The following is a 72089-nucleotide window of genomic DNA, read 5'->3' as shown; positions in this document are numbered from 1 at the left end:
TCTTTTGCTATTTTATACTTCTATTGTTGATATGAGACAATGGATTGGCCTGTGTTGCTGTGGTATGGATCTAAAATTGGTAAGTAATATAGAGAAAAATACATGTTATATAATTATATGCTATAAAAATAAATTAAAAATTAAACATATATAAAACCGCCTACGCGACGCCTAGGCACCCGCCTAGCAGCCTAGGCGCTAGTACCTTGACCACCTCCCGACTAGTGCCTAGTGATTTTTCGAACCTTGGTCCTTGCACTTTCAATTTTCGTCACCTGCATCCAAAATTCAAAATTGGCTCCTTGGATGACGTTACAAGCTGAGTTGGCCCCGACATAAGGGCCTAGTTTTCAGATTTTGACTCTCAATTTGGACGAAATGTCAAAACTACCATCCTCTTCTCTCTTCTCATCTCCTAAAGCCTACAACCCTCTCTTTTGGGGTCCAGATTCCTTGGTAGCTCCGTTCATCTGCCACCATGAGAGCAACCACACCCTACTCACCATCTCCAACAGACTATGATATTAACCCACCTCTTACAACATAAGCAAGACAAATGTGCTAGTTCATGAATGGACTCCACACAAATGTGCTAGTATTATTAATTGAAAAGCTATTGCCGACTAACTTAAAAACTACTGTCATTGTTTAGAAAAATCACTATCATTCTTCCAAAAAGTCAAAAGTAGATAGAAGAAACTATTAGATAGATAAGGAGTAGGTGAGGACTCACTAACCTGAGCAATTTCGATCAGAACTTGAACTGCCCGCAATTGTGGGACTAGCTCCCTGCAACTACAGTGACTCTTAAATCTAAGCTACCATTTTTCGAAAAATTACTGTCTCGAACCAATAAACTATTGCCAATGAACTAAAAAAGTTATGATTATTTTCCAGAAAACAAATTGTCATTCACAAAAATAATTAATCTTTTGAAAAATTATTGACATTTTCTCTAAAAATTATTGCCGATTAACCAAAAGATAGTGTTAGAATTTGAAAGTTATTGTCCAATAATAGAAAAGTTATTGTTAAAGGACTGAAAAGTTTTCAACCAAAAAAAAAAAAAAACTGAAAAGTTACTGTTGGATAACCAAAGAGCTTTTGTCCTGATCCAAACAGCACAGCTCGTGCGGCGACTTCACTGGCCTAGTGGGGGTTTGCAAAATGGGCCGATAGAGTAACCCCTTCTCTAGTTTGAATTTTAATGTCTCCCGACTCCGCTGTAATTTGTCTACTGTTTTGTTGATTTGGTGTTCAAACTGGGCTACTCTTTGTGCCCTGGTCTTTTTTTTTTTTTTTTTGGGAAATGTGCCCTGGTCTTTGTCGAATAGGTTGAGAAGTAGGTTTCTGTATGTTGGGCCTCCCTTTGGTTTTCTTCTATTGGGCGGTTGAAACCACAGGCCTAGAGTTTTAATCAATTCACTATTTGTTGTGGACTTTATTAATAGTTCACCACAGGCCCAAATAATTTGGTCCTCACTGCCTGAGAGTATACACAAACTAAAAAAAGGGTTCTTTATACTCATAGCTGCAAAGTAAATCCGAGTACATAACATGACAAGCCTGAGTGAACATGGATTTGCATACATCCCCCATCTCCAAGTACTCGGACTAACCAGCAGTACTAGTTATTACACAGTACGTGATCACATCCACCTCTTTATTTTCATACACAATACATATTAATAACCAAACTAGGTAAGCATAAAATGCTCAATGCATGCATGCATGCCTCTCTTAGTTGGCTGTAGGAGGTTTGTGTGGTGGCTTGTGTGGCGGCTTATAGGGTGGCTTGTGTCCGTCATCCTTAACATCAAGTGGTGAGGACGTCGGTGGCTTCTTTTTGGGTGGTGGCTTCTGTGGTGGCTTGTGGGAGTCAGCCTCGTCATCAAATGGTGAGGAAGTCGGTGGCTTCTTTCCCGGCGGTGGCTTTACTGGTCCCTTAGGAGGCTTGCCGGCCAAAATGGGCCGTGGTTGAGCTACGTCCAAGTCCAGGGAAGCTGGAGGCTTGTGTGGTGGTTTGTGGGGAGGTTTCTTATGATCATCGTCGTGATCAGCAAGAGAAGAAGTGGTGGTGATCAGAAGCAGCACACCCAGTAACAGAAAAACCAGAAAGGATTTGGAGGACATTGTGCTTAGACTAGGGTGAGCTCAGTGAAGAGTTCTGGATGGTGCAAAACTTGTGTAGGGTGGAGGCCTTTTATAATGGTTTTTGCCTCTGTTGTGATGACTTGGGCTTCTGCAAGCAACTGGACAATATTATTTGGTAGTTGTTGTCCTTTATGGTAAATAAAAGTTGGCATTCAGGCTCTGTTTTGAAAGTATTGGACCACATGGACCCCCACCAATTACGAAATTGCAATAATGCACGTCCGAATTCCCAAACTTGAATATCATGCCGACTGAGATTTGGAAAAAAATTAGTTTGTATATATAGTTAGGGTTTAAATTTCTTTGAATCAATATATTATTTTAGAAATATCTAAGAGGTATGTGTTAAACAGCGACAAGCATGGCTCGTGGTTCACAATTGTACAGATACTGTCCTAACTTAATCATCTGATATGTGTTGGGTTTTAATCACAAAAAACCTCGGTACAATTGGGTAAGAGTCACCCACTTATAAGTTATATTTTATTTGTCACTGGAAATGTGAGATATTTCATCTCCAACACACTCTCTCACGTGCAACCTAACTCTAGGTCTGCACGTGAAATTAATTAACAATCCAATTCTCAATTTCCCACATTGGAAATTGGGACATATAACAATCCAAGGCCCAGACATTAGACACTTAGTAACAATCCAATCTGAATATTCTGATGGCAATATAAGGAACCCAAATTCGGGCCCATGACAATTAGAGACCCGCTATGATATCATGTTAAACAGTGACAAGTGTGGCCTGTGGCCCGCCATTGTACCGATATTGTCCAAACTTAACCACCCGATGAGTGTTGGATTTTAATCACAAAGGGTCTCGGTACAATTGGGTAAGAGTCACCCACTTATAAATTATATTTTATTTGTCACTTTTCTAATGTGGGATCTTTCCTCTCTAACAGTATGTAAAATATTTTTAAAATTAGTTTTTGCATACTGAATTCAAGTTGAATATATTTTGCCTCTTCTTCAGAGAAAGACGATCATGATAGGATTCGAACACATAACATTTTGTACTCAAAACCAACGCGCTACCAAGCTATGCTGCTTTCCTGAATTCGCACGAACCTCCTGATAATTTTCACAAATAAATAAGGGTCTTACTATTTGTACCCAGCAAAAATTTAAGTAATATTGGCCATGAAAATTTTGTCATAATCTTCCAGTATTACCCTCACATTTTCATAATTATTTTAAAAAAAATAAAACTCCATTCTTTCCACCTTCGCCTTTGACTAGCCGCCGATATCAATACTGCAAATTGTTTTAAGATCATAATAGTCTCATCATTCTAGTTGGACAAACGAATTAGCAGTATGCATGATTGATGATTCTCTGAAGAAATTAATTTATATTTATGTATGAAATATGAATGTATGAAATATGATCTTGATTAATTAAGGAGCAGTTTAAGTTTCTGGCTTCAAAAGATTGGGATTACACTAATGATCTGGCTAACCTCCAAGATCAAATAAAGAGAGAGAAAGAGATAAAGCTCAGAGAAATTTATATAGATAGAGAGACAATAAGAAGAGATGGAAGAAGGGCAATAGACGCCTGTATGATTTTCATCAAATGCTATGAAACTGATACAGAGATTATATTTGTTCCATGAAAAACAGTTGGGTGTTTGGTATTCTTGGTCAGGGTGTATGAGTTTGCTCGGTTTAATTAAAGAAAAAAAGTATTATAGGAAAATTTACTAGTATAATTATAGATTTTACAAATTTGTTGGATGTAAAAAATTTGTTGGGTGTACATAAATAGTTGCTGGGTATATTTGGAAAGATCCATAAATAATCTGTTTACTTTGCGCATGTTTTTCTAGAGTTGTTTTTTTTTTTTTTACCAATTAGGGTTCACCACCCCAGTTTTGTCAAAGGAGCGACCCCATTTTTCACCTTGAATTGGTCAAAATATGCGAAATTTTTTTTTTTGTCAATATTTGAATTGACACTCAAAGTTTTTATCAAAAATTTCATAAACCTGAAGTATTGACATTTCCGTCATTTCAAACCATAATATATGACAAGTCATCGGATTCACAACTAGGCTTCGTAGAGTGTGGGGTAAAGAGTGTGACTCCTAATCCGGTCGAAATTTTTGACAATAAGCTGAAAGTTTTTCCAGCAGGAAATTTGCAATAAGCTCAAAAGCTCAGAGTAATCCCCTTCACTTTTATAGCAATATCACCAACGAAAGGTACTGTTAATTCATAATTAATTGATAGTGCACCAATTTGACTTTATTGTGGCTCATTTCCACACGGAATTGCAAAGATAAGTTTAAGAATAATAGAGACGATATCTAGTCGCAACATATAGCAAGATCTAGTAGTGTAACGGCCTCTTCCTAATTAAGCAAGATATAATATTATAATACTTATTAATTAATCAATTCCTGCAATAAAGATGATCGAGCAGATTTAAAGCCCGGGTTATGATATTTATGAGCAATAGGATATCACTATAAGCATGGCGAATATGCTTGCTCGATCCTTTTTGTTATACAAAAACAAATCAAGAGCCACTAAGAATTTATATGCATGCCTTAGATGATTAATTCTGGTACGTTTCTATTTTCACTTTTTACTTCTGGTGATGCAAAATCTGGACGTCGGCTCGATGAACATAAGCTTTGTTTGTGGTTTGATACATCCCAAAATCGATTCTTACTTACTCACTGGTAAGTGTCACCGTCCATAGTGTGATTTTGTGATTGTGATAGTGTGTGTGTGTAACACCTTCACTGAATCTGTCCATACTGTTATGGGCGTGATATGCTTTTTTAAGTTTCACCACTCATTCATAATGCATATACTTTGATCCCCACCAAGATGATCGCACACGTTTTCTTTTTGTTTATATAGGTTCAATAATTGCGCACAGTGTAGACTGCAACCCTATTAGGTTTCTGTTAATCTGCTCCGATTTATAGTTAGTTCCGAATTCTGATACCTAGCTATCAGTAGCTTTTGATGTGGTGATGAGAGAAATATCGAAGGTCTATCGCTAAAATTTCAATGTTTATAGAAACTATATATAATTTATGTAAAATTGCTCAAAATATGCTAAAAAGACAACAAGACAAATAATGAAAGATATATTGATAAAAGTAGTTTCAATATTGATAATACATGCATCTATGATTAGTATATAAAACTGATCAAAATAGACTTGGAACTAATTAACTTTGCTGAAACGAAGAACACAAATTTCGAGAATTGTATATATAATCAGTCATTGTTTGTGTTTGTCTTATCGACTATCTTGTTATTAAAATTGTCCACGACAACTAAACAGACAATATTTGTGAATTTTGTTGAAAAAGGAAGTAAAAAAATTGTTACTCAATAGCACGCTATACATATACTGATCTAATACATTCAAGGGCATTTGAATCATGGCTTTGAAAAGATTCTTTCATATTTTTGGAGCCTGGTTACCAATACTTACCCGTGTAACTTGTGTTCTTATTTGACATATGTGATGATGTCAAAACAGATCATACTGTATTCTGGATCAAACACCTAACTTTCTGCTAATCACACAGAGAAAAAAAATGCTGCTCTCATATTTCATGGACTTTTGATGGTCCGAAATTGAGTGTACATATATTGAGTTGTTTTCTGTCTTTAAGAGCAACTCTAATAGATTCTCTATATTTTGATTTTTCTCTACTTTAGGGAAAAATAAGTCTCTTTTGCTCTAACAGTTTCCCTATAACTATCCCTATTTTAGGGAAAATGAGGAAAGAGAAAACGAAATTCCCTATATTAATTTACAGCAAACTCTAAAATTTTAAAGAATAATATGGAGATTTTAGAGATTGTTGTAGAATAGGGAATCTGTTGGAGTTGGAGAAGAAAAAGAGGCAAAAACTTTGATTTTTAAAAGAGGCAAAGTTTGACTTTTGCTTCCGTATAACACAGAAATTATAGAGAAGTTGTTGGAGTTGCTCTAAATCCATCCCACATACGTATAAAAGATGGATTTATTTCAATATTAGTTGTCAGACTTGAGAAGAACTAACTTTCCAAACTAAACAACTTAAATTCGTGATGGTCATCAGTTTACTTATATTCCAACTAAGAGTCAAATTTCCCAACTTCCACTTACTTTTTTTTTTTTTTACAAAAATTATGATAAAAAGATTAAGACCCTTTCAATGAAAAAAAAAAGATTAAGACCCTTGTTACAAAAATGCATCTCTAAAAACCAGGGAGCCTTTGCCCCGAGAAGACTAATTTAGGACAATATTTTAATTGCGCATGAACTCTTCTATGATTTTCAGAAGAAGAAAGGAGCTAGAGGTGCAATGGCTGTTAAATTGGATTTAGAGAAAGCTTATGACTACTTAAATTGGAATTATCTTTTTACTTGCTTACAGAAGTTTGGTTTCCATCAAAACTGGATTGATCAAGTTAGGAATTGCATATCCTCAGTGTCTTTCTCCATTCTTCTTAATGGAGTCTCGCAGGGCCACTTCTCCCCCACACGGGGCATTAGACAGGGAGATCCGCTTTCTCCGTATCTGTTCATCCTGGCTATGGAACCTTTGATAAGGCAACTCAATAAGCTGGCTAGTACACATAAGTCCCAGGTAGGTATACTTTACTTTCCAATTGGTTTTAGAATTTCAAACCTCATGTTTACAGATGACTGTTTGATTTTTGCAAAAGCTACCAAAAAGGCTGCTAGGCAGATCGTTACTGTTCTGTCCTCTTTCTCTTTAGCCTCTGGTCAGAGAATTAATTTCCACAAATCTTCCCTGTATTTCTCATCTAATTCTCCAACTAGTCTTAAAAGGGACATTGTTAATATTCTCAACATTCAACAGAAAGCTACTATTGAAAAATATTTAGGAATTCATAACGTGATCTTTTAGAAGGATCCGCTCAACTCGAAAGAGCTTCTCCTTAAGATTACAAACAAGCTTGCAGGATGGAAAAAAGACACTCTCTCCAGAGCAGGTAGATTAACTTTAATCAAAGCAAATCTTCTCAGTATGCCAAATCATGTCATGTCTTGTTTTAAATGCTCTAATAAGGTCACGAACCATATAGACAAGCTTGCAATGAATTTTTTCTGGGGTACAAACTCTAGAGCATCACCGGTGGCTTGGAGCAAGGTTTGCACCCCCAAATCCTTGGGTGGATTGGGAGTTCGACCCACTGCCTATTTCAATAATGCTACAATTGCTAAGTTGGCTTGGAAATTACTAACTGACCAGGATAACTGGTGGACACAGATCATTAGGAAAAAGTATCTGAGGCAAACTACGTTTTTTAAAGCCAAGAAAAAACACTCCCATTCCCTAGCATGGAAAGGAATATTGGATATGAGGCAGCTTATTCTTAAGGGAATGAGATGGCTAGTAGGTAATGGTAAGTCGATTAAATTTTGGACTTTTAATTGGGTGTTTGACTTTCCCTTGATTGACTTTCTACCGAGGATGCAAGAACAAGTATAAACATTGATGAAACAGTGGTAGAGTACATTCATGACCATAATTAGAACCATGATAAATTATTAACGATTCTGGACCCAACTGTGCTGAACCAGATACAAGGTGTCCTGATTCCTTTTTTCGATCAGGAAGATGAGTGCATTTGGGGTCCTTCTATCAATGGTAAATATATGATTAAATCTGCTAATGGCTACAATTACCTGAAGTCAATGTTCATAATAGCTTAGATTTACTAAAGAAGCTCTGGAAGCTTAATGTTCACCCTAAGATTCAACTCTTTGGCTGGCTACTCTTCAGAGGTAGGCTTAAGACAAGGGATCAACTTTCCAGGTTTGGATATGTTGAGGACAATTCTTGTCCGATGTGTGACAATGAAAATGAAACAGCAGACCACTTATTTGGATGTTGTGAGTTCACAAAGGAAGTCTGGAGGCTTTCTATTCTTGATGATCTGCCTTGGAATGAAGGTTACCTTCAAGTCTTCAGGAATTTGTTTATTGAACAACCTTGTAACCGTGGCCTATTTGTCAAGCTCCTAACCCTATGCTGGCAAATTTGGAAGGCTAGGAATGATGTTATCTTCCGCGGAGTCATCTCTTACCCCAGATCTATTGTTGCAGCAGCAGCGACATTTCAAAACACTGAAGTTTAGGAAGCTCATCCCTCTGGTGGAGGCACTTCGCAAAACTCTATCCACACATCATGTGGCAGCCTCCAGCGACGGAAGCTGTGAAAATCAATTTTGACGGATCAGGACAAGGTTCTTCTATGACAGGGGGTTTTGTAATTCAGAATACGGAAGGTAAACCCCTGTACGCGGCTGCTAAAGGCTTTGGCAAAGCTACTGTCCTAATGGCTGAAGCTACTGCTCTAAGAAATAGCCTGGACTGTGCCTTGCGATTGAATTATCTCAATGTTCAGGTCGAAGGCGACGCCAAGATGGTTATTGATGCTGTCATGGGAAGAACACACCCCCTTGGAGGATCGCTAAAATTATTCAAGACATTAGACACCTTGCTTCTAGATTTACCACAATTTCCTTTAGACATATTTATCGAGAGGAAAATTTTGTCGCCGACTCTATTGCTCATCTTGGGCACTCCTCCTTTGACAGGCTTTTCTGGATGGACACTGTCCCTAGGAGTGCGTCTAATGCCCTTCTGTTTCATGTTGTAAACTTTGGTTGCCGAAGAGGCTTCCGTATTTAATATAGTCTTTTTGTATAAAAAAAAAACTTACTTTTTTTTAAAGAATCTCATCAGGACCACATTGATGATCGTTAAGGCATTGATAACTACCTTAAAGTTAGTACATTTCAGGTTAGACAGATTCAGTTCGTCAATTGATTTAAGCGAGTTAGACCAACTAAGAGTCAAATTTCCCAACTTCCACTTACTTTTTTTTTTTTTTTGAAAGAATCTCATCAGGACCACATTGATAATTGTTAAGACATTGATAATTGCCTTAAAGCTAGTACGGTTCATGTTGGACATATTCAGTTCGTCCATTAGTTTAAGCGAGTTAGATACCTTAATAATCATCAATTTGACTGAAAATTTGTAGAGATGATTTATACATTAATATCTAAAGACTGAACAGTCGAGATGTGGATATGTGACCAAAAAGTGATCCTAAACTCTAAATGTGCTCTTTAATTTCAAAGCTAAGCTCCAAATATATATATATATATATATATAACTTTCTATCTTTTCAATTTAGTTATTTCTCAAAATATGCTTCTATAGTCTTTATATTTGCAACAAATTGAACTTTATCCTTAATTTTTTACTATGCATGCATCACATTTATTATGGTACATTGATAGACTAAGTTATGTAATTCAAATAGAAAAAATATGATTTTTTTTTCTAAATTAATAAATATTTAGTTATGGATAAATTAATAAATTATCAATTCATCGATATATTAGTAACTCTTCTAAAATAATAATTTTGTTAGTGTGCCTATATTATTAATTTATGTTAATATATGTCGAAAGGTTGGAGAAACAAGAAAAGTAAAGGCACAACTACTCAACACATTTGGTTCAAGTTCGAACAAATCGACGATATTGCATCTGTATAGAAGTTTCCGATTATTGATCTGATATTATTTGAAATGCCCCGGTCCCGAAATTTGACTAAAGCATTATTACTGGCAGACACCATTCATATGCATTAGTTCTCTCGAGATCAGTAGAGAAGTTGTTGATGTATGAAGAGTGATTACTGAAGATCGTTCAAGTGAAGAAGGAAGAGAAGATTCAAGACAAACACTTCACCTAGTTAGTCTAGTAACTTTAGCCGAGTGTAGAGCTATTTGTGATTGTAATGAATCTTGTTCTTCATCACTAGTGGATTGATTTTGTTTTGGGTTCTTAAGAGTAAGAGCCCCGTAGTGTTTTTAATCTCAAATCGAGGTTTTCACTGCATAACCAAAGTTGTGTTGTTCTGTGCGATTTTCGGTTTTCTGCCTAGTAGGGATTGCAACGTATTTATCAATCCTCAATTTCCAGAAACACCTTTCTTCCTAGTATTTTCATTTGGAATTAGAGTGGATTATAAACCTTGTTAGTAGATCCAAGGACAAGATGGAACGTGAATGTGACAGAGCCTCTAGTTCCATAAATTGCATTCCTTTGTTTTATGGTGAAGATTACTCACAATGGAAGATCATGATGAAGGCATTCCTCTACTCTCAAGATGAAAATATGTGGAATATAGTGGAGACTGGATGAGAACACCCAACCAAGGGAGAAGCCTCAAAGAATGTAGAAGGGACATTTGCAAGAATTCTTAAGTCTGGGAAGGAATGAACTGAAGAGGAGGTTCGTGACAAAAATTATGATTTTAAGGCACAAAATTCATTGTTCACAACTTTATCCAAGAAGGAGAGGATGAGAATTAGCCATTGTGACACAATCAAGCAAGCATAGGATCTTCTTCAGGTTACTTACAAAGGCAATAAAAAGGTTAGAGGTCATAAGCTTCAGAGGCTTGTCTTGGAGTTTGAGAACATGTCAATGGGGAAAGATGAATCGATTGATGACTTTTATGCTTGTCTTTTGAATGTGACAAGTCAGTGTTACAATCTTGGTGATCCTTTTGAAGAGCATTGGATTGTCAAGAAAATCCTTAGGTCTCTTTTTTTAAAGTTTCAATCGAAACAGATAGCTACAGAGGAGGCTCAGGACTTGGACACTTATTCTCTTGATGAACTGATAGGTAATCTCAAAACCTTTGAGATGAGGATCAAGCCTAAGAAAAAGGTGAAAAATATTGCTTTCTCTTCTGTTAAATTGAATGATGTGGATGATAATGGTTATGTGGATTTTGCCTTACTAACCAAAGAGTTTAAACAATTTCTTAAAAGTAAAAATTCTTCTGGTAATACTTCAAAAAGTTTATTTGATCAAAAGAAAAACATTGTTGAAAAAGCTAAATGTTATGAATGTGGTGGTATTGGTCATATCTCTTCTGATTGTGGAAACAAAAAATATAGCTCATGATTTGGTGCTTAAATGCAACTTACGCTCAATAAGGGCATAGTCATCAAAGAATGGGAAATATTTGAACCCGAAATTATCGTACCACGGAAATTGAAAAGCTAACTCTAATCTTTGGTTACGCCGATTATTAAGTCACCAACAATTAACAAATAAACCTAGAAAAATAGCATCAAGCTATTTACATGCCCGGCTCAGAACAACCAAGCCTAAAATGGTCAAGAGAGCACACAAGTGAATGCGGAAACTCACAACCAAGTGGTATTGACAATGAAAATGGTTTATGAAGTTTGATTTTGATTGCAAAAAATAAATTGACAATTGAAAATTAATATTGCAACTAAAGATAAAGATAATAGAAACTAATCAAGAAATGGAAATTAGGTCACTAGGGTATCCTCCTAGCCAAATTCCATGCACAAGTATGTTTCGACAATGGTCAAACAATTCATAATGGCATCAAGAACCGTACCCATGGCTTTTCAAGGCTCATAGGTCATTAGATTCCTTAAAGGGTATTCCTACTCCAGATCAAGGGTCGTAGAAACTTAATTGGGACAATCTAGAGCCTTGTTAGGGCCTCTAGTTGCACCAAAATCAAAGAGTCCTAGAATCAAGGTTCCCAAGCTAGCCAATACGGCAATTGAAATTGGTATTGTAACTAACCATCTTCTAAACAAGTGTTCTAGCCATAAATTAGAGAAGTGATTAGGCCCCTTAATTTGTTCTAGACATGCTCATCTACACATTCAAGAGTTAATCAAGCTCCTAATCATGCATCTAAGCCAAATATTATAGAATAGAACATATGCCAAACACAAAATTAAAAACCATTAAATCAAAACATATTTATTACATTAAATTCATGCTAGGGCTCAAACCCTACCTTCCTAAATAGACTACTCACAACCCATCCACAAATCCACAACAAAATACATCAATTAAAGAGGTAAAGGTGAAGAGAGGTGGAAAGTAACAAGAATAAGTCACAAATTGCTATGGAGCAATTATGACAAGCCTTGATTTATGGCTTTCCACTTTACCCAATCTCAAATCTTGATACTCCTTGATGCTCTTTGAAATTTCTTGAGAAAGTGATGAAGATTTGGTATAGAGGAGTGAGAGAAATGAAAGAAAAATAAAAAAAGATAGAAAGAATGGTGGAATGGTGGTGTGCTTGATGGGAGAGGAGTGAATAATCTCGTTGCGACATCTTAGGATGAGAGAGTATATATAGAATGAACAATTGGGTTTGGAATTAATTGGTCCTCTGTGATGTAAGGCTGGAAGAAGAGAGGAGATGATGGAACACGTGTTAGAGTGTGATAGGAAGAGAGGAAAAAGGAAAGAAAAAAAAAAGAAAAGGAAAAAAAAAGATGAAAGACGTGCGCACGTGGGAAGGGAGAGAAGGATTCTGACGGTGAAGTCATGATGACATCAGTAAAGTCATTATTATTATTTTTCTTTACTTTTCTTTTCTTTTTCTTTCTTCTTCTCTCTTCTCAATGCACTTCCACATATACTATCGGAGACAATTAGATTCTACTCCCGTGATGGCGTTGACCATGGTTGACCCACATTGAAAATTTCGTCCTTTTGTCGGAAATTCCATTTTGCTTCAATTTCGAGCCAATTTGTCTCGGTTTCCACAACTCTGCTTATTTCCTATGAATAAATAAAAATAGATTAATTACATGATATTTAGCTCAAGGATTAACCTAATTCATGTGTTTAGGATGCAATTACGTGCATAAAAATGTGTGTAATAAGCTCATGACATAACAGGGCTCTTAAGTCAACTTGGAGTGATAATGAGGAGGATTCTCAAACTGAGAATGAAGAAGAGAACATAGCATTCACCTCCTCACTTCACCATGAGGCATCTGATGATTCCGACGGTGAAGGTGAGAGTTTTGATTTATCTGATGATGAGACTAATGATAAGTGCTAGGAATTGTATAAAGCTTCAAGAGTGAAGTGCTAGGAATTGTATAAAGCTTCAAGAGTGATGCTCAAAAGAAATCTTAAGCTTGAGAACGAGATTGAGCAAGTCAGAAAAGTAAAGGAAAAAGCCGAGTTAAATCTTGAATCATGTAAGGAAAAATGGGAAGGTGAACGCATTGGTTATATTAACAAAATTGATATTTTGCAGGATAAGATGAATTTCCAAAATTGGGAGGTGGAGCGTACTGAGTTGATTGACAGGATTAAAACCTTTTAGGTGGAAGTTAAAGCTCAATCAAATTTGAATGTCTCACTAACCTCTGAAATTGATAATTTGCAGGTTAAGCTTGAAGGAATAGGGTCAGATTTGGTTTCCAAAATGATTGGAATTGGAAAATCACACACCAACAATAAAGGGTTGGGGTATAAAGGTGCAAAAACAGAAGGCGTAAAAATCAATCATTCTAACTTTGTGAAAGGTATGAGCTCAAGTGTGCACTCAAGCTCATCAAATGACCATGTCCCCTAACTCTTCCTCAAAAGCCTAAATTTGATTTAGCACCTCCACCTCATCAAAGGAGAACTCAGGTAGGTTCTGACATTCACACATCTTGAGTCAACCAAGGTGTGATAAACTCTCCAACAATTTTATTCTCACGTGTCATCATTGTGGTAAAATAGGGCACATTTGTCCTAGATGTAATCTGCTCGGTAAGGAATCCCAAAAACTTAGGAAACAGAAGGAACTCAGCTCTATAGCCTCTATGCAAGTGAGCTGAAAGAGCATCTGAAGTTGATTAATAGGATTGCAGAGTGTATTGCAATCCCCAAAGAGAAGAATTTGAAGCTGAAGCAAATTTGGATTAAAAAAGGTTTTAATAATTGTTTTTCTGCTCATATGGATAATCTTGATAATATGCTTGAGTTTGCTTTTGTTCCTACTGAACACCAATTGGCTGATTCGTTTACTAAACCCTTAGACACAGCTCGATTTAAATCACTTAAAAGCATCATTGGTGGGTGCTTTAAGTATTAACACTCTCATTTCACTTGATCCATTCTGCATGCATTCGTAATATTGTATGATCTCATAGTAGTATAGGTGCATTGCTCTTTTTATTTCTGCATTTTTATTTTTTGCTTTCTGGAAAATCAGGATTGCATGTGTGGTTTGTATCCCAACGTGTCTAATAGATTAAATTGAACTTAGATTGACAAGTGTTCTAATACTTTTCTTAAATCTGATTGTGATGACTTGAACAATATGTTTTGAATTGGTTCTTGCATCACTCTGCAATCTTGAGCATGAATAATATATTCTTCATCACTTTGTATTCTCACATGTACACATTTACACCTTTGTGGTCGTCTTGGTTGATTTGATCTTAGTTCACACATATGGAGTGGGTAAATATTGTTGTTGCTCCTTGTTAAAAAGGTACAGATTTTTGGAGCAAAGCCAAGCTATTCCCAAAGTAAACAGGCCTTGGTCATAGTGAATGATATGAGGTTTGGGAAGAAAAGGGAATGGTTTGGTCATCCCAATGGATTGTGAAACTATTGACTTGAGTTGATGTGTCCTTTGGGATGTCCTTGTTATATCTAGTACCTAAAGTCAACTGATTTGGGAGTTGCTGGCATAAAACTTGTTACATAAGTCTTAGTTTTCTTGTGAAAAAAAAAAATGGTGAAAATTTCATAATGTGTGAAAGTCAAAAAGGAAAAATATTGTGCCCAAGGGGAGATTTAAGTTGATTGTGATTATTTTGTCGCTTTTTATGTGTGTTCTATTTTCTCTGATTCTGAGATTCTTGCACACCCCACTTTGAGCTATGTTCACTTACACAACAAAGGTACAGAATACTCGATCATCTTCTTGCTTACTTTGTTGTTGTCAAAAACTCTTCACTCATGTGACCTTATCTTATTGCTTTCATGTTTGAGGATTGGTGCTAACACTCTTGCCTAAAAGGCTATGCGTTTGCCTCTGTCAGTTGTACAAGGATACAAACTCACTGGGTGTTTGCATTTCATTCTTGCATCTTTCATAACATGATCACACATAGGGGGAGTATTGATACTTGGACTATCTTCCTCCAGGGCTGGTCCTCAGCTTTTTTATGCCTTAGGCAAAATTTTTTGTGTGTGCCTAACTAGCTTAAATGGACATGTAATGATTCTTACAAAATGTCATATTCTAAATTCTTTTTGCAGGGGTTTGGAACCCAGTCAAGTTGGGCAGCTCATCCCCACACCGATTTTATTATATAAAGAAACATTATACAATGGGGGGGACATAAAACCAAAACCCCATATAAAAAAGATTACAAATCATCTAAAATGATGCCTTCTTGCATTTCTTGAAGCAAAATCATCAATTATCTTCTCATAGTCAACATTTACCATATATTTCTTTCAATGGTTAAAATACTTTAGCATAGAACAATAAAACTTGGAAATCTGGAATCAGCTTTTTTCCTTCTTGTTTTTTCTTTTCTGATCGAGACTGACTTACAAATCCAACTTCTAATTGCACCTAATATTAAAAAGTGAAAACCAATGAATGAGCAGGTTGTTAGAAATCAAAATTGGGTGTTCTTCAGTTTTGATATCTAATGTTCAACGGTTACTCAATTGCCAATTGCCAGAATAATTCATCATCAAGAAGTCCATGGAGAAAATAAAATGAAAACTTGTAAATTGGATTCAAGTCGTTCTGTAAAATTTTTGAGTAATCAATAACCACATCCGACTATAACTAGAATAGTATATGAGAGAAACTAAAAAATACACAAAAAAGAAGCTGCACTTACCGGACAGAATTTCTTGACCATTAGTCATTAGATGAGCGTCACTTCAATCGTCTAAGCATACTGGATCCGATGCTTTGGCTGTTGCAGAACGAGTGCTCATCAGCAGGGCAGGTCCTGAATTGAAGAACACCCAATACAAATCAAAATTAGATATCAAAATTGAAGAACACCCAATACCAATCAAAATTAGATATCAAAATTGAAGATTTGAAGAACACCCAATACCTATTTTGATTTGTACCTCAGCCTACATCGATCGAAAGCTGAAAAATTCGTATGATCACCGTAGGATAACAGAAACATAGAGAGGAGAAAGATTGGGTGATGGATGAGAATGAACTGAAGAATTGAGTAACCATTGAAACCAATTTAAAGAAAAAATTTGCAGGGTTTCAAGGTTTGGGACTTGGGAGAGAGCAAGAGACGCTTGATAATCAATTTTGTTCCTGTTGGGCACTGGAAGAAGAAGAAGAAGAAGAATGAGAAGTAAAGATGGATTACGCGTCTAGAAATCAGATTTTTTTTTTTTAACACTTCCCACTCTATACATATATAATTAATTAATTATATATAATTAAATATATATTATATATTAAATCTTATGGTTGAAATCTGGTGCCCCCAATATGTTGGGCCCTAGGCTGTCGCCTATAGTGCCCATAGGCAAGGCCGGCCCTATCTTCCTCTACTTGATTCTTCTTGGGCTAAAGTCTATTGAACAACATCTACTGGTGATCCTCCTTTTGCATAGCTTCCGCTACTCGTTTAAGTAGCCTTTGTCATTTCCAGATAAAAAGGGGGGTGATATTGGTGAATTTGATCAACTCGTGATTTGATTGTTTAAGTCTTTTGATAATTGATCTTGAAATTGTGTTGACATTCCTATGCCTTACCTTTAACTTGCTTTTTACAAGGTGTGTTGATAAGTGTTTCAGGAAAGGTATATTGCAGATGGAATGTGATGATTCTCAAATACTTGTTGAGGGGGAGTTTGATTAGTATAGGATTGTTTTGTATAAGAATGCCAAATGAGGAGATTGTAACTACAAAAGTTTGTATGTCTTGAGTATTGGCATTTTTATACAAAAGCAAGTGAAGCATTCTATCACAATTTTTCATTGGAAGCTGGAAAGAAAGACTTTAATTATGATCTCGTAGAAATTTCAGGTAAATGCATCTCATGCACATGTTGCAATCCCCGAGTCAATCCTACGTTTTACGGAGTTCGATTTTGGAAATTATCTTTCGACTTTTAAATATTATTTTACAAAGATATTTTCTATCTGTTAAAATCGTACCAATTGTTTCTCTACCAATGGAGGGGACGGAAGAGTTCAAGGTTTGTGACATTATCGATCATGATGATCAGGAATGGTGTTTACCAATGATTTATGATCTTTTCACGGTGGAAGAAGCTGCCCTCATTGCCAATACTCCTCTTAGTTTGAGAGAAACAAATGATAGATATATGTGGCATTTTGATAACATGGGTCCTATTCAGTGAAGAGCGGCTATCATATTGCCAGAATCACTGCTAGGCTCATGGAGCACGCATCGTCTTCTTCCGAAATTGTAGGCACAACTGGGCAGTTTTGGAACAAGGTTTGGAGGTCAAATGTTCCCCCTAAGGTCAAATCTTTTATCTGGAGGCTTTGTAGAGAAATTCTCCCAACAAGGACAGCGCTATCACGTAAGGTATCTCTTACTATGCTAGAGTGTGCTTTCTATGAAAGGGACGTAGAGACTTGCATGCATCTGTTTCGTGATTGCCCAATTACATGTAGCTTTTGGGCCCACAACCGCATCCACTTGAAGATTCGGTCTTTCCCAGCCACTTATGTGTTTGATTGGATTATTGCTATTATGGAGTCTCTTTCTCAGCATGAAATTGAGGTTTTCTTTGTGTCTTTATGGGCCATATGGTGTGAGAGAAACAAGGTGGTTTGGGAAGGTGGTGATTGTAACCCAATACACATGTCTGTTTGGGCGTTGAAGCTTTTGGAAGATTATCAGCGAATTCATGTCAAGTCTGCGAAGCAGGGGAGACGGCGTCCTCCGGCTAAGTGGAGCTGTCCTCTGAGGGGAGGACTAAAAATCAATGTGGACGGGGCCTATTGTGCTACTAGCGGCCATGGAGGAGTGGGGGTTATTGCTAGGGATGCGGAGGGACTTTGTGATGCAGCCTTGGCAAGACATATACCATATGCACGGTCTGCTTTGCATATGGAGGCTGAAGCAATGCGTGCTGGTCTTCTTATAGCCATACATGAACAATGGAGTGATGTGGAGCTTGAGAGTGATAGTGCTATAGCGATGACTGCCCTTGCAAAAGAAGGGGAGGACTTGTCTGATGTCGGTGCTATATTGAATGATTGTCAGTCTTACTTACAAATTTTTAGTTTTATTTCCCTTAGACATGTGTTCCGTGAAGCAATTAATGGTGTTGCAAATAGACTTGCACACCTTGCTAGTATATCCGAGATGGATGATTATTGGGTTGAGGACACTCCTGATATTATTCAGGATGTACTTATTGAGGATGGGTGTATTTTCTCACGAGGTCTAGGCTCTATGTCTCCCTCGTTGTACTCTCAAACTTTTATTAATAATAATATAGGGAGGATGACCACTACTCCAACCTACCGGGAGACCCATGCCCATTTTCAAAAAAAAGAATCGTACCAATTGAAGTCCTAATTGATTTAGGATTTATTTATTTCAATTGGAAATCTTTTATTAAAAGATCATTCCTATTAGGAAATAAATTAGGTTAAAGTCTTGATTGTTGAGGATTTGTTTTCTTCTCCATATATTCGGAAAAGTAGTATTCATCTGTATGGCGAGCCGAATGGGTATACCATAGCGCCGTAATATTAAGCCAATAGGGGCTCGATACATCATAGACGTATCGTAGACCTACCAACTTAATACTACAAGGCCTTTTGAAATACAATTTTTTTTTTTTTTTAGAAAATAAGAGACAAATAAAACTTTTAAGAAATGACTTTTGATCAACAACCCAATATTCAAATTAACAAGTCTGGAGATATTTTAAAATAAAGTAGGCAAATGCACTATGACGCCTTAGGGCTTACATCATAACCGAAATAATAGTAGGTTAACCGCAACAATAAAGCATAGAGTGAGGCACTCTCCCAGGTAGGCGGACCTCACAGAATTCAACTGAGTTCAACATTGAAAGGAAATCGAGTAAATTGATAGTGTACCCAAAAGGGAAGGACTTCAAGCAACAGAGAAAGCAATACACAGACTCGGCCAACGACCCACTTCTAATCCAGATCGTCCGGAGTGACCTCGTTGTAACCTGAAATGTAGGGTGAGCATTTTGTCCTCGCTAGCCCAATAGGGGCCGACCTAACCTTAGTTAGGTTTGAAAACTAATAAGTAAAACATACCTACTAGGATATAGATTGTGCGCATTTGTAAAATCGAGTAAAACAAATGCAAACAAAAACAATCGTCGTCGTCTTTTTCAGAAAATCATATGCAGCATGCTTCACACCACTTGGAGCTCCGAGATACTTACTTGCCGGCTAATCTAAAAAAATGGGTGACCGACTGGTTCGTCATTCTTTGAGAACTAACCAACTACTTTGTAGTCCTTGTGACTACAAGTAGCGAAAGTGTCCATTTCTTGGCCTGAGTGTCCTATGACTGGTTCACCGTCGGTACTTACATTTCCTCGACCCACATAGGAGCACAGCCCCCTCCGGAGGTTCACGGTTATCGACACAGTGGGATGACTAGGAATCAACTCGTCTAAGTCCCATTCACTTTCAGGTCACAAGTACAAACATACAGTGGGGTACAGTATCTCAACATGCAAGTCTAGCCTTAGTTTTCGTACTTAACAATTATCAGTTATGAAAACACAGATATCACGAGGCATCGACTAATGAACAACCAAAAACATACTTACAAGCAACATATTATTATACTAGAGCATTCCACATATATAGAAAAGTCTCTAACAAGGAAGGGACAACTCACCCTACCTGGAAATGCCGGCGTATTCCACACTCCGATGTTTTCCGCTTAAGCTTCCTTAACGATCGTGTTTCCTGAACCATTACTTAGTTTGTAAGTAATTATCCTGGTAAACATCGTGATTAAATCTAAGTAATCGTGCATATTAAATCCTTTTTATTTTAATGAGACTATTTATTATTTCTTTCAACTTTTACATAGTTGGGAAACTAACTTTTTTCTTAGAAAGAAAAACATCCTTATCGCTCCATTAAACTATCGTCAATCTGAGCGACTAAAGTCAAGTTGATCCTCGTGTTTTATGAGGTCGGTCAACCTTGGTCAACCCTTGGAGTTAACGTTTGACATTTGACTTTGACTTCTGATTTTTGACCAAATACCCCTTTATTTACCATTATTTATTATTTATTTAAAAAAATAAATAAGTAAATAATTATAAATAAAGTTTTATATCTACTTTTACCCTTTTTCACCTTTTTACTTTTACCGTGATTTTTATCGCGTCACTTTCATTTTCACCTTTTACCTTTTTCATTGATTTTACCTTTACTTTCACCTTTTTCACTTTTTACCACTTTACCACGGTAAAACCCCTTTAATTCATCTTTTACTCATTTCTGTTATAAAACTAGAGAATATGAAAGAGATAGAATAGAGAAACAAAATGTAGGAGGAGGTAAAAGTGTCTATTTCATTCTCATTAGACCCCTTTATATAGGAGTAATGTTTACATCATAAGGACATAACTAATGAGTCTTTACAGTGGACAGCCACATATATATAATATTTATAACACTCTCCCTTGGATGTCCACCACTAAATGATATGGTGTTGGACGCGCTTAATGTTGTCTCGTCAAAAACCTTGCCAGGTAACAAAAACCCAGTGGGACAAAAACAACCCTGGTCGAAGGAGAAAAAGAGTACAACGCGCATATGTCATTGGTAGCATAATTTTGAATGCTCCCCCTGATTGTTGCAAGCTTCAATCATGTATGTAATAAAATATATGCACCATGTATATTAGATATGGTGTGTCGATCACATAGGTGAGACTATGTGTGCTTTGCATAAAGGGAACTCATCATGAATTGCAATTCCTGCAAAAGTTGGGGCATTACCAATAACTATGATGCTCTTAATGAATCTTACCTGACATGATAAGAGTAGAACCAATTTCATTTGCTTAAATTATAGATAAAAATATTAGCAAAGAATAACAATATAAAGGAACAACAATTGACACATTTACCTTTATCCGAGCATTGAAATTTAAGTAACATACTTAGCTATAAATATCAATTTGTGTAATTGATAATTTCATATAGGCTCAATATGAGCTTTAGACAAATTCATAACTTCGCGAAAGTTAGAATATGTTGCAACATTATGAGTATGATTCGAATTCGATTTCTTAGTCTTGTCATAGTACTCATTGAGGTAATAAGTCATTTTGACCATAATTGAATGAGTATCTATGAGCTTTAGACTTTTGATTCCATGAGTGAGCTTTAAGCTCATTCATTTATGGACTTGCCTTTGGCAATATGAATCGGTCAAGGATTTGATTAAGCAATATGCTTATAATGACACATAGGATTTGGGGATTTGCTTTTAGCAATTTTCCTTCAAGATTTTTATAATAATCATGACAGCCTGCTATAAGCGTCTCATCAATATAATAGCTATATGTAACACTGTACTTATAGAAAAGTTGTCGCTTGGAGAAGAATGATAAGTCCCATGTCTCTATAAAGAGACTTGTGTCATAGTGATTTTAATTCACTAGAATGAACACCCTCTTATATTTTAGGAGTTATAAAGTCCAAATATTTCATCACATTTCCAATAATCAAATTCATTGGAATTGTCTCTTTCCAATTTGGCCAATATTATAATTTGTTGACGTACACATCGAAACGTGCTATAGTATACAGCCCCTGATGATTTTCAGTAGCGCTACTATAGATGAGATATCATCAAATTTCAATCTCACACATTCATATATGCATGCATTAGCTATAATAAGCTTTGTTGATATCAAGTACTCATTCCTCTTTTAGGAATGTATTGTCTCTTTAGGACAAATTAATTAGAGAATGTGGATCTTTGTATAACCTCACGAAGAGTGTTATAGGGCTTGTATAATATTCCCTTAAAGGGAGATTAAAACATTGGACTAGGTGGATATATCCCACATAATGCACGCCGTTACAATAGTGTTTCCTCCCCCTAACGGCGGGAAGACCATCTAGGTTGACCATTCGCAAAATATGCATGCAAAAAATTTGGATTGGAAATCCATTGGTGGGTGGCGAGTCCAAATCAATTTTTAGGTCAAAAACTTGTCTTTAATAAGTGTCACTTTCTCAATTTCTCATAATTGATTGAGACTTTTTGTTAAGATAATAATAAGACATGGTGGATAAATATCACACACCAATTCATATCGTTTTTCATAATATTTCTCCCCCTAATGACGGGAGAATTGTCTTATTAAAGTGACAACTCGCAGATATGCGATAAATTATAATACCCTTATTAGGAAGGTATGCAACTGTTGTTGTATTATACAACAGTAAAATATGTATGTATATGAGTCTACATGACATAGTAGATAAAATAAAGACACATGTCACGCCAAAATAATTTTTATTTGGCTCAATGAAATTTTTAATTCATGATACTGTATACTCATAGTTGATTAATACAACATAAAGTAGGTGGAAATTTCATCACCAATATATGCAGTGGTATTCCATATATGTAACATAATATGAGCTCAATTGGAGTCGGCCATCAATCAAGATCTGCAGCTCTTGAGATGATTGTTACCTTAGCTTTTGGAAGCATCAATTGTGAAAAATTATCAACAATTGCAATAGATCATGTCCATAGTTGCATTATATGCATGCAAGACAACTATGTTTGTCATTATATTTATCATGAACATTCATGGTTCAAATTGAATTTATTAATGAACACGTTGTTCATATTATTGTTTGACACTGAAAACAAATGTCAAAATTATATACTCCAAATAGTTATTATCGTGCTCCAGATAGAACAATGGTTTTCTGGTGAGCAAATCGATCAGCCAATGCTTGCTAAATCTCAAGTGGATCTTTCACCGTAAGGTAATCATCTTTTAGGATCTTATCAAGATGATAACGCAAGAAAATCATAGGCTTGGCGGGATCTTGCACAGATGACTTATTGTCAACTTTGATGGCATTTCCAAGGTTTTTAGCCATAAGGTGAATTTCAGCATCAAATAGTTCTTGCCAAAAATTTTAAGAGGATCAAAGTCCAATTTTGTTAGATGCGTCATCTTTCTACAAAGAGAAAAGATGAGATATATTAGGATCCATAATTATTAGAACAATATGTTCTATGAAAAATTCATATACGAAACAAAGGTTTCGAAGAGTTCATAAATATGAACAATGGATCCCATAGGGGACACACGAGAAAAATATTCGTGTGATGTCTATAGAACCATAGGTTCTAAGACTACTCGGTCAGAGGACTCGAGTTTTGAGCAATGGAACATGTAGTTCTCATTGTCGTATATGAAATATAAATTTTCAACAATTATATTATATAAAAGATACATACAAATATATGTAAATGATCGCATAAAGAAAATTGATATTCATCTAGGAGAGAAAGAAGAAAAACTCATAGATCATTAGCCTTGGTCATAAGCAACTATGTTGCACCATAAGGCTTGCGGATCATCATGGAGTTCAAAGAAGAAGAAGAAGAAAAATAAGAGCAAATTCGTGCTGATAACGTGTTATAAAACTAGAGAATATAAGAGAGATAGAATAGAGAAACAAAATGTAGGAGGAGGTAGAAGTGTCTATTTCATTCTCATTAGACCCCTTTATATAGGAGTAATGTTTACATCATAAGGACATAACTAATGAGTATTTACAGTGGACAGCCACATATATATAATATTTATAACAATTTCTTTATTTTTTTCTTCCAAAATGAAGACTTTTATTTTCTTCTTTCCTTTCTTTTTTTTTCTTTTGGTCAAAATTACACAACAAAAACTACCAAAATCTTCAATACAAATTACCAACACTTTGAAAACTAAACTAATAAATCCTCCTCAAAGATCCCACTTTCACAATTTTCCACCAACAAAAATAACTCAATAAAATTCAAAATGAACAAAACAAACTCCAAAAATTCAAGGCTTTGTCCAAAACCCAATCCTTACCCTTTCTTCTCCAAAAGCTCACAGCCTCTGTTCCTCCTTAGCCTTCTTCACCTACAAATCCGTCCAAAAATTAACACCACAACCAAAAAACTCAAAACAAGGTTGCATGGAATAGATCCTTACCACAAATCCTTGCCAAACTAGTAGCCTAACCTCATAGTTTAAGGGAAAATCGGGTTCATGCACTAAAATCACAAATGAAAATCAAAAACTCAAATTTGATAAGAAATAAGTATAGATCGGAGGAATAGAGGCTATATTAGGAGGGAGATTACCTTGGTTTGAACTTAGGATGAAGCAATCACAAAAACCCCTCAAGTTAATTTCGAGTTCTAGGGTTTTTGGATGATTTAATGGCTAAATCTCACAATTTTGGCTTGAGAAATGGATAGAGGGAATAAAGAGGAGAAAATCTAGAAATTTTGGTGTTGATTGGAGTACCGGCAGTGGCGGCCGGCAATGCAAAGAGAGAGAGATAGTGTTGGATGAGAGAGAGGGAGAGCTGGAGAGAGAGAGAGAGAGAGAGAGAGAGAGAGTGAAGTGAGGAAAATGAGGTTTGGATGCTAGGGTTTGGTGATATGAGACTTAAATACTTCCCCCTTTAATTAGTGTGAAAAGTCTAATTTGTCCTTCCTTTTGGGCCAAGTGGGCTTGACTGCTCCCATTTTCTTTTTCTCTTAATTTCTCTTAAGCCCACTTCAAAAAGACCACTCCAAATATCCTTATTTTCCCGACACTTCACTGAATCCTTTCGGGAAAATTTTCCGAGCTTTTCCAAAGCCTCGGTACTTCAAGAAAAGTTTCCTAGACTCAAATTGGATTTTCTCTAAATTCTTAATCCTTTAAAATAGCCTCATAGTCTTACCTAAGCGCGAATACTTTTATACCTTACAAATACATAGTCCCATACGTTGTACGACAAAATAAAATAAACAAGAAAAAGTACAGGTGTCTATACTATTTGTGCATGACTTTGACTCAATAATTATTGTGCATCATAGAAGTCTTTGAAACACTTGTTCCATGCCAAAGTGTTTCATTGTTCATTCATTCATATGCATTGGTTCTCTGGAGATTAGTAGAGAAGTCGTTGATGCAAGAAGAGTGATTATTGAGGATCATTCAAGTGAAGAAGAAAGAGAAGATTCAAGTCAAACACTTTACCTAGTTAGTCTAGTGACTTTAGCTGAGTGTAGAGCTATTTGTGGTTGTAACGAATCTTGTTCTTCATCACTAGTGGATTGATTTTCTTTTAGGTTCTCAAGAGTAAGAGCCCCGTAGTATTTTTAATCTCAAATTGAGGTTTTCACTGCATAACCAAAATAGTGTTGTTCTGTGTGATTTTCGATTTTCTACCCAGTAGGGATTGCAACATATTTATCAATCCCCGATTTCCAGAAACACGTTTCGTCCTAGTATTTTCATAACATACTTAGAAAAAACACCAAGCAAAACTAGACTATTGCTGACCTAACAAGCAATAATGTAAGACTAATATTACTCCAAGATCGACACTCTTGTGATTCAATGTACGCAACGGCACCTCTCACCTTGAAAAAACTCCAAGAATGATCTTGAGAACCAGAACTACTTCATTCTAACAACTAAAACAGAGACGTCGTAGCATGGGATAGGCATCACTCCACCCCAAGATACTTGCAAAGTTCATGATGTGTTGTGCTGAGTGGTGACAGTGCTAAATAAGATCCTAACAAGTAGTTTATGTCTTTGAAGAGAAACTGTCAATTACAAGAAGAAGGAACCAAACTTACCAAGCTATTCAAAATAGTCTCACCAAGGAAGAAAACAAGATTGGATGAGTACATACCGGCCATCATCTGCAGTTGAAAAGTAAGAAGAATTTCATCAAATACACTATGCAATCAAAACAACAACTCCACTCTAGGTACAAGAACATAACATTTTCCTGCAGAATATTTAGGGCCATTGAAAGGGTAGTATACTTACGTACAAAGTTCAGTCGAATATTTCAATAAAATAACCAAATGAAACCAATAGCCTCATCTCATTTTCCTTTGCTAAGACCCAAGTACATTACCTTAGTAGAGCTAAATACAGTACTTGGATCATAGTAGTATAAAGCCATCAAACATTATCTTAGTATAAATCAATCAAATACTATGCTACCAGAAAGCAATCAATTGTCCCTTCATTGTAGTCATGCATAAGCAAACCACAAACACACATATTAACAAAACTGGAAGTCCTAGAAACACATGGTGATTAAGTATACAAACTTACTCCACTACAAATTCAGAAGCAAAATAAGATCAAACAATGACCTTTGGGTGAAATAGAGTAGTGAAGAAGAACACCAGCCAAAATTGACATAAAGAGGGAAATGAACTGCACAAGGCAATAGTCTTATTCCAGCTTTCCTAAAACCAATACATATATATCACTGCTCACATACTCTTACAAATATCATTACTTTAAACCTCTAATAAATCACTCATATAGGACTTTAGTTATCAAATAAAAATTTTGAATTACAAGTTACAGAAATTTTTCCCAAAACCTTCTACACAAATGCTGAGTGTAAAATCTTTTGCACAAAGAATGAGTGTAAAATCTTTCATAAACAATTGTTATCCTGACATAGCCAGATCGAGAGTGCATGAAATGCTTTTCGAGGCTGATTCCACCATTGGCCAAGCCCCCCGCAATTATGTTACTGAATGTAACAATGCTAGGTGAGAAAGTCCATGTTCTTTTGAATAAATCTTAAACTATTTTCAAAGTACTTAACAATAGCCATCATAGAACAAAGAAATAATCACTGCAGCAAGGTAAAGCAAACACAAACAAAAAATGACATCTCTGTCCCAACGTGAAAATGTTTCAATTTCCTAATGTTTTTCAGAGTGTAGGATTTCTATAGAACCATAAGCAGAAGCAAAGAACTTACATGCTCTTAATATCAGGATTTCCTCCATTTGTTTCCCCTTCACCTATTACATCCCTACCATTAGAAAAACAAACACAGATATAACAATGCAACACGAATTACGTTACACAAAATAAGAACAATGAAGCCTAACCAAGGGAAGCAAGAACTGATTATTTATCTCAAGTTCCCATAACTAAATCATTTTCATTTTCGATGAGCATGAAATTTGCAATACCTCAATTGTCATATACATGAAGTCCACACTGCTAATTGAATACAACTCCAAATTCTCACACCATATGCAATAAAATCAATAAATTCATATAAATTTTCAATGCTAATTAGAATACAAATTCACTCCTTCAAACTTTCTGAGCAACAAAACAATCAATTATATATAATTATAACATAGAGATAGATTTGTGTATATCGAAACTCTACACTTTCGATAGATTTGGATTACCTCCTTTGGTAATGCAAAGGCCAAACTGGAGCACAATTCTACAGAGGTCGCAGCCGATGCTGGGCCTCGTCGAGGCAATTGACCTTGACAATGATCGGATGGCCGGGATTCTTGCCTTGCTGAACTATAGTGACGTTGTCGCTGGGAATGCCTTTAAAAGAGAATCAAGAACCATCGGAGGAGGGACGGAATCAAGCAATTTTGGGACTGAATCAGGCGTATCCCTTGTCGAATCCGAAGAGAAAGTCGGGGTTGATGGAGGAGGCAAAGGCAGGAGCAGTGGGAGAAAAGCCTTCCGGTGACTGGATCTGAACGAAATTTGAGGCGTCGACGAGGAGGAAGAGGAAGAGGCGGAGGCACAGTAGAGTTCGGTGCTGAGGGAGGAGAGCTGTAGGTGCTCGAGGTTTTTGCAAAGGAAGGAGAGCTTGTGTGACGATTAAAGTTTCAACTTTTTGAGATTGGCTTTTTCTTCTACAAGGAGGGAAGTTTAAGTTTTCAGCCTTTTTGGCGCACAGCAATTGCAGACAACAGCACACCCTTTTTTTTTTTAAATCAAAAAGTAAGAATTTTACGACGTACATAGCAATACGTCATAATTTTTTTCAAAAGTTTATATTTTACGGTCTGCATTTAAAACCCGTTGTTAATGATACTCATTCACGGCAAGCATTTGGTGCACGCAGTAAATTTCGCGTCTTGAAAATTCAGTTTTCCTGTAGTGCCATTATAATATTGGGTTTCTTCGCACATCCGTTAGCTATGTCTTGGCTATCTCAGCCCGAGCTACCTAAGCTCAATGATCATGCCACAAATCATGGCCACGTCATAAGTAATGTGTACATTGCCAACACCACCACTCTCTTGTTGGCTAGAGGATTCTAAATATAAATATAAATATAAATATATACACACACACACACACACACATATACATATACATATATATATATATATATATATATATATAGTGTTCTCACAACACAAAATCTCAGTCTGTAAACAATAAAAACTAGTACCATACTCTGGTATATACACATCATACAAACATCAAGTTCCTTTTGAAACATAAGCAACATACCAAAACACAATAGAAGTTCAAGTAATTGTCCTCGACACATAATAGAAAACAAAATAACTAAAATAACAAAGCAAAAGCTCAAAAAGAAAGATATCAAAAATCAAACCAATTCCAAACTCAAATCAAACACCCAACCTAACCAATTAGTTTACAAATCAAAAGCTTTACCAGACTTCAAAGATCTCAAAGTAAAACCAACAATGATAAAAAGATAAATAGAAGTATGTTTTAGAGAAACTGAATATGGGAGGAATTTGCTGTCTGTTCTCATTGATAATAGGGGCCTCTTTATATAGAAGATTACAATGCATAGAATCTCAATCATACAAGGAAAGTAATTCTACATTGAATAGGATTCTAGATCCTTCTAATTAAATCCTATTACCACTAGGTCAAGTAACCTAGAGTTTGGGCTAAACACAAATTAGGTTTTCCTTGAACACTCCCCTTTGTGTTGCCCAAACGCGGTGCTTCTCTCGTTGCCTCGTTAAAAACCTTGCCGAGTAACAAAAACCCAATGGGACAAAAATAACCTCGGTCGAAGGGGAAAAAGAGCACAACACACCCTTCACGATTCGAGACGAACATGTAGACATCTCCCCCTGATGTCTGCACCTCCCCCTGATGACTATGATCATGGGAGTTCAGATAATTTCCACAAGCCAATTCTTGCCACATGTTTCTCGAACGTGGTATTGGGCAATGACTTAGTAAACAAGTCTGCCTCACTGTCCTCAGATCGAACCTAGTTCACTTTGATCTCGAGGAGTGTCTGTTGTTGCTGATTATGCTTGGTGTTATCACTATTGATGTAGCCTTGCCTCATTTGTTCAAAACAAGTAGCATTATCCTAAATGCTCATAGGCTCATCCGTGGTAGACTTCAAACCACAATTGTTCGAACATGCGTAATTATGGATCCAATCCATACACATTCACGAACCACTTCGTGAAGAGCAATAATCTCTGCATTGTTCAAAGATATAGCGACTAGGGTCTATTATGTAGACCTCCAAGATGTCACGGTCTTTTCCCATGGTGAACATTTAACTGGATTGGGAATGACCATTGTGTGGGTCAGACAGATACCCAACATCAGCAAAACCTTCCAAAACACATGTCGTTTTGGAATGGGGATAGAGAACGCAGGCCAGCGTTGGCGGCGTTTCTGGTGTATGATGGGTCTGAATCCATCATCTCTTCGTATAGGGATAGAACAAGCCCATATCAATCGTACATCTCAAGTATCGAAAGATATCTTTTACACCAATCCAATGGCGTTGCGTTGGCGCAGAGCTATATCTTAGCTAACAAGTTCACAACATATGAGATGTCCGGTCTTGTGCATTGAGATAAGTACAATAATGCGCCTATTGTACTAAGTAAGGCACTTTTGCCTCTAGCACATCTTCGTCATCATCCTTTCGACGAAGAGGATCCTTTTCAGGATCAAGACTACGGACGATCATGGGGGTGCTTGAAGGCTTGACCTTATCAAAAATGCCTAAGCATCTATCGACACGATGCTCAAGTTCCAAACCGAGACATAATCGTGTTCTCCCAAAAATCCTTCATCTCAAACTCAGATTTCAAGTGTTCAGCGGTTTCCCTTAACTCTTTAAGGGCTTCTAATGAAGATCATGTCCAACATGAACCGCGATAGAATCTGAAACTTGTCATAGAAACGCGTGGGCATATCCCTTCCCAATCAAGTAGTCACTTTAGTGAGCGTTTCAACCTCTTTGTAAACGCGCTCCATGGTCCAGAGCCACTTGACTTGGGTAAATGAAGTTCACCATGAACCTTCATGTATATTCCGTATCTAGATCCCTATAGAGATACGTAGTGACCACATTTGTAAGCTGCATGTTCAGTTATTCGGAAACTACCAAACTGACAGGGTAGTGGAGTGCAATGACATCCACTACGAGAGAATATGTCTCATCGTAGTCGATTCCAGGGCGTTTTGTGAGAAGCCTTGCGCCATAAGGCGAGATTTCCATCTCTTTTTCTCACTACGCTTTCTAACGAAGACCCATTAGTCAACAGGTTTTATGTTAGGAGGTGTTGGCATCTCTAGCTCGAAAACCTTCCTCTTCGTTAGAGAATCCATCTTAACCTGGATCGCATCTTTCCATTTAGGCCAAAAACTCTCTACATTGGCATTCATTCATCAACGGAGCGTGGTTCGATATCATCGGACTCAGCAAACTCATGCGCAACAAAATGCGTAACTACATCATCAATTATGATGAAGTTTCTATCCCACGTCTCATGTACACTAGTGTAAGTTTCATAGAGCTCTATATTCTCAGGAATAGGGTTTGAAGTTGAGGCGTCCCCCAACGATAACCATAACCCGGAAGATACTCATGAGACAGATTTTGAGTCTTGATGATTAAAGGATTGGAATGTGCCAAAGTATCCTTCGAACCCACGGGCCTCCCACGCTTCCTATCTGGGGCCATGTCCTGTAACGCCAGAGTGCCACTCTCTTTGGCATTGGCGCCATGCCTACCTCCGTGTAGGGTGGCGCTTACGTCCTCTCGTAGGGACGTCCTTCCTTGCAGGCATGTTTGCAGCATAATTGTGTGATCTCGTCACTTTAATAGGGATCAAGATGAGACATAGTGGGGACAGACTACGACAATTCCTGTCGTTCCTGTTGAACATTCGTGTTCTTATCTCCCCCTAACGACGGGAAGACTGTCTCATCAAAGTGACATCCGCAAATCTAGCGGTAAGGAGATCACCTAGCAAGGGCATTTAAGTGGCGGACGATTGTTGGAAGTCTCAAATCCAACGTAGTTGCCCATTCGTCTGTAAGGACCCATCATAGAGCTCTGTGGCGGCGCAATTGGCACAAAAATGGCTCACTCAAATGTGCGTAAGTACAAAAGACGTGTACCCAGTCACTAGCTGTAACGCAGAGGTACATTGAGTGGCATTAGGTCGTAGACGAATTAGCATAGCTGCATGCGATATTGCATCACCCCAAGCGGATGTAAGAAGATTGGTGCGCATTACCAATGTTTAGACTACCATCGTAGTCGTTTCCGTGAGACCATTTGGGTGTGTTCAGGGGAATATAATGTCCAACATTAGTCCCAATGCAATAACCATCGAAAGTCTTCGATGTAAACTCTCTAGCATAGTCAAATCCAGTTGACTAAATAGGATGATTCGGGGAGTGAGCCCGTTGTTGTATGATATGTGCTAGGAGTGTAGCATAAGCAGCATTACAAGTTGACAATGGCACAACACGTGACCAGTGTGTTTGCGTGTCAACCAACATCATGAGATATTTAAACGTCCGCAAGTTGGTTGAATCAATCCACAAAATCCCTACGGATTCTTTGTAAGAACAGAATGAGTAATGTCATATCCTTTGCATAGGACGGTCTCAGTCCTAATTTCCCTAAGGAACAGGCTTAGTAAAAGATGTCCGTGTGAAGTCTTTTTGTAGACGGATCATCATATCATGACCAGGATGACCTATCCTGTCGTGACAAAGCCAATATGTGTCTAAGTCCAAGAGATCTTCTCTCATAACTTTATTGGATTTAATAGCTCGAATAGTGACATAAAGTCCACTAGAGCGACACATAAACTTCTCTAAGATGCGTCTTTGTTCGCAATCATTAGAGGTAATGCAAAGGAACTCATTTCCGTTCTCTACATGCATTTTCGCATGGAATTCGTTGGCTATTCATAGGGTACTATTTGCCCCAAGAGCGTAGAGAGTTTCTGTGACAACTGTAATCAAGGTGCCATTTGGCAAGTGGAACTTGGGCTATTCCATGTCCTTGAATTAATACTGATGGCCCAGCCATCGTAGTCACAAAGTCATATGCTCAGAATCAAAATTGAGTCATAATGAAAAGAACTCGAAATTTTATTCATAAGCCAACGGAATACATCATTGTTTCTATGATCAAAGAAAATCTAATCCAATAAAAAGTAATATGGCAATCGCCTACAACTCTTGGAAAATAAAAAGACTTAATCAAAATCGCCAGTTTCTGGGTCTTGATCCTTGTAGTCTTCCACCCTTAGATCTAGATCGCCATCTTGATCTTCTTGTGCCATGTAATTCGCTTCCCTTGCTTCACGATACGTTTTGTATGCGTTTGCAACATTCTGGGGTGCGGTACATGATTTGGCCCAATGTTCAGTTGATCCACATCGAAAACAAACATCATTATGGTCAGGCTCCCTTGATCGAGGCGCCATTGGGGCGCGATTTGGACAACCTATCCTCTTGGTGGCGTTACCACCATGGTCGGAGGCTCCGCCTCTCTCTCTCTTCACACGTTGACCTCCACGGTTCCGTGCACGCCTCTCTTGGCGATTTCCTTCCTCTTTAGAGCGAACATATGGACCAGAACGTCCAGAATTGTCCCTATCCTTAGGGTTTCGCTCCTTACGTCCTCCATTAGGGGCGCGACTATAGTTAGACTCCTGAATAGGCTTAGTTCCCACGGGTCTAGCATTATAGTTCTTCACAAGGATATTGTCGTGCTTTTCAGCTACGTTCATGGAGCCAATGAGCTCATGAAACCTTGTGATACGTCCTGCATTTACATCAATCCGATAATTCTTTGAAATCATCAGTGCAGAGACGGGGAAGGTAGAGAGAGTCTTCTCGATCAACATCGTATCAGTTATGGCTTGGCCACAAAACTCCATCAGAGACTTGATACGAAGAGCTTCCGAGTTATAATCAAGCACAGACTTGAAATCACAAAAGCGGAGGCTATGCCATCACACTTCTAAGTCAGGAAGCAGGGAGTCACGAACGTTGCCAAATCGCTGCTCAAGTTCTACCCATAGCTTTCTTGGGTCTTCCTCATTGAGGTATTCATTTTGGAGCGCGTCATTCATGTGCCTTGTCATGAGAATTATGGCTTTAGCTTGTTTTGCTTCAAAAGCAGTAGCTTGCTCAATGGAGAGCACGTTCTGACCAGGCTCTTGGATGGCTCCCAGAAGTCCATCAGCCTTAAGATGTTGGCGCACATCTCGGACCCACCTATGGTATCCTGCGCCAGTTGTTTCTAGTGGAACGAAGTTCAACTTGTTCAGGTTACTCATCCTGAAAAACAACACAAGATTAGGGTTAGTTTCGGAGCGAAAATGCTACCACGAAAAACTATTAAATCTCTGAGCGTAGTCGCTTCCAAGAAATTAGGAATTTTCTGAGCGTAGTCGCTTCTAAGAAAATCCGATTCCAAGAGGGATTTTGGATTTAGATCGAAACAACGATATATGTGGTCGATCGTTTTCTACTCAACAAACTCTAAGTTTGGAGGACTCTACAAGCTCCAAGCTTGGAGTGAGCGCGAACCCCCGCAGTTCGGCTTTTGGTCTCCCCAATGTAGAGAAAGGGGGGTAGAAGAAGGGATTTTGGAAGTCCCCGAGAAAAGAAGAAGAAATTGAAAAACTTCACAAAAACGGGAACTTTTAGAAAAAATTACCTTAAAAGATGGTCGGAAAAAGCGTCGCGCGGAAAGTACTGTAGCTGACCGGAAAAGTCGCCGGAAGTTGGCCGGAAAAGTCGCCGGAAGTTGGCCGGAAAAGTCGCCGGAAGTCGGCCGGAAAAGTTGCCGGAAAGTGGCCAGAAAAATGTTGACCGGTCGTTGACCGGGTGCTGACGTGGTAGGGCTGACTGGGCGCTGACGTGGCAGGTAGTTTGAGGCTTGGCGGCTCGGCAGCTAGGCGGCTCGGCGGCTCGGCTTCTTCACTAGGGCTTCGCTGGGCCTGCTGGCGGGCTTGGGCTGCAGGTTGGCTTGGGCTGCATGCGGGCTTGGGCTTCGCAGGTTCTTCTCTTTTTTTTTCTTTCTGCCGGTTCAGCGGCTCCAGTGATTCAGGCGGCCGGTTCACGGGGTTCTAGGCCGGTTCCGATCATGATTTTTTGTCTCCGGTGATTTGAGGTGCTGCTGCAGCTGCTGGTGAATTTTGGTGGCAGTTAACAGGGAGGAAGGCTCCGAACCGAAGAGAGAGGGTATGGATATTTCCGGGGGCCGGTTCGGATATTTCCCGGCCGGTTCTGGGGTCTTCGTCGCCGGTTCTGGGTTCCTGGGGGTGAGAGCTTCAAGGTGGGAGGCGGAGGTTTCGGGGGTTTGGAGGCTACGAATATTAGGTTTCAGGGTTAGGGCTCGTGCTGATAACGTGTTTTAGAGAAACTGAATTTGGGAGGAATTTGCTGTCTGTTCTCATTGATAATAGGGGCCTCTTTATATAGAGGATTACAATGCATAGAATCTCAATCATACAAGGAAAGTAATTCTACATTGAATAGGATTCTAGATCCTTCTAATTAAATCCTATTACCACTAGGTCAAGTAACCTAGAGTTTGGGCTAAACACAAATTAGGTTTTCCTTGAACAAAGTAATATTTCTAGGTACGAAATCACTCATTAAACAACACCAACATCTCAATTTAACAAGGTAGAAATCAGTCAAGGAAAATCATAAATAAAACATAACGCAAGAAAGAATTGTCACTCACATAGTAAGACAACCAAAGATGCTAAGCAACCTGAAAAGAAACTCTTCTCTTCTTAAATTAGAATTACCTGATTGGTCATGCTAAACAAAACCTCCATAAATAACAAATCGAACTAGCTGCACAATTCCTTATCTTGTCATCCCACAACTCCAACTGATGCAGCCATAGAGAAAGACTTATCATGAGGTGACTTAGGTTTTGCAAATTTCGGGCTGAAATTTTTATAAAGTGGGGAGAATGTGATATCCCGCCTCCGAGTATGAAGCTTAACGGGATTATTATCTTTGTGTTAGACTTTTTAAAACATTTTGTTCTTAATTGTTGTCATGTTATTTTGATAACTAATTTTCTGTTATATATACATATATATATATATATATATATATATATTATATTTACCAAAATTGTTTTGAGGGTTGTATATATATTTATTTCTTTTATTAATATTTTCTTTATTTTTCAGTTACTTTCATTTGGTTTCACTTTTTGGAGAGATAAGAGCAAATGATTTGGGTTTGCCGACAGGGAAAAGAAGAGAGAAGGGGACAGAGGAAGGGGAAAAAAAAAAAGAGGGGAGAGGGGGACGAAGAGAAACGAAAGGGAATGAAAGAAGAAACACAGGGGAGAGAGGGGGAGAGAGTGAGAGAAGGGAGAGATGGAGAGTGTCAGTCTTTCTCTATAGCAGCGACAGCTGGAGTTGTGGGATGACAAGAGAAGGAATTGTGCAACAAGTTCGATTTGTTGTTTATAGAGGTTTTGTTTAGCATGACCAATCGGGTAGTTCTAATTTCAGAAGAGAAGAGATTTTTTTTTTTTCTTTTCAGAAGAGAAGAGTTTCTTTTCAGGTCGCTTAACATCTTTGGTTGTCTTACTGTGTCACTTTAGATTTCTATTCAAGAGATTGTGAAGCGAGTATTGAAGAGTACAATTTTCTTTTTCACTGTATGTTGTTTAAGAAAAGGTTGTGAGCACTATTTGGAGTACTTTACATGATTTAGTTGGTATTCTTGTTATCTTTTTATTTTTGTAGATTTCTCACTTGTGCTATTTGAAATCTAATTCAGCCAGTGATAATGCTTTAGTCAAATTTTGGGACCGGGGCATTTCTGAATTAACCATGATCTTAGATTCTTAGGGCTCTACGGCTCTACCCGAAGAAGATTAATTACTGAAAGTAAAAGAAGTCGGCAGCGCCTGTAAGCATCTAAATATTGTAGTGGAGATATAGAGTACAAACCCTACCCGCTGCAAAGTGCATGCCACGTAAGGGAATATAGTTATTTACAGTGGCATTCATTCATGGGGTAAAGTTTAATACCTATCGTACATGACGGACAGAGAAGACGAGTTGAAATGGAAAATGGCAAAAATGAAGAAGTCTGTAGCGAAATCAGCCACATGATTGGTGATCGTGCAATAATGCAAGTCCTCTCATGCTTTCACACAGTCATCACCGACTATATAAACATTCCGGTAACGGAATTTTGAGTAACCCAGATATATGCTCGTCCATTATAAGTTCTAAGACGCTTGATTTAGCTGCCATAGGATACTGTAGGTGAATTTCCTATTGCTCCGATTTCTATTACACTCTAGAACATTGTTTGAGCTGAATTTCGAGACTCGACTGTAGATCAGAAGTGTCGAAATCAAGATACAATATTCTTTATAATGTTCATCTTATGGATATGGATATGGTACAAACCCCATAATCGATTTAGTAAACAACTTTCTTAATGTTCCTTTTTACGCTAACTTTAGCAGTGAAATACAAGTCATCAGCCCAGTGGGAAAAGGAGAAACACCGTTGTGGGCTACCCACGGCATTATTGCAAATGATATCATCGTTCATGCATCTTTCCACCCAACACACTATTAGAGTATCAGGTACTAGAATCAAGCTAATACTATGGACATATAAAATCTATCTATATATGCGAGAATGAGTGCTTACTTGGAATGGAAGGAAATATTTATAGGCTAAAAATATTTCTGAGTTTACCAATATATAAAGGAATCGGAATGATTCCGAGTAAAAATATTTATGCGTTTACTAATACATGATGGAATTTGAATGAGTGTACGTCTCACCTCTTTATCAAGAATCGATTCCTGAATACTCAAGAATTTGATTACGAAAGGGGGAGATGAGTTTAGAAATCAAATCCTCTGGAATCAATACCGATTCATTTATTCTCCCATTCCAGTTGTCTCTGATTCATGATTATTTTTCATTCCAAGTAACTAAACGTGTTATAAATGTAGATAATGAATTTAAGTTCACATTGCTTTTGCAAATAGTAAAATGGTGCGGTTATTGCTACCCTACTAACTATTTTGTTCACCCTACAAGTTTCTACTTTATTAAAAGATTAAAATATCCTAATATAAAATTACAATTAAGGACAATATTCTAGTAAAAAAATTTCTTATTATTACACTATATATAACACACTTAAACTTCATTCTTAATCTCTTAACTCATCGTTAAACCTTAACGCTTTTATTTTTAGCAATCATCATCTTCAATCATTCTCATGTTGTGTTAACGACTTTTATGCCTAAAAAATATATCATATTAAAGCTAATGGAGCCTGAAAACACCTATTTGGAGCTTGAACATGAAGTAATCGTTTTTTTGTTTTCATGTTTCTTCATACATGATCGCATAACTAAAAGTTACAAGTTTTTGATTCATTTGGTAGAGTATTACATTGGAATTGAGAGAGATAAGAAAAAAAAGACAAATAGAAAATGAATTCGAGTAGAACCCGACATTGAAAAAAAAAAAGTATTTTGGATATTGCAAATGGGTGAACAAAGTAAACTTGAAATTAAAAAAATATATGAAGGATGAGAAGAGAATGTAGGGTGAATAAAGTAGTTAGTAGAGTGACAATAGCCGCACCCATAGTTAAATTGTTTCCTATGATTTCTCCGGCCACAAGAGCGGTTACATATAATCAGTGAGTATCCCAGGTTACTAACAGTGTACATGTAGCTGGATATGAACAATTCAGTCGTCAACCTTTTCAACTCGATTGATCATTTGTAAATTGCTAAACACAAAAAATAAATTAAAGAATATGAAATAGCGCCGAAGCACTGGATTGTACAAAATCTCCAAATGCACAATGACAAGTCGCATGACGCCAATGTTTCCCCATGAATCACTATAAAGAGCCACTCGCTACTACTAGTTTAACCATCCCAAAACATAAAGAGCTCAAACATGTCTTCCAATTACTTGCTTGTATTTCTTATTGGAGTGGTGGCTTTCACTACCGCTTCCACTCTTGCTGATCACCATGATCATCACAAACCACCCGTTCACAAGCCTCCCGTTGTAGAAATCTCCCACCTCCAAAAGCCACCAACCTCACATGATCAACCCCCTAAGGGTAAGGGGGAGAAGCCACCACCCGAGAAAAAGCCACCCCATGAACACCGTTTGTTGGAGTCAGATGGAAGAACTTTTAAGGGAGAGAAACCGCCACAAGAGCATAACGAGCCTCATAAGGGAGAGAAGCCACCACCAGAGCACAAACCACCTCATGAACATCGCTTGTTAGAGACTGATGGCAAACCTTGCAAAGGAGAGAAGCCACCAAAGGATTGTGATTGTGATGAGCCATGTAAAAGAGGGAAGCCAACACCAGAGCACAAACCACCTCATGAACACCGCTTGTTAGAGACTGATGACAAACCTTCCAAAGGAGAGAAGTCTCCAAAGGAGCACAATGAACCTCGTAAAGGAGAGAAGCCACCACCTAAGCACAAACCACCTCATGAACACCGCTTGTTAGAGAGTGATGGCAAACCTACCAAGGGAGAGAATCCACCGAGAGAGCACAATGAGCCTCGTAAGGGAGAAAAGGCACCACCAGAGCACAAACCACCTCATGAACACCGCTTGTTAGAGAGTGATGGCAAACCTACCAAGGGAGAGAATCCACCGAGAGAGCACAATGAGCCTCGTAAGGGAGAAAAGCCACCACCAGAGCACAAACCACCTCATGAACACCGCTTGTTAGAGAGTGATGGCAAACCTACCAAGGGAGAGGATCCACCAAGAGAGCACAATGAACCTCGTAAGGGAGAAAAGCCACCACCAGAGCATAAACCGGAAAATCCAGGGGATCAACCTCACAAGGGTCATGAGAAGCCACCACCAGAGCACAAGCCTCCCCATGAACAAAACGTAGGACGTCGTTTGTTGGAGTCTTCTTCCTTGGAGTTGGCTGGTAAACCTCCCAAAGGAAAGAAGCCACCCCCAGAGCACAAGCCACCAACCACACTTGATAATAAAGATGTAGATCATAAGCAATTCCCAGACAAGCCACCAAAGGGTAAAGGAGAGAAGCCACCTCAGCATGATCGTCACCTTGGAGAAAATGTGGAAGAGGATGCAAAAAACCCACCGCAGACGTCACATCGGAAATTAAAACAGCCTCCAAGTACTCTTGCAAAGAAGCCTCCAACTTCCCCTCACAAGCCACCTCATAAACCTCCATCTTCTGACTAATCGATCAGTGCGCCACGCCCTAGCTAGCTTGCTATGGTTACCATATATCTGTAGAAATAAGAGTTGATATCCTTACCTTCTCGATCATGTCGCTGTTGTACGCTTCAGTTAAAAGCATTAGCTCGTACTACGCTCTTCTGCTTGATTTCTTGTTGTGTTTGGAATATATAGTGCTTGTGTACGTACGTAGTAGTTCATTAGAATGTAAGAGATAGAGTAATATGCTCTATTGCTCTTCTCATGTACCTCATCCACTGTACGTACTAATCATGTTTGCTATAGTTTATCATGAATGGGTTTTCTAGCTAATTGAGATCGATTGTTGCTGTTGAAACTAAATACTCATGGGCTGCATGCCTGCATGGGATGTGAGTGACAAGGTTGGCAGGAGGTAAGAGATATATAAATTGAAATGTATATTGCATATATCACTTGAGTTCAAGTTTTACTTTTATTATAATGTTTAATTGTAATGAATATTACTACATGTAGTCTAAGAGCTAAACACATTTTAAAAATTACAGGTTTAAATCTCACTCAGATCATAGAATAGATATAATGGATCAGAATGGAGATGAAACTAAAAAACTATTAGATAAATAGAAAAAGTGAAGTCAGTGAGAATAATCCCAGGTCGCGATGCAGTAAGGCAGTTATGTGGGGAAATGGACTTCATCTTCGAATTTGGACCAACAGTGCAAGCTTCGTTCTCCAAGCACCCATGCTCACATAGTCACATTTACATTTTTAGTTTTAGTCACTGTTAATCAAAGAATTGGCGGGACTTGACCTTTATTTAGTGCCAAGACTTCACTGATCGGTTCACATTTTTGGTTACCGATTCAACACTAATAGTTTTAGTCAAGTCTTTTTTTGTCTTTTTCTTCTTTTTATAGGAGGCATGTCTGCATTGATCGTCACACCTTTTATATATGGTCGTACAAAAAACAAAATGGTGTTTAGCTTCCATTTCTTCGCTGCTTACCAGCATAATTCTATTAAGTTATTGTTAAAAATTTTAAAGAGAATTATCAACGAAGATTTTCTTCTTCTTGTTTTTTTTTTTTTTTTTTTTTGGGTCTTTTAGTTACACCACCCGTTAAAAAAAATAAAATTATAGAGGCTTATAATGCCATTTTTTTTATATTATCAACAAAAAAAAGAAAAAAAAAAGTTCATATCATCATCATGTGAGGCCATATTTTATTTTTTCACCTCAGACCTAAAAATCTCAGGAGCAGACTTGAATTATTTGGTTTAGTGCCATCATTCTCTTTTATATTAGAGAAGGTTCTTAGTTTAACTCTCAAATGCTACAACTAGTTTATTATAAGTCAAACTCACAATTTTTCACTTATAAATAAAAGACTATGCTACTAGACCAAATGATACTGGGTATCTATTAGTTATAAATTGACAATAAAGTAGAATGAAAAAAAGAAAAAAAACCAAAATTTTAGTGATCCGAAGTTGTTGTATGAATCATATACATGCTTTCACGCACACTGATCTCTCACCATATGTACCGACGTACGAGTGTGTTTTTTTGGCCAAACCTTGATACTATATAATGAAATCTCTCTTCCTGAAATTCCTCTCAGGTATTTTACTTGCCCACCATAATTCATTCTAGACATCCACTGATCCACATGCATGATCGACTTAATTAATAAACCACTTTCATTTACGTACGTCTTCAACTTAATTAATCAGTTTTATAAATGTTTTTGGTCCCTTTAGTGGGAAAATTAATAAAAGCTAAGCTACTCAGCGTCAATTAATAAGAAAAAAGAGAGTGCTTCTATTATAGATTGGAATATGAGTCTTCTTTAGAGAGTGTTTATATGCCACTGATTATGCATGTGAGTTGTGAACGCTCCCTACGTTGTATGAACACCGGAATTGTCAAACTTTTCAACTCGACATGAGGACCCATTGCCATTTGTAAATTGTAACGGTATTACACAATGACATCACTCGTGACGCCACTTGTGAGGGTTACCTCTTCACTATAAAAAGCCACTCACTCCTAGTTTTCCAAACCATCCCAAAACATACACAATATGCCTGCTTCCAAATATTTGCTTCTGTTTCTTCTTGGAGTGTTGGTTTTCACAACCACTCCCTCTCTTGCTGATCACCGCGATGATCACCACAAACCACCCTTTCATAAGCCTCCTACTCATCCATCCGACCACCACAAACCACCCATCCACAAGCCTCCCATGGTGGAAGTCTCTCACCTTCAGAAGTCACCACAACAAACCAAACACATGCCTCCAACCACATTAAGCAAGCAAGAGCCACTCCCCGAGCACAAGCCATCAACCCCACGTGATCAACCTCCAAAGGGTAAGGGAGAAAAGCCACCACCGGAGCACAAGCCACCTCATGAGCACCGCTTGTTGGAGATCGATGGAAAACCTTCTAAGGGAGAGAAATCGCCACGAGAGCACAATGAGCCTCATAAGGGAGAAAAGCCACCGCCGGAGCACAAAGGAAAGCCAGGCGAGCAACCTCACAAGCATCATGAGCACAAACCTCCCCATGAACAAAACGTTGGACGTCGTTTGTTAGAGTCATCCTCCTCAGAATTGGATGGTAAGCCACCAAAGGGTAAAAATTCTCCACCGAAACGCAAGCCACCTCATGAACACCAATTGTTAGAGTTGGATGGAAAACCCAACGGAGAGAAGCCACCCCGAGAGCATGACGGACCTCACAAGGGAGAGAAGCCACCACAAAAGCACAATGGACCTCACAAGGGAGAGAAGCCACCACCAAAGCATAAGCCACCACATGAACACCAGTTGTTGGAGTTGGATGGAAAACCTTCCAAGGGAGAGAAGCCACCGCAAGACCACAATGAGGCTCATAAGGGAGAGAAACCACCACCAAAACACAAGCCACCACATGAACACCAATTGTTTGAGTTGGATGGTAAACCTTCCAAGGGAGAGAACCCACCGCAAGACCACAATGAGGCTCATAAGGGAGAGAAACCACCACCAAAGCACAAGCCACCACATGAACACCAATTGTTTGAGTTGGATGGCAAACCTTCCAAGGGAGAGAAGCCACCACAAGAGCACAATGAACATAAGGGAGAGAAGCCACTACAAAAGCACAAGCCACCTCATGAACACCGTTTTTTAGAGACCGATGGAAAACCTTCCAAGGGAGAAAAGCCTCCACAACATCACAATGAGCCTCATAAGGGAGAGAAGCCACCACCAGAGCACAAACCAGGACATCCAGATAATGAACCTCACAAGGGTGAGAAGCCACCACCAAAGCACAAACCACCTCATGAACAAAACACCGGACGCCGTTTGCTAGAGTCTTCTTCCACTGAATTAGATGGTAAGTCTCCTAAAGGAAAGAAGCCACCCCCAAAACACAAGCCGCCAACCCCACTTGGCAAAAATGATGATCACAAGCCATATCCGGAACACAAGCCACCAAAGGGTAAGGGAGAGAAGCCACCACATCACGACCGTCACCTTGGAGAGAATGCAGAGAAGGATGCCAGAGACCCACCACACAAGCCACCTCGGAAATTAAAGCCTCCAAGTACTGTTGCAAAGAAGCCTCCAACTTCCCCTCACAAACCTCCATCTCCCTACTGATCATCAGTTCATCATTAGTTTGCTACTTTCATGAGATATTTGTAAAATAAGAGCTGCTATATCCCTACTTTCTTGTTTCACTGTTCTACGGAGTTATAGCAGACTCTGCTTGATTCCATGTCGTACTAGTTTAGCCTACTAGAGAGATTGAGTACGTACTATATATGCTGTTCTTATGTAAAGCATCCAGTGTACTCACTTTAAATATCATGAATTAGCTTATATTTGCTTTTCCAATGTTAGATTAAGTTATTAAAAACAACCAAAAAAAAGGTGAAAGCATGAACCGGCTTGTACATATACAGTCGGCTGCATGGGAGAGTAGCATGTGATTGGTGGTAGGATAATCACGAAATTAACATAAAAAGCCCAATTAAATTGTATATGTTTTTAACTGGAATCCTTCAAGCAGTCGCTGTTAGGGCTGTCAATGGGTCCTATTAGGTTGGGTTCGTGTCGGGTTAAGATATTTATCGTGTCACAAGATAGCTCAAACCCAACCCATTTAATAATCGTGTCAAAAATTTAAATTAAAATCCAACATATTTATTAAACGGGAAAATAGTCCGTACGGTACCCCGCCTTTGGCTCCTTATAACTTTTGGTACCTGAAAAAAAAAAATATCAATACGTACCTAAAGTTCTCTGCCCGACCGAAGATTGGTATATATGGCCGTTACCTCCGTTACGGAACTTGCCAGCTGGCACTTTTGAACTTAAAATGACCAATTTACCCTTTATTTTATTTTTTTCTTAATTATTCTTCTGCATATAATTAAAAAAAAAAAATCAAAAGAAAGTTTTTTTTTTTTTTTTTTTCTAACGGTGAATGCAAAAGAAGAAATGGTGTCTGAAACACCCATCTCTCTCTCTCTCTCTCTCTCTCTCTCTCTCTCTCTCTCTCTCTCTCTCTCTCCTCTGTACATCCTCTCCTTAAGCATAGCCTGATAAACCAAACCTCATGGATCTCATTTCCTCTGTATTACTCGAACCAGATCTCATGCCCAAACCTGATAAACCCACTTCTACATCCTCACTAGTTTCCACATCCAATTCTTCAATACCATATAACACAAACCCAAATTCAGGCATCTCCAAATTCAGACACTTCCTTCACTCAGAACAATGCTTCCAAAAAGAAAACAAACTTCAATTTTCACTAAATCTTCTTCTTTAACATTCACTTAATTCTTCTTAAAAAAAACAATCATTCAGTTCTTCTTTTTCAAACTATATACAACTGATTCCTCGACTTCGAGCTTCTCCACACCGTCTCCGGCAAAGAGTACATCACTCCGGATCAATTGAGGCATGAAAATACTGGTGGAGTTCAAGAGGTTGGGTCGTATATCACTAGTGAAAACCTCAAGCTTCGAGCAAGGATCCATGGCAGAGAGCAAAAGTGAATTTGGGGGTTAGGGCTTTGAATTGGAAAAAAACGAAATTGAATGAAACTGATAATGCGGAAGCAGGTCCCCGAAGCCATGTCTATTCCCAAGGAGCCGATCGAAGCAGGTAATTTTATTTCCAATTGAGTAATCAAGCACTTGGAAGGCACACCTGACACCTCTGAATCCGATCCTTCTTCATGATTTCTCAACCCGACCGGTGAGGACGTGGTCGGAGACTCGACCGGAGATTCCACCGGCATCTGACGTGGCGGTGATAGATCGGCTAAGCATGAGTGGCTGCTTGAGGTTGAGCCGGTTTTTCTTCTAGGCTCTGGGTCTCTCTCCACCGACTAAAGCTAGCTCTATGGGTGTAGATGAAAATGAAAATGGGTTTTGTTTAATTGTGATTGATTTATGAGTTTCATTTACTGGGAGAGGGAGAGAGAGACTCAGAGAGGAAGAAGCAGACGAACTGACGAAGGATAATGAATGAGAGAGAGAGAGAGAGAGAGAGAGAGAGAGAGAGAATTAATTGATATGTGAATGGACGAGAGTACCCTTGTAAATTTGCCAGCTGGCAAGTTCCGTAACGGAGGTAACGGCCATATATACCAATCTTCGGTCGGGCAGAGAACTTCAGGTACCGTATTGATATTTTTTTTTGGTCAGGTACCAAAAGTTATAAGGAGCCAAAGGCGGGGTACCGTACGGACCATTTTCCCTTATTAAACGGGTTACCCGTTTCCAACTCGCTTAATCCATTTAATAAATAGGTCGTGTCTTGTTAGATAAAATGACTCATTTAAGTGTTAACAATGAGACTTATTTAACTAAAAAAATACATATATTGATTAAATTCACTAAAAACTCCACAAGACAAAAAATATAAATAATTATATGTAATTCATAAATAATTAACTCCAATAATTAAAAAGCGAAATATTTCAAATTGTCTAATCCTATGATCAAATACTCTGAACGTCCAAAATTTCAAGAAGAAACATAGCACAATCGGGTTATACGGGTTCATTTCGTGTTAGCGGGTTGAGCCGTGATCAACCCATTTATTAAATGGGTCATGGCAGGTAGACCCACCGCCAACCCGCTTTTTAATTGTGCGGGTTCAACCCGCTTTATTTAATGCGGGTTTCGAGTCGTGTAGGAATTGACAACCTTAGTCGCTGCATAGTGCAATTATAGAAAGCAAATATAAGATAAGCAAAAGCTGCAAAAATTTCCCAAAATATTGGAGAGGATCGGAGCATATGCCTAATTGTAAGAGACAAAAAAATAAAAAATGAAAAGGGAAAGTGTTGGCGCGTTTAAGTTGGACTTTGTTGAGGGGTGCAAGGTTCATTGTTAATCGATGGAGGAGATGTTTTCTGTTCCTAGGAACCTTTCAATTTCACAATGCACATACAAAGTCAGATGGACTTCAGATAAGTTTCCCTACTTAGTTGAATATGCCAACTAAGGTCAGTAAGGTTATTCGTTTACATTGCAAATAAGTCAATGAGAAATTATTACATGGTTCCAGACTATAGTACACGTGGTGGTCCGAGATGATATTATTGGTCTATGTGACTCGTAGTGATTTCTAATTGGACTCTTAAATTAATTTTTCTTTTCTTTTTTTCACCTCCTGCATGGTCCTCACCACGTCCGAGTGATATTATTGGTTGAGACCACAACATGGCAGTACCACGTGGTACTCCGAGACTACCTAATAATTCCCCTAAGTCAATGTTGGCGTTTTCTTTTCCACATATATAGCTATATAGGGTAAACGGGATGTCTTAATCTTGGCTCCAAATTAATCTGTTTTTGTCTCTGTCATTACTTTCTTAAATTCGATCATTCTGTTGTAAGAATGCAATTTCACTCTTATCATAATTTCAATCACGGTAATGGATTTGCATATATTTTGACAAATCATAGCATAATTTCATTATGGTGAGACTTGCCACCAAATTTGTTATATTATTTTTTTATTTTTTATTTTTTAAGGATCGCTCATGGGATTCACTTCTTAATAAAATCCTGTCAAATCGACCATTCTGATTTTTAAGTCTCCATGTATAAATCATGCTCATAGAGAAGATGTCATTACTAAACCAAATTAAGATCGACAGCTTTACTCCTTCGCTGTAGCCATACCCCAGTCAACCGCCTCAGAAAAGGTATCGTCACTATTGGATCCATGGCTTACCGCCACCACAATTTGGTCTCTGGCCACCTACCCCATGTCGGTTGCTAATCACCTGTTGCCTTCTGGTCCGCCGCTTGAGGAAAAAGAAAAGCCAAGCACTATCGCTTACACCCTCGAAATCTAATAAAATTAGAGACCTAAAATCCCGAAGGCCTTCTGGCAACACTTGCTAACAAGTTAGGCAAGAAGCCCATTGTCGACGAGGGGGCTCCGCCGGACAAGCAGCCACACCGATGACCTCTCATTCTCCAATTCTAATCACTGTCTTATTATATTTAAATATATAAAAGATAATAAATTAAAGTGAAAAATGTCAATCCCCATTTTAGTGACCGCATAATTTTCAGAAAATTACCACTCTAACTGCAGTTATCAATCTATAATACATAATACCACATACTCACATAGTAAGGCAGTAAGAATATTCCCGACATTCATGGGGTTTACAACATCATCTTCGGGAAAGCACTATTAAGATTTCAGAAGATCCTACTATTCTTAGTCTACATGCAATCAGCACGGCAGTTATTTTGGGAAAATGTGAATGAAAAGGTTGCAAGAATGTACTTCATTTTGAAATTTGAACCTCCAACTAACTCAACTGAGAATATCAACAAAAGGCTCAAGTAGTTTAGTACAATGCTCAAATTCACATATATTTTAGTTGTATAAAAAATAAATAAGGATATTAGGTTTAGTCGTAACAAACCCTTCTTTTTTTGTGGATTGTGATTATATATATATATATATATATATATATATATATTATATTAATAAGTAAGAAATTGTGCGATATTAGCTCCTCAGATGTGGACAATGTAAGGATCAAGTCTCACCCTCAAATGCGAAGGTGAAGGACCGCCAGACTTTGGAAGCCCACTACTCTTCCCTCTATTTAATTTATTAGTTGACAAATAAAAATACAAAATCCGACAAGAAGGGAAAAAGAAAAGAGAATAGAAGAACCAACAAAATATCTTCCATTTCTTGTCCAAATCCCAATTGAAAATTAAATAAAAGTAATAAAAGAGTAACTCTTTATAGCCAAAAACAGGTAGACCAATTGGGAGTAGTAATTATGTCGTTGTAAAAGCACTTGATGGAGAACAAGTAGAACCAAACCCAACTCTAACAGCAAATTGGTCTTCCCAACTCTGCATAGATCCAATTTGGCATATCTTTTAAAGTGCAAAAACCTGCTTAACTAATAAGTTAAGTAGCAAAAGGTACTTGATGAAATTTAATAAAGTTGTTTATTTCAAAAGTTACACATTTAAGTTGCTGAAGTTAATAAAAAGCAGTTTTAATAAGCTAAGTTAAAGCTACTTGTGATTTAAGCTATCTATTCCAAATTGGACCATAGCTAAGCTATTTCAAATTGGACCATAGTATCCCAAGATGCAATTAATATTAGGCACACAACCATAGCATATCTGCATATTTCCTAATGCATCCATTGCAAAGCAGCAAGTGATAAGAGTGAAATGTGAGTGTCCACATAAAAACATTCAAATGAAGTTCATCTCAATAACAACAACTTGTGATATAAACAACATGCCCCAGTATCATGATAAGTTACAAACATGTTGAAACTACGGTACTAGACGAAACCATTAATTAAGAAAACTATGATATACATATACTATTATTAAGAGAAGAGAGCTTGCTATCTAAAACTAATTTTTTTTTACCAATTTAACCTTTATATATTAAAAAACTATGAAATATAATTAATCAATAGGGATAATAAAGTAAATTGTAAAATAAAAAATACAAACAGAAAATGTGGTAGTTGTACGAAAAGTTTTCCCACTACCTTTAACTTCTCTTCACACACATAGTGGGTGGACTCTACTAGTATATATATATTGATTGCGTTGGACCGGAAATCAAACTGCTTTCTATTAGCTCCCCTTTTCTATAATTTCGGTGCTTATCTTCTTATCTTATGTTCACTGTAACTCGTACATTTTTTTCAACCAATACATGTACTTTTCAGTTTATTGTTGAAAAATGTGTGCTTGTTTAATTAGCTTCTGCAGCTTTTGTTTAGCTCAAAAGTTGGCAAAGTGGCAATGGATTATACGGGCGTCCTCATATTATAGGCAGTAGAGAAGCTAGTGCCAAACATATATAGTGCAGAAACAAGACGAGTCTAAATGCTTGCATGAAGATCAATTTGAGTGAAGATGTCGGCACTAACATTCAGTAATATCTTATCAATTAGAATGAAGCTTATGTAGATCGACTTTACTCTGCTATTTTCTACACATTTGATTGACCAGTAAAGTAAAGTTAGACTAATATCAAGACCTTTTACTTACTAACAAAGAGATATAAAATCCTTCTATTATCTATTAGAAGGAATATAACGAGTGAGTGTACCATACGCTACTGATTATGCATGCGAGTTGTGAACGCTCCCATCGTGCAACTCCAACGTTGTATGAACACCACAATTGTCAGACTTTTCAACTTGACATGAGGAACCATTGCCATTTGTAAATTGTAACTATATACCCAATGACATCACTCGTGACACCATTTGTAAGGGTTACCAATCACTATAAAATGCCACTCACTCGTTTTACTTTTCCAAACCATCCCAAAACAAACATAATGCCTTCCAGTTACTTGCTTCTGTTTCTTCTTGGAGTGACGGTTTTCACTACCACTCCTTCTCTTGCTGATCACCGCGATGATCACCACAATCCACCGATTCAAAAGCCTCCTACCCATCCCTCAGACAACCACAAACCGCCCATCCACAAACCTCCCATGGTGGAAGTCTCTCATCTTCAGAAGTCACCACAACCCCCCAAACACAAGCCTCCAACAACATTAAGTAAGCAAGAGCCACTCTCGGAGCACAAGCCATCAACCCCACGTGATCAACCTCCAAAGGGTAAGGGAGAGAAGCCACCACCGGAGCACAAGTCACCTCATGATCACCGCTTATTGGAGACCGATGGAAAATCTTCTAAGGGAGACATGTCACCACGAGAGCACAATGAGCCTCGTAAGGGAGAAAAGCCACCACCGGAGCACAAAGGAAACCCAGGCGAGCAACCTCACAAGGGTCACGAGCACAAACCTCCCCATGAACAAAACGTCGGACGTCGTTTGTTAGAGTCTTCTTCCTCAGAGTTGGATGGTAAGCCACCTAAGGGAGAGAAGCCGCCACAAGAACGCAGTGAGCCTCACAAGGAAGTTAAGCCACCACCAAAGCATAAGCCACCTCATGAACACCAGTTGTTAGAGTTGGATGGAAAACCTTCCAAGGGAGAGAAGCCATCGCAAGAGCACAATGAGCCTCGTAAGGGAGATAAGCCACCACCAGAGCACAAACCAGGACATCCAGTTAATGAACTTCATAAGGGTGAGAAGCCACCACCAAACCACAAACCACCTCACGAACAAAACACTGGACGCCGTTTGCTAGAGTCTTCCTCAACTGAGTTGGATGGTAAGTCTCCTAAAGGAAAGAAGCCACCCCCAAAACACAAGCCGCCAACCCCACTCGACAAAAATGATGATCACAAGCCATTCCCGGAACACAAGCCACCAAAGGGTAAGGGAGAGAAGCCACCACATCACGACCGTCACCTTGGAGAGAATGCAGAGAAGGATGCCAGAGACACACCACACAAGCCACCTCGGAAATTAAAGCCTCCAAGTACTGTTGCAAAGAAGCCTCCAACTGCCCCTCACAAGCCACCTCACAAACCTCCATCTCCCTATTGATCATCAGTTCGTCGTTAGTTGGCTAGTTCCATGATATGTATGTAAAAATAAGAGCTTCTATGTCTCTACTTTCTTGTGATCAGTAATAGCAGACTCTGCTCGACTTCATGTTGTACTAGCTAGCCTACTAGAGAAGTAGAGATGGAGTACGTACGTACTATGCTCTTCTTATATAAAGCATGCATGCAGTGTACCCACTTTGAATATTATGAATGAGCTTCTATTTGCTTTTTCAGAAAGAAAAAAAAATCTAAACACAAAAACATGGGTATGAGTGTTGAGAAGATTACTAATATAGATCACCTCATGTACGCGTTTTTCTATTCCAAAGGGTTGGAAATCCTCTGCATATTCGGGGGTCATTATTGCCAAAATACCTCTTAAATTTGACAATAATGGTCAATTTACACCCTCAACTTACAATTGCAAGAATTAATCTCCTAAATTTGGCGAAAACTGCCAATTTGCACCCTCAGTCAAATTCAGCGTTTTATATCCAAACATGAGGGCTAATATGGTCATTTTATATTTTTTATTGTAATTTTATATTTATTTCTTTGAATAATAAATAAATAAATAACAATTCTTTAGAGGGAGATTCATGCCCTTCCATCTACTTATTTATTTATTTCTTTTGACGTTTAGTGTGAAATTTTATTTCTCTACTTAATTTTTCTTATTGAAATAATAAAATGTATGAATAATTTTGCAAAAAAAAAAAAAAAAAAGACATGAATAACTGAGTAAATAAGTAGATGGAATTGTAAAAAATATAAATAAAAAAAGTAGATAGAAGGTCATGAATGTCTCTCTAAAGAACTGCTTTACATTTTTTTCTTTCAGATAAACAACTCAAATGTTACAACCAGTCTTTCGTGAGTCAAACTCACAACCTCACTTATAAAAGAAAGACTATGCCACTACACCAAATGGTACTATGAGATTTTATCTATTTTGATTATTCAAATAAATAAGTATAAATTGACCATATTATCCCTCATATTTGGGTGGAAAACATTGAATTTGACTAAGAGGGTGCAAATCGGCAGTTTTTCCCACGTTCAAGGTGTTAATTTACACAATTACAAGTTGGGAGTGTAAATTGATAATTATTGCTAAGTTTAGGGGGTATTTTGGCCATTATGCCTTAGAAAAATAAGTAGTCCTAGATGAACAACTTTTTTTGGGTATTACATGCATCCCACCTTATATGACAGTTGATATAACACAAAGCCTAACATAATTGAGAATTATATCATATGTTTTGCCATAACTGCCACATAATTAAGGTGAGATGTAGGTGGTACTCAAAAAATTAATTCACCGAAACAACTAGAGATAATGATGGTCTTGTTGTTGTAAAGATTTTGATATAGATATCGGCCCCTTCTGAATTATGGTTGCAATGGCGGTTCGTGCCGTCTCTTATGGGCTTCTGTTTTTGGCTGGTTTTGGAAAGCTCAATGATATGAATATATATATATATATATAGATATAATTTGGTTGGCATACGTAGAACTTTGGACGCGGTAGGAATTTCCAAAGTTTCAAGGGTTTGGGTATGAATTTATGACAATCTGACCATTGGATTGTCATGATTTTTCATTAGGTCATTATAAATATTGAATTAACAAAATTGTCGAAGTTTGAGATGATTCCCATGTGAGTTCATAATTTTTGGGATTTCCAATGAATCATTAAATACGAGTTTTGGGTTTTGCTGAATTTGAATTTAGTATGATAATTTGTTATGGTTTTGGATTTTTGATAAATATTTTGGATTTGTGTTTTAGTTGCAACTTATGATTTTTTTATGATTATCTTAGAGTTGAGCTGGAGTGTGATTTGAGATGAATTCTTTGGATTGAATTTTTCTTATGATTTATGAAGGATCAGTTTATTGTTGAATTATGGATGTTATGTCTATTGATTGAGTTATTTTATATTGTGATGATAATAATTGTTTTAGTTGCATGTATGATGTTGTTTGAGACACTAGAAAAGAGGGGATGGACTATTGATCTTAGTTTGTGGCACCAGGAGAAAGAGGATGGACTGGTAGCTGATATTGTTATTGAGGCACCAGGAGAGGGGGCTGGATTAGTGGCTGATGTTGTTGTTGTGACACCAGGAGAGAAGGGATGAACGGGTGACCGTTATGATTGATGAATTGAGATATGTATATTAAGATTGTATGTTGTTGTGATATGTATGTTTATGATTGAGATTTGAGGGGTTGTGATCCAATGTAATTTTAGTTAAAGATTGGTTGTCATTATGGGAAGCAGGTATGCTCAGGAAGATTGAGGTTGGACTTGATTATTAGAAGTGTTAGGTTAGGGTAGGGATGGCAATGGGGCGGGTTGGGGATGGGGATCACAATACCATCCCCATCCCTAGGGTCATTCTCTACCTCCATCCCCGCCCCAATCCTCAATAAAAATATATTGGGGATTCCCCGTCCCCATCCTCATTCCCACTGGGGACTAAGGCTCCAAACCCGTCCCAAGTCCCCAATAAGAATTTAATAAATAAAATATTTTTTTCTCATATTTTCTTTTTTAAAATCAAAATCTGCAACAAATAAATTTAAAACATAATTAAATTCCTAAATAATAATTCAGTAAGTGCAAAAATCAAAACACCATTAAAGTAAAAGCGTAGTCATTAAACTAAAGTAGGAAATGTATATATATGTGATTTATATTATAAAAAATAAATTAAAATATATATATATAAGTTAAATATATGTATATATTATTGGGGCGAGTTTGGAGATAGAGATCACAATACCATCCCCATTCCCCATTTGTCCCCGAATTCTCCCCCCATTAGAGGCGGGTATCCAATGGAGCTCTGTCCCGGTGGGGATTTTTGCCATCCCTAGGTTTGGGTAATCAATTTTTAGGGGAAATTCTGCAGAATTTTTGGTAGAATTATTTCTAAAGTGGGCCCCACAAGGCTACCTCGATTTTCAAGGTAAAATCCGAAGCGGCTCCTGCCATAACTTTTGGGTTTGGTTTTCTATCAGTAGTCGTCTTAAGGGTGATTAAGATGGTTAGAGATTGAGTCTCATTGGGTCATAATGATCAGAACCGCTAGTTCTATTATGGGCATATGAGTAATTCATCTTCTCTAATTGGAGTCATTTTGCACTTATAGTTTAGAGAAATTTTAAATACACACCCCTAATTACTTAATACACATCCCTATTATTTTATATTTTAAATCAAATTTTATAGGTAGATTAAATGTCCAAAATGGACATCTATATATTAGAAGAAAAAAAAATTGAATCACGCCTATATTCTTTTTTACGTCTCTTCTTCTAAACCCTAGACGCTGTAATACATATTTCTTCTCCACACTTTAACATATCAATTTCGACCATTGACATGGATTCTTAAGACCTCGCTCAACAATCTTCTCTTCAATTATGTTGTGTTTGGATGAAATAATTATAAATTGTTGAGAAATTTTAAAACGATGGAATCTGCCACTCCATCATTAGAATTTCCATAAATTGCAATTTCCATTGTTTGGTTGTATTTATTCAAAATTTGAAATGTGTAATAAATTAAGGAGATTTAAAACAAGTTAAAATATTGAAAACAAAAATGACCTTGTTTTGGAAACTAATAAAGTAAGAAAAGTAAATTTTTGTAAGGAAATTTGAAATGATACATATTTTGATGGAAATTGAAGTGAAGAATTCGGACAATCAATTCATTCATTTCTTTCCATAAAGAAATTCATAATTTCCAAGTATAGAATGTCAAATGAGATAATTCATGTTAAGAAGTTATGAACTGCTTATTTTCATTTTAAATATCATCTCTTTTTCCTTCATCCAAACACACGTACTGTTGAGGTGTGTGTTCTTCACCTTGTTTATTATTCTCATCTTTAAATATTTGAAAGGAACAGTAATATATCTTTAAGGATTTTCCTAATATTTAACACAAGTAATCAATATGGCCATTTACAAAACGTCAACCTATACTAATCATACTAAATAGTAGCCTTAATATGGTCAAATAATATAATATTTTATGATTTTCGAGATTAAGGGTATTTTAGGTACTTTGGGTTGTGTATTTAGTAAAATATTATAATGGTAAATTAAATGAGTGGTGTATTGAGAATGGGGTGTGTATTTAAAATTTCTCTATAGTTTAATGAATGAAATATTATTTCTTTTAAAGGAAGAAAAGAAAAAGAAAACCAAAATACATTCAACGGATCAAATGTATACAAGTATTCTTCTTATACCTCTTTACAGCAATGTCGGCAGGGAATTCACTATCTTTTCCCACGTGTCTAGGATCTGGTGTCAGTCGACTTCATACCTTTCTCCACAATTTGGTAAAGGATCAAAAGTAAAGTAGAGGCAATAAACCACCGAAAATTCGGCAAAACTATGCAAGATTAACGAATTAAGTGCATGCAAATAGTGAAACGCAAAATCAGATATTATATGGAAGTCGTGCAAATGGTCACGGAATATGTCAAAAACTTCAAAGAATCTAAAACACAACCACATAACCCAAGTACAAATCCTCATATTCTTGCACACACCCCACCACACGTACCGTGCATAATCGACACTCACCAAATCTCTAGTTAAATGTATCGGTGTTTCTAGGTCAAACCTTTAGAAGTAGGACAATAGATTTCAGAAACTTATTGAATATTGTTGTATTGTATAATGAAATCTTATTGTTGAATTTCTTCAGTTAATCAAGAACAATGGGCCGATAATGTCTCGTAGTTAGTACTAATTTCATTTATTAGAATCATAAGTTACTATTACTTCTTACAAAATAAATTAAACGATTGGTCCGAGTGTCCGACTACCTGACTAAAGAGTCGTCCTGCATAATTGCCTTAATTAATAAACAGCGACTATTTACGTACGTCTTGTATGTCAATTTAATCACTTTAATTCATGTTTTTGGTCACCTAAGTGGGAAAGGTAGTGGTGGCCTGTAAAGCTAGGCTACATATATGGGATCAAATAAAGAGAACGGTTCTATTATTTATGAGAAGAGTGAGTGTATATGCCACAGATTAAGCATGTGAGTTGTGAACACACCCATCGTGCAAACTTCATTTATGTTCCACGTTGTATGAACACCAAAATTGTCAAACTTTTCAACCCAATCAACACATATATAGGACCCATTGCCATTCGCAAATTGTAAAGATATACATAATGACATCACTCGTGACAACATTTGTGAGAGTTACCCATCACTATAAATTGCCAGTCCCCCGCTAGTTTCAAAACCATCCCAAAACATACACAATGCCTTCCAACTATTTCCTTCTGTTTCTTCTTGGAGTGGTGGTTTTCACTACCACTCCCTCTCTTGCTGATCAGCACGATGATCACCACAAACCACCGATTCACAAGCCTCCTACCCATCCCGCAGACCACCACAAACCACCCATCCACAAGCCTCCCATGGTGGAAGTCTCTCATCTTCAGAAGTCACCACAACCCCCCAAACATAAGCCTCCAACGACATTAAGCAATCAAGAGCCACTCCCTGAGCACAAGCCATCAACCCCTCGTGATCAACCTCCAAAGGGTAAGGGAGAGAAGCCACCACCGGAGCACAAGCCACCTCATGAGCACCGTTTGTTAGAAACTGACGACAAACCGTCCAAGGGAGAGAAGCCGCCGCAAGAGCACAATGAGCATCACAAGGGAGAAAAGTCACCACCAAAGCATAAGCCACCACATGAACACCAATTGTTGGAGGTGGATGGCAAACCTTCCAAGGGAGAGAAGCCACGACAAGAGCACAATGAGCCTCACAAGGGAGAGAAGTCGCCACCGAAGCACAAACCACCTCATGAACACCAGTTGTTAGAGTTGGATGGCAAACCATCCAAGGGAGAGAAGCCACCGCAAGAGCACAATGGACCTCATAAGGGAGAGAAGCCGCCACAAAAGCACAAGCCACCTCATGAACACCGCTTGTTAGAGACTGATGGAAAACCTTCCAAGGGAGAGAAGCCACCACAACAACACAATGAGCCTCATAAGGGAGAGAAGCCCCCACCAGAGCACAAACCAGGACATCCGGGTAATGAACCTCACAAGGGTGAGAAGCCACCACCAAACCACAAACCACCTCATGAACAAAACACCGGACGCCGTTTGCTAGAGTCCTCTTCCACTGAGTTAGATGGTAAGTCTCCTGAAGGAAAGAAGCCACCCCCAAAACACAAGCCACCAACCCCACTTAACAAAAATGAAGAACATAAGCCATTCCCAGAACACAAGCCACCAAAGGGTAAAGGAGAGAAGCCACCACATCATGATCGTCACCTTGGAGACAATGCAGAGAAGGATGCCAAAGAATCACCACACAAGCCACCCCGGAAATTAAAGCCTCCTAGTACTGTTGCAAAGAAGCCTCCAACTGCCCCTCAAAAACCACCTCACAAACCTCCATCTCCCTACTGATACGCATCATTAGTTTTCTAGTGTCATGATATTTATGTGAAAATAAGAGCTGCTATATCTCTGCCTTATTTTGTCACTGTTCTACGGATCAGTTACGTACAGCAGACTATGCTTCATTTCCTGCATGTTGTACCTAGCTAGCCTACTAGAGATCGAGTACGTATAATAATGTTCTTGTTATGTAAAGCATCCAGTGTACTCACATTGAATATTATGAATTAGCTTATCTTTATTAAAACGTTCTTTTTTTGACATGTTTTGGACTTTTATGGTCAACCCAGTATTATGGTACGTGAGAAGTAGAACCAAGAAAAGGCAAAAGATTAAGAGTTAATTAATTACATATAAGTGCATATTTGTACGTGCATGGAAGAGAAATATGAGTGGTGGGAAGACAAATAAATTTTTAAAAATTGAAAGGGATACAAAACGACGTCATGGGATAGGGATTCTTAAAAGGGGTTTTGTCCATTTACCCAATTTCTAGGGATTTTTTTCCCACTTACTTCATTAAGTTTTTTTAATTCTCTCTTACCCAATACACTCTAAGGGAGTCTTCTCTAATACCCCATTAAGATTTTTTTTTTTAATACCATTTTACCCCTCACCCTTTTGTTACTTAGAGAGAGAGAGAGAAACCCTAAACCCTAAGAGAGAAACCATAAGAGACTTCGCCGGAGCCCATCACCGGCCGCCGGATTCTGGTCACCTGCTGCCGGATTCCGGTCACCTGCTGCCGGATTCCGGTCATAGGTTGCCGGACATGTTTATTACCCCAATAAACGTCTATTGCTCCCCAATGGATGGGCAATAGAGGTCTATTGCCCCCAGTAGATGTATATTGGCCCCCAATAGATGTCTATTGCCTCCAATAGTCTATTGCCCCCCAATAGACGTCTACTGCCCCCCAATAGATGTCTATCAGCCGTGTATTGCCCCCCAATAGCCGTCTAATGCCCCTCAATAAGACTTTCAATTGCCAGAATAAGAACTAATCTCCCTCAATTTAGACAAATAAAACTTTGATTAAAGAAAAAAAATGAGGAGAGTCCATCAATTCAAAACGTCTATTGCCCCCAATAGACGTTTATCAGCCATGTATTGCCCCCCAATAGACGTCTACTATCCCCCAATAAGACTTTTAGTTGCTGGAATGAGAACTAATCTCTTTAAATTTAGACAAATAAAACTTTGATTATAGGAAAAAAAACAAAGAGATTACATCAATTCAAAACGTCTATTGCCCCAATAGAACCTTTTTTTTTTTTTTTTTTTCATTTTTCTTTCATTTTGGTCTTCTGCCCCATTTTATCTATAAAAAAAAAAAAATAGTTTGGGCACCTAGAGAAAAGCTCTGGGCATCAAATTGTTGTTATCCTCCACCAATTTCCCGTCTACCAGCAGCCCGGCCGCCACCTCCACCATCACATCAACCGCCACACCTTCCATCTGTGTGGGCCGGCTCCCAGCCACCTCGAAGAGGGATGAGAGAGAAAGTGCAGATCGGAGAGGGATGACCGGTCTCCGCTTCCTGCTGCCGGGACCAGTCGAAGGCGAGGTCCAAGCAACCGGTGACGGCTTCGTGCCAGAGAGAGAGAGAGAGGTGCCGGCGACAGAGTCGTCCTTCGACCCAGCCCTAGAACCGGCGCCGACGATCGAGGCTTTGACCGCCGGAGCTCCATAGCACCAGCTCATCTCTTGCGCCGATGATCCATACCTGAAACCCGATGAGATTTCTTCAATCCAATGTGAGAGTGTGAGGGACAGAGGCTGAGTCGGGGCTTTGCAGGTGGTAGTAGGTGGAGTTGGCGTCGGGGCTTTGCAGGCCGGGGAGGGCAGGGGGAGAGAGAGAGAGAGAGAGAGAGAGAGAGAGAGAGGAGAGAGAGAGAGAGAGAGAGAGAGAGAGAGAGAGAGAGAGAGAGAGAGAGAGAGAGAGAGAGAGAGAGAGAGAGAGAGAGAATGCAGATTGGAGACTGAGAGAGAGAAAAAGAGTATTGGCGTCCAGAGAGAGAGATGAGACAGAATGGTAGTGGGTAATTTTTTAATTAGTTTGAGGGTAAAATGGTGATTTGAGCTTAAATTGTGTATCTGAGAACAAAAATCTGTTGCTGGGGTAAGTGGGGTAACTTTTGCTTATTTTGGTGGTTTGGGTTAAGGACTAAACAGAAACTTGGCTAAGATAGCCACATGATTCATACACCGTGTCCAACCAAAAAAAAACAAACAAATTTACGACTCGTACATAATTTCTTCATGTATATATTTGTACTATTTGGCTTTGTTTATTAAAAAACCTAGTGAAAAGAAAAAAGAAAAAGTGAACACCTTACCCATATATGCATTTTTTTTCTTCTTCTTAAAATTGAGATTTGGAGCCCTTTCAAGCTAGAATGCTCAGCTCCACACACATGCATATTAATTCTTGGAAAAGAGTATATCGGAGGAACATGATACATATACCCGGAGAGTTAGAATCAACCAATTAAATAGTTAAACAAGCTTAGTTTCTTGTAGACAATTAAGACACAAGCGTCGCCCTCAACGCGGAAAGAGAGGGGATGACACACAGATTTTTAGTTACACATCTAAATTATTATACTAAATCGATCTCTTTTTGAAATTGCTTCCACTAGCTAGCTTTCTAGAGCTAACATGACCATCGTCACATGCATTGATCGACTTAATAATTAACTTACAATTAGTAATGCAAGTCATCATCCCAAGTGGGAAAATTACAAACGTGCAAAACTGAATGATATCTATGGGGGAATATTAAACTACTCTATGTTCCTATGAATTAAAAGAACACATATCCAATTTAATATCAAATATTAGTGGTAGCTTGTGACAAAAGTTAAATCGTTTGTTTCTCTATTTCTTTGTCTTCATTCTAGCAGCTAAAAGAACAAATTCAACCAGTGATTAAGACGTGCATGTGAGTTGTGAACACTCGATTAGGTATGAACACTTGAATGTTCAAACTTTTCAACTAATCATAGGACCCAATTGGGATGCCATCGACCATTTGTAAATACAACAAATGGAACAATACACAGTGACATCACTCATGACAACATTTGTTCCGGATCATCCTTAAAAACACAAAAAGCCTGAGGGGCTGAAGACCAACGAGAATGTCTGCTGACCACCTTGGGTGGGTATCCAACTGGGGGATTAACAGCGCGTGCATAGCACTCGACGTTTGGCAGACAGTGTGAAATTTGAGTAAAAAAAAAAATCAAGCTGAAGTAAATTTCATTTTACTTGCACCCATTCTTGCTCCTCCTCCTCACATAGCGGTTCTGAATCGCGTACTGAGATTAAGAGCGGGCGGGAGTAGAGTCCAGAGCTTCTGCTCGTCGTCGTTGTCGTGGCGAAATTGCGAAATTGAACCAAGGCGGCGTCTCAGCTCGGGTAAAGGACAGTGGGTTTCCTCGGCAACTGCATGTACGCGTCTAAACTCTCGACTGTTCTCGGAGTGCCTCATATTGCGACCGGAAACCTCGTCCGCAACCGGCAAACTCTCGGCTCTCTCCTCGACTCGCTAGAACCAGTCGTCAGCCTCCTCTTCTCTCTCAGACTCTCCTCGATCATAAGTTCTTGTTCTTCTTCTCTCTTCATTGGAATTTGAATTTGACGAGGAACAGAACAAGTTATTATCTTTGTATAGTTGAAGGGGAAATCTGGTAATCTGGTATTTAAAAGAATGTTCTTGTTTTCGTTTTCGTTTTCGTTTTCTATGGAAATCTGGTATCTGTGATTTAGTTAAGTGGGAATTGTGGATCCAAATCCAATTGTAGCATCAAAGGGGTTTAAGAGATGGAGGAATTGATGTCATATGCTAACTGGAAATCCTTTAGTCACAGTCGGTTAGAACAACCTCAGCCAGGTACTATGTCTGTAATTAGTAGCCGAGATTGAGCCTTTTCCTTAAAGTTTGATTAAATTTGTTTCCCCTGAGCTTAAGTTTGTTTCAACATACTCGGACAAACAAGGCCACTTCCTCAGTTGAGCAAAAGGGTCAGTATCTCATTTTGAGCAGCAGCGCCCAAAATGTCGAACGAGGACGCGGAGGATCGGCTGGGAACAAGTTCAGGATGTCACTGGGTCTACCAACTGTGCTGACAATACAGGGGCGAAGAACCAGTACATCATTCCGTCAAGGGAATCAAGGGTCGTCTGAATCGGTTTCCATCTGCTTGCGTTGGTGACATGGTCATGGCCACTGTCAAGAAGGGTAAGACTGATTTGAGGAAGTAGGTCCTGCGGTCCTGCCGGCTGTCATTGTGAGGCAGCGCAAGCCGTGGCGCCAAAAGGATGGTGTCTTCATGCACTTCGAAGATAATGCCTGGTGTTATTGTCAATCCAAAGGGAGAAATGAAAGGATCTGCAATTACTGGTCCTATTGGGAAGGAGTATGCTGATCTATGGCCGAGGATTGCCAGTGCTGCTAATGCCATTGTTTAAGTGATACCGTTTTGGCGTCTTCCATCTCTCTGCACAAGACGGATTTTGGTGTTGTCCTTTTTTTGTTTGATAATATACATCCCCAAATTTGACAGAGTTTTGTTTAATGGGTATATATTTTTATGTAAACTTGAAAAGATGTTTTGCTCTGGATATTCTCATGCTTAGTCATCTGAATGGAGTAGACTTGGAATTAAGATTTCTGTATTTCTGTTTTTATTTTCTCTCATGGCTGGTTCATATCTATACTTAGAAGTTCTTCTAGTGCTTGGTGTTTTCTCCGATACGAATCAAAAAGTCCCTAATCAGTTCTAAAGATGCTCGGTATTCGGTAAGGAGCATTAACCTTAAAAAGAAAAAAAAAGAAGAAAAAAAAGGAAGAAAGAAAGCAAAAGTGAACTGGTTTTCAAACAAGGTACATTCTTTAAATGCATTTATGCTTTCTAGTTTGTTTTATTTTGTTGTTGTATTATCCATGAACTTAATTGGGTCTTGTTGTTTTTGGAGTTTCGATTAGTAGATTATTTTTTGAATAACAATCAGTAGATTATAGAAATGCATATATGGCTTTTTTTTTAAGCGAGATAAGGGAGTAATCTGTCCCCTTACTCGAAATTTTATTAAATGAAAGAGAAAAATTACAAAAGAGAATGAGGGACTAGGCCAAAATCTTTCTCATTAAACAAAACAAAAGAAAGTAGAGAAAAACTCTCTAATACAATCATACAAAAGGCAACAAGCAGAAATTAATGACATAGAGATAAAAAAAAAAAGATAAAAAAAAAAGAGCTGCTAGAACCTTTGAGAAACCAACCCCAAGAAGAGTCATCTGACCCACCAAGCTCCATGAGATTCGAAACTCATTTTTCCCAACCATATAATCCAAAATAAGAAGAATATGGGCTTCCATTTACCACCACAAATCAAGGTCTGCGAAGCAATTTTCCTGAATAATAATTTTGACGTTAGTAGCATGAGACCATCGCATCATATGTAATCATGCAAAAGAGCAATGCTAAACTTGCCGAAAGAAGGGAAGCCCAGAAAGATGACGCCAAAATCTTTCTAAAGCAAAATCAGATACTTCAGACTACCAGTGCCTTGAGTCATGAGTTGCGCCAAAGTCGACAAAGGCATCAGCTAAGCTATTTCCCTCTCTATAAATATGGGAAACCTTCAGATTCATTTGTTTAAGCAAAAACAAACAATTAGCCCAAGGAATCCGTAAGAACCATGGAGCTTCCAGTGATGAGTTTAATAAATGAACCACATAAGTAGAGTCTGTCTCCAACCAAAGATGGTTCCAATGCCGTGTCGAAGCTAATTGTATGGCTTCGATGACTGCAATAATTTCAGCGGCAATAGAACTAGCAAAAGATATAGAAGAGGCAAAAGCCCCTAAGAATGATCCTTCTGAATCACGAAAAACACCACCGCAGCCTGCATTGTCATTGTTCTTGAGAGAACTATCAGTGTTAACTTTGATCCATCCTACCAGAGGAGGACGCTAAAACACAGGAATGAAGCTAATGGCATTGGCTGATAGCTGAGAAATTACAAGTACCGAGAAAATAGACACAGAAGAATGCATTCGTTTAGGAGGGAAATAAAGAGCTGCAGATTCTTTGAAATGGATCCGGCTCCTCTAAAGTTACATAGTGTGAAGTTACGTGAATTTCATAAAATTACAATCCTTCGTTTAATCTAATAGATAGAAGAGGTGGCCACCTAAATCAATACATATCTAAAAAGGATTTTTTTTCCCTGCAAACTGAAGTTAATAGTCACAGCAAAAAAAAAAAAAAAAAAAATAACTGACGTTAACTTGGGTTATTGTTTCAGACTCTTGCACCTCATAACTCTTTGGTTTTGTTCTTCATGGTACATGCACCAGCAAGGATAAATCAAACAAAACTTTTACATTTAGTTCATGAGCAATTGTCATACATAAGTATATCAATTATTAAACGTAGATCAAGTTGAGGAAATTCCATATACAGTGCTGGATAAACTATAAAGCACTCCGACGTCCCATTGATGATTAATCCATATGCATATGTGATTACAAAAGGTTGATTAGGCACCCATCATCTCCAAAATGAAGTGTGATACAAATCAAAGAATTAATAGAGGCACAGGTCATGGGCAAAATCCCTTTGCAATTGAAGGGATATTGGCCAAATTAAATTCATCCATCTAGCAGCAATGAAAACTCAGATCAAACATAATAAGTACCCCTTTGATCTTGAGAAACAGAGGAAAAAGTTCAAAAACTGAGAGAGATTAAAATTTACACAGTGGTTGGATCGTATAGGATTGTAGAGAACCCATATTTGATCTTAATTTTTGTTAACAGAGGTAATGCCTAATGCCAATGTTAAAGCTAATTTGGTACCCCAAAAAAAAAAAAAACTCTAATTTTTATTAGTTAAGGTGGGACACCCTTCTATCCGTTAGACTAGACGAAGGATTATGATTTTATCAAATTAGTCAAATATAACGAAAAATAAGAGATAATTTTGACTGAATAACTCAGATATCTCATTCACCTTACAAGAATGAATTATATACAAATTACAATTGTGCCTAATAAGACAAGTACTACTCCTAAGGCAAGTAGTAAACCTAATAATACTACAGATATTACAGATCATGGAATATTATAGAATATCTACATAAATAAGGTAAGTATGACTCACGCCAACACTCCCCCTCAAGTTGGCGCATACAGATCACGAATGCCCAACTTGTCAAGTGAGTCATGAAATGCCTTACTCGATACTGCCTTCGTGAGAACATCAGCTAACTGTTCTTCTGAGTGGACAAAAGGAAAAGAGAAAAGCTTAGCATCGAGCTTCTCTTTAATGAAATGTCTGTCAACCTCAACATACTTAGTTCTGTCATGTTGAACTGGGTTGTGAGCAATATCCACCGCTGCCTTATTATTACAATACAAACATGGCTCGTTTGGGTTTAAATCCCAAATCACGAAGTAAATTTCTCAACCAGAGTAATTCACAAACTCCATGAGCCATACCTCTATACTCTGCTTCAGTACTTGACCTAGCCACAACCTTTTGTTTCTTACTTCTCCAAGTAACAAGATTACAACCTACCAAAGTGAAGTAACCAGAACTAGATTTTCTATCTGTAACACAACCTACCCAGTCAGCATCTGTATAACCACTAATATCCAGATGATTATGCTTTGAAAACATCAAGCCTTTTCCAGGTGCAGACTTTAAATACCTCAGAATACGGATCACAGCTTCCATATGAGTTTCACTTGGATTATGCATGAATTGGCTCACAACACTAACTGCATATGTAATGTCTGGTCAAGTATGTGAGAGATAGATTAATCTGCCAACTAACCTCTGATAGCGAGCCTTCTCTGTAGGAGTTTGATTAGGGTATTCAGCCAGTTTATGATTCTGCTCAATAGGAGTATCAGCAGGTCTACATACTAGCATTCCTGTCTCTGTCAACAAATCAAGCACATATTTTCTCTGGCACAAGAAAATTCCTGAACTCCCCCTGGCGACCTCAATCCCTAAAAAATATTTAAGAGAACCAAGATCTTTCATCTCAAACTTTGATGCAAGCAGATCTTTTAATCTTTCAACCTCCTCTGAATTATCACAAGTAATTATCATATCATCAACATAAATTATCATATCATCAACATAAATAATCAAGACAGTTAATTTACCTTCACAGCGTTTCAGAAACAATATATGGTCAGAGTTGCTCTGCTTGTACCCAAAACGCCGCATAGCTTGAGAGAATCTTCCAAACCAAGCTCGTGGTGATTGTTTGAGTCCATACAAGGACTTATTTAACTTACACACAAATCTACCTCTTGTGCTTGCCTCATATCCTGGTGGTAGATCCATATAGACTTCTTCAGATAGCTCTCCATGTAAAAAGGCATTCTTCACATCAAACTATAGCAAAGGCCAATCTAGATTAGCTGCTAGGGACATCAACACTCTAATAGTATTAATCTTTGCTACTGGAGCAAATGTCTACTCATAATCCACGCCATATGTTTGGGTATATCCCTTTGCAACAAGTCTTACTTTATATCTGTTCACTGAATCATCTGCATTATGTTTGATAGTGTATACCCATCTACATCCAACAACTCTCTTTCCTTGTGGAGGCTGGTGGCACCAACTCCCAAGTATTATTCTTCTCCAATGCCTCCATCTCTTCATTCATCGCTTGAGACCATTTGGGATCCTTGAGAGCATCATGCACTTTACTGGGAACACATACAGAGGATATTTGATTCATAAAAGAAGCATGGGATTTGGATAATCGATGGGTGGATACAAAGTTAGCTATGGCATACTTAGACTTAACATCTAAACTTGGTTCATATTGATGAGGTGGTTTATCGCGGGTGGACCTAGGAGGCAAAACATACACACTACCACCAATATCAGAGTTAGATGAAACACCACTAACCTTAAGATTGGGACGCTCCTCAGGGATTGGTTGACAAGGGTTATCTGTATCTAAGAGGGGTGAAGGAGCTTGGCCTTCTTGGAGGGTAGAAGATTCGGCAATTGTCTCTTCTGTTTCGAAACTCGCAATGCTATGTTCGGCAGTTGCATGGTGAAGGATAGACAATTTAGCAATTGCCTTTTCTGTTTTGGAACTCGCAATGCTCTGTTCAGCAGTTGCATGGTGAAGGGTAGACGATTCAGCAATTGCCTTTTCTATTTCGGAACTCGCAATGCACTGTTCGGTAATTGCCTTTTCTATTTCTGCAGGAGTGTCATTGGCTTCAATGGGCTGAATTTTAATCCCACAAGACTTCTCTTCCTTAAAAGTGTGTTTCTCCCCCTGAAGTGAAGGATTGATGGGAGAAAAATAACATGCATCCTCATAAAAGGTGACCTCCATGGTAACAAAAACTTTCTGTGTAGGAGGATGAAAACACTTGTAGCCCTTCTGATTAACACCATAGCCCACAAAAACACACTTTAATGCCCTAACATCGAGTTTGGACCTTTGATTCTTAGGAACATGGACGAACACAACACACCCAAAGACACAAGCAGGGAGATTAGAAAACGAAGGGACAGATACATGATTTGAAAAGGCAGCATAGGGGGTTTGATCATTGAGAATAGAGGAAGGTAGCCTATTGATGAGATGACAAGCAGTGAGAATTGCATCTCCCCAAAGATACTTAGGCATATGAGCACTAAATAGAAGAGACCGGGCTATGTCAAGAACATGACGATTCTTTCTTTCTGACACCCTATTTTGTTCAGGGGTTTGAGGGCAAGGAGTTTGATGAATGATCCCATGAGAATGAAAGAATTGGTGAAACTGAGAATTGACAAACTCCCCCCCATTATCAGAATGAAAGACTTTAATATTGGCTTCAAATTGATTTTGAACAAGAGCAAAAAATTCTTGGAAAGCAAAGAAGACTTCATATTTATGTTTCAATAAAGCGACCCAAGTAAGACGGGTATAATCATCAATAAACAAAACAAACCAATGTTTGCCAGACAAGGTTGACTCATGGAAAGATCCCCATACATCAGAATGGATAAGCTCAAAAGGAAAAGAACTCCTAGTAGTACTTAAAGGATAACTAGTACGATGACTTTTAGCTAAGACACATGACTCACAATGCAACTTAGACTCATCAATGCCCAGAAACAAGGATGGCATAGATTTCTTCATGACACTAAAGGAAGGATGCCCCAATCTCCGATGCCATAGCCATAATTCGTCAACTTGATTAGTAACCCTAGTCAAAATCAAAGCTGCTTGGATTGCCTTCTCCGGCTTCATTCCGGCGAACATGCAATCCAGATGAAATAATCGACCCCTCAGATAACCCCTGCCGATTATTTCCCTGGTGAGGAGGTCCTGAAAAATCACATACAACAGAAAAAATGTTACAGAACACCGAGATTGAGTATTAAGCTGAGGCACATATATATAAGATGATGAGAGAGATCAGGGACATAAAGAACATCATGTAGTATCAAAGAAGGGGTGAGACGAACAGACCCTATTCCAAAAACAGGAAAAGAATCACCATTGGCATTGACAACAGAGGAAATAGAGGGTGGATTGAGAAAAAGAAAGAAACTACGATCATAGGTCATATGGTCAGATGCTCCAGAATCAATTATCCAAGTATTGCAACTAGTAAAGCTAGAAATTTTTAAAGCAATTCCAACCTTACCATTACCACAGCGACTTACGGATGCGGTATCCTTACCCACAAAGTTGGTGTGATCTGGTTTTGTCACCGCATAATAATCTTGGTCTTGAACAAGATGAACAACAGCCTTTCCCTTGGGTTTGTTGTCCTGAGGTTGGGGCCTATCAAAGTAGCCTGCTGGAAAACCAACCAACCTGTAACAATTTGCTTTGGTGTGGCCTGGATTCTTGCAGTAGTTACAAGTCAGATTTGAGGAGAACTTGGGAGAAACGTGTTGATCTTTCACCATGGTGAATACGCAGTGGAAGGAAAAACAACGATGTACTTGGAAATATAAGAAGGCAACGGAGATGAAAGGATCAAAGGACAAGGAACAAATCCAAACACAAAGAATAAGGGTCAAGGATCAAAGAACAATGAGTCAGAGTCCAGAATCGGATCTCTACTCTGATACCGAGGCCTTTTGTGATTAAAACCTAACACCTATCAGGTGGTTAAGTTGGGACAATATCGGTACAATGGTAGACCACAGGCCACGCTTCTCGCTGTTTAACATGGTATCAAAGCGGGTCTCTCTCCAATTGCGTCTCCAATTGTCATGGGCCCGAATTTGGGTTCCTTATATTGCCATCGGAATATTCCGATTGGATTGTTACCAAGTGTCCAATGTGGACATTGGATTGTTATATTGGCCAAGTCTCTGATATGAAACTTGTGTCCCAATTTCCAATGTGGGAATTGGATTGTTAATTAATTTCACGTGCAGACCTAGAGTTAGGTTGCACGTGAGGGGGCGTGTTGGAGAGGAAAGATTCCACATTGGAAAAATGACAAATAAAATATAACTTACAAGTGGGTGGCTCTTACCCAATTATACCAAGGCCTTTTGTGATTAAAACCTAACACCTATCGGGTGGTTAAGTTGGGACAATATCGGTGCAATGGTGGGCCACAGGCCACGTTTGTCGCTGTTTAACAAAATTCACGTAACTTCACACTATCTAAATTTAGAGGAGCTGGATCCCATTGAAATATCCCAGAAGTTGACGTTGGGCATGCATTAAATTGAACTTGATGTCCTCAAATCGGAGTAGATTTCTAGTAGTTCAAATATACCAAATCAAAGTGCAGGCTACTATGATCCAGAGACGATGTTTAGACTTGGATAGTGATGAGGTAAAAGTTCCAAAAAAAACCTCGTCCAGAGAGCTCCAAGGAGAAAAAGAATGAGAAAAAAGAAGCATACCCCATTCCCATAAAGCCACCACTTGAGGGCAATGCAAGAGAAGATGGAGCAGTGACTCAGCCTAATTCCCACATATAGCACAACAAGATGCCAAAGAAAAACCTCGATGTTGAAGATTCCCACATATGGCTAATCACATATACATTCTTTTGGTTGACCGATGGCATGACCATGAAACATGCTTATTTTTTCCAGACGTTGTCTATAAATACTCTGTCATAGATGTGAATGGTCAAAATAAAAAAATAAAAAATTGTATTTCTATTTCGAAGACCTTAACCTATACCAATATGCCTACTAATTTTGTATGACCTATACATTGCATTTATAGTGATGAAGATATTTAAAAAGCAACAACGAGGTGTAAAAAGAATTTGGAGTAAGCAAGAGAAAGCAACCGCTTGATGGGAAGATTAGAATGTTTTATGATGATTGTAAAAAATTCAGCCGATTATGTCTTCGTTTTGACTTCGATCAACTAGATCAACCTAAGTTATTTTCATAACCCTATGTATATATCTGATACCTCAAAGGGCAACCTTATCGGAAACTAACTAAATGGGGAAACCAACCGTTAGATGAAACTATTAGAATAAATTATGCATGGAGTTAAAAATTTAGTCAATTTCACCATAGTTTCGAATTCGATCTTGTTAGTCAACCGTTATCACATATATATCTTCTTCATTGACCTATTGCTTGATGACCACGAAATGTGCTTATTTTTTCACACAACGTCTAGAAATACTCTATGGATAAATGTTAATGATCAAAAGAAAAAAAAATTAAATTTCTATTTCACTGACCTTAACCTATAGTAATGTACGTGCTTACTAATGTTGTATGACTTATACATTGCATTTAAAGTTGTGAGGACTCAAAAGCAACAGTGAGGTGGAAAATAAATTTGGAGAAAGCAACCGCTCGATGGAAAGATTAGAATGTTTTATGGTGGTTGTAAAAAATTCAGCCGATTATGTATATGTTTCCATTTCGATCGACTCAATCAACTCTAATTACTTTTATAACACTATTTATATATTAAATTTCTCAAATAACAACCCCATCGGGACCTAAGTAGAATGGAAAATTGTTGGATGATATTATTATAATAAATTATGCATGTAGAAAAAAATGTAGCCAATTGCACTATAGTTTCGAATTCGATCAAATTAGTCAACCGTAGTCACACACACACACATATATGTTCTTGGTTGACCGATGCCTTGGCGACCACGAAAAGTGCTTATTTTTTCACACAATGTTTATAAATACTCCGTGGATGTATGTGAATAGTCGACAGAAAAAAAAAATCAATTTCTATTTCGAAGACCTTAACCTATACCATTGTGCCTACAAATGGTGTATGACTTATAGATTGCATTTAAAGTAACAATGACCTTTCAAAAGCACCAACAAGGTGGAAAATTAAATTGGAGAAAGCGACCGCTGGATAGGAAGATTAGAATATTTTATGGTGATTGTAAAAAATTCACCTGATTTGGTATTCATTTTGACTTGGATCAACTCAGTCAACTTTAGTTACTTTTGTAAACCTTTTTGCATATCAAATTCCTCAAAGAGCAACCACTTCGGGATATACAAAAATGAGGAAACCCCTTTCAAAAAAAAAAAAAAGAAAAAAAGAAGAAGAGGAAACTGACTGTTGGATGATATTATTAGAATAATATATGCATGTTGTAAATAATTTAGCCAATTTCACCATAGTTTCAAATTCAATCCACTCAGTCAACCATAGTCACAGATATATCTTCTTGATTGATTGATAGCTTGACAACCACGAAATGTGTCAATTTTTTCATACAACGTCTATAAATACTTCGTGGATATATGTGAATGGTTAAACGGAAAAAAAAAAAAAATTTCTATTTCTATTTCGCGGACCGTAAAGTTTATCAATGTGCCTACTAAAGTAAGTATAAAAAAAATGCAATAAATAAAAACCTAATTAACGTAAGAACAAATTCCAAAACTATTTTGACAAACCTCCATATTGGGCTATTTTGATTATATTGATTGCACAAAATCTTTTATACCTACTAATATCAAGGTTCTAAAAAATGTTAGGCACTAGTCGGGCGGTGGTCCAGAGACTAGCGCCCAGGCCTAGGCGGTTTTTATTTTTTTAATCTTTTTAGTTATTTTGATGACTTAAAATTAATAATAACATTACAAGTCCTACAATTAATTGAAAGTAGTACGTCAAAATAAGAAAAATAAAATGTTTATGATTTAACCATCATACTTATTATTAGCAATCTCAAAATGTGGAATAAAACAAAAAAACCAAACCGTGCCTATTTATTGAGGTGGAAAATATGCTAATCAAAGCCCAAAACAAAACAAGCAACATTTGGTCCATGTGATATACAACCCTAAAACACCCTTATGTAGGAACAAATCCTTGTCATCACTCGCCACATCTGTTGGGTTTCCAGCCCATGAGTCTTTCCTAAGATAATTGTCTTAGAGTATGAGAATTATTCACCCAATAGGTTTTGGATTCCTACTGATGAATGGAGTTCCAATGAGGAAGGAAAATCCTTATTGATGTATTACCTGTAATCCTTGTTGATTATAGAGAAGGAGAAGGCATAATTGCCTACCACCAATAGGAATAGGTTTCCTAATCGGTGAAGAAAGCTGATATCCTTATGGCTATATAAGGAGGGGTTCTGCTCTAGGTTTTTCATCACAAAGACAGAGAGCAAAGTGTATTCCATTCTCGGAGTTAGAGAGTGAGAGGGGGTAAAGAAGAGTGAGATAGGAAGAGAAGAGAGAGTCCTTATTTTCTTATTGTTTCTGGTTGTACCCATTATAAATATAGTGGAAGATCGTTTTTCTGCCCGGTGGATGTAGGCAAAGGTTTTGCTGAACCACCTTAAATCTGTGTTCTTGTGCTCGTATCTTTGTGGTTGATTCTCTTGGTGTGCTGTGCCTGTTTGTGTTTACGACTTCACATATTGACCGATTCTCAACAAGTGGTATCAGAGCTCAGTCTCGTCTGGGAAATTCAAGGTTTGAATCGGCAGGTTCAGTGTTATCAGAATGGAAGGAACAAATAGCACAATGATCAAACTCA

The 72089-nt window shown here is 38.0% G+C and overlaps 5 protein-coding genes and 1 pseudogene across 6 annotated transcripts; 5 read left to right on the top strand and 1 right to left on the bottom strand.

Annotated features, from left to right (window-relative positions):
- Window positions 1-1740: 1740 nt before the first annotated feature.
- LOC112198732 (early nodulin-12A) lies at window positions 1741-2133 on the bottom strand. The gene has a single exon (XM_024339853.1). It carries the CDS (start codon window positions 2131-2133, stop codon window positions 1741-1743), a length of 393 nt encoding a protein of 130 aa, XP_024195621.1.
- A 36155-nt stretch (window positions 2134-38288) lies between these two features.
- LOC112200900 (early nodulin-75-like) lies at window positions 38289-39932 on the top strand. The gene has a single exon (XM_024341909.2). The coding sequence runs from the start codon at window positions 38331-38333 to the stop codon at window positions 39621-39623; it is 1293 nt and encodes a 430-aa protein (XP_024197677.1). The 5' UTR covers window positions 38289-38330; the 3' UTR covers window positions 39624-39932.
- Window positions 39933-41669: 1737 nt separating this feature from the next.
- On the top strand, window positions 41670-43401 carry LOC112197339 (early nodulin-75-like). Of its 2 annotated transcripts, XM_040519032.1 has the most exons (2): window positions 41670-42691; window positions 42842-43401. In XM_040519032.1, exons 1-2 carry the CDS (start codon window positions 41687-41689, stop codon window positions 43250-43252), a joined length of 1416 nt encoding a protein of 471 aa, XP_040374966.1. In that variant the 5' UTR covers window positions 41670-41686; the 3' UTR covers window positions 43253-43401. The 2 variants fall into 2 exon arrangements, with proteins under 2 accessions (XP_040374966.1, XP_024193726.1); XM_024337958.2 differs by having other exon boundaries at window positions 41670-43401.
- Window positions 43402-49471: 6070 nt separating this feature from the next.
- Window positions 49472-50596, top strand: LOC112198731 (early nodulin-75-like). The gene has a single exon (XM_024339852.1). The coding sequence runs from the start codon at window positions 49472-49474 to the stop codon at window positions 50594-50596; it is 1125 nt and encodes a 374-aa protein (XP_024195620.1).
- Window positions 50597-55904: 5308 nt separating this feature from the next.
- Window positions 55905-57074, top strand: LOC112198730 (early nodulin-75). Its single transcript, XM_024339851.1, has one exon. It carries the CDS (start codon window positions 55905-55907, stop codon window positions 57072-57074), a length of 1170 nt encoding a protein of 389 aa, XP_024195619.1.
- Window positions 57075-61024: 3950 nt separating this feature from the next.
- On the top strand, window positions 61025-61758 carry LOC112198150 (annotated as a pseudogene).
- Window positions 61759-72089: the final 10331 nt, after the last annotated feature.

Source organism: Rosa chinensis, chromosome 4 (assembly GCF_002994745.2).
Source record: "Rosa chinensis cultivar Old Blush chromosome 4, RchiOBHm-V2, whole genome shotgun sequence".
Lineage (NCBI taxonomy): Eukaryota > Viridiplantae > Streptophyta > Magnoliopsida > Rosales > Rosaceae > Rosa > Rosa chinensis.
The sequence above is the reverse complement of the archived record's forward strand: the minus strand, read 5'-3'. Positions and strand labels throughout refer to the sequence as shown.

Bases quoted from the DNA above. Each gene is read 5' to 3' on its own strand.
- LOC112198732 (XM_024339853.1), bottom strand. From the start codon at position 2,133: ATGTCCTCCAAATCCTTTCTGGTTTTTCTGTTACTGGGTGTGCTGCTT.
- LOC112200900 (XM_024341909.2), top strand. From the start codon at position 38,331: ATGTCTTCCAATTACTTGCTTGTATTTCTTATTGGAGTGGTGGCTTTC.
- LOC112198731 (XM_024339852.1), top strand. From the start codon at position 49,472: ATGCCTTCCAGTTACTTGCTTCTGTTTCTTCTTGGAGTGACGGTTTTC.
- LOC112198730 (XM_024339851.1), top strand. From the start codon at position 55,905: ATGCCTTCCAACTATTTCCTTCTGTTTCTTCTTGGAGTGGTGGTTTTC.
- LOC112197339 (XM_024337958.2), top strand. From the start codon at position 41,687: ATGCCTGCTTCCAAATATTTGCTTCTGTTTCTTCTTGGAGTGTTGGTT.